The sequence below is a fragment of the Ursus americanus genome, chromosome 7 (assembly GCF_024610735.1).
Source record: "Ursus americanus isolate L20-20 chromosome 7, mUrsAme1.1.p, whole genome shotgun sequence".
NCBI lineage: Eukaryota > Metazoa > Chordata > Mammalia > Carnivora > Ursidae > Ursus > Ursus americanus.
In genome coordinates, this window is record NC_142133.1 from 59126318 (window position 1) to 59198406 (window position 72089).

Genomic DNA, 72089 nt, shown 5'->3' on the forward strand with positions numbered 1-72089 from the left:
TGAAAGTGAAGATATGAGTTAAAGTATATGCCTTTTTCTTAAAAGTATGCTAGAGGACCCTATTGTTTTTAACGGTCCTCAAAAATCTTTATCTATGCCTGAATTCCTTCATCCAAACTCCCTATTCCTTCACTGTAGTTCCAGCCAATTTCCTGACAAAAGTAATGAAAACGCCTTTATCCATTCATTTCCCTTCTGCCTTACAGCATTTGCCATAGTACTGCCTGAGTAAATTGCCCAAATTCCCTCTTTTAATCTTCTCATGACTTAGTCTTCCATAAATGGTTCCATAATTTAACTTCCCCCAAAAAAGCATTGGTCATAGTTATCAAGGTGTGCTTGAGTACTTCTTACTCTTTCTAGATACAGCACTTTTTCAGCTACGCTCTGAGCTCACTCTGTGTATATGCTTGTCCTGCCTAAAACCCACCTTGGCAAATAATTTAGTCCAGACTTCATTTCGATAGTTCTTTATGCTATTCACATTTAATGCAATAGTTGAACATATAAATTTAGAGTAGGACACCCAGGAAATAAAAGTTAGTTTTGCTATTAACTTTTTTTGAGCATATGACTTGTTTCTCTTCAGTTCAGTTTTTGCATCTGTATTATAGGAACAATAAATTGTAAATTGCTGTAAATATTAAATTACAGAAATATAAAACACTTAGCTAAATGCCTAACACATTGGAAGAGCTGAAGAGGTATTAACCATTATCATTCTCAATAATCCTATTACTTTGCTTTTTTAATATATCTTCGGGTCATGTATAATAAAGTGAGACTTGGTGAAATAAGCATGGGATTTGAAGTTAAACAGATCTGTGTTAATAATGTCACTTATACCTTACTAACTGTCTGCCTTTAAGTCTTACCCTCCTTAAGTCTTACAGTGATGATTCAGTAGTATCTGTATATGGCAACAGACATCAAATTTATCCTGTTTAATGCCTGTTGAATAAGTAAATGAGTGATATACTTTGTGTATGTACATTGCAGTGTTGGTCTTAATAGTTTAAAAAAAATCTTCATTAAATCAGCACAAAGATTTATTTATCACATATGGAAAGTATACTGTGCTAGGCAATGGAAGTAATTTTTAAAAGACCTGGTAAGGATCATTATTGGTTTGTGTGGTACATAATGTAATGCTGCTTAACATTAATCTGGTTAATAATTCTTGGGAAACAGTAGCAGGTCTCTCTGCTCAAGCCTAAACTATAATTTATATACAGCTGGTATGTCTGGAAAGCTAATGAAGCAGGTCTTCCCAAATCAATTTCCATAACTCTTTCTTTTCCCTCAAAATCCTACCAAGTCACCTGAGACAGTGATAGGTGTAGCCTTAAGAACAATAGTCTGGAGTAAGTTATCAGGAGACGGCATTCAGGGTCAGCAGTGAGAATGCGTGCAAGCTGGGCTTTGAAATAAGGCCCAGGGGAACAGTGGCTTCGGAGTAATTGAGTTGGCTGGAAAGTCTCCATGGCTCCAGACTGAGCAATGGACACCAGGCACTGGACAAAGCTTTCTAGCCTTAGCTGGGAAATAGCCAATCTGGATTACATAAGAGATGATGATTGAGAAAAACCCAGTCATGTAATCTAGAAATTTTCCCCCATGGGAAATGTTAGTAAAAAGAAAAAATTGTTTAAGATTTCTATATTAGTCACTCAGTCACAACAGTGAAGACAGTAATAGTTTATTTTAATGTTCATCAGATCAAGTGTGCATTTCTAAAATCAAGTTTCCATTACTTATTGACTTCCCAAGGGATAGTATTTAAATGAGTTTTATAAAGTCAATAGAATATGTATTATAACCACATAAACACTAATTGCATGAATGAATTTTCTGTGTGTCTTTAGGTATATGATCCCTTCAATAGTTTTTACTATTTTTCCAAAACCATGTAGTGATAAAATGACCCATAAACAGAAAGTGGGCAACACATTCGATTGTGTAAGGTGCTACCTTGAAACTGGCTTATAAAAGTTAATGGCCAATAAAACTTTTTTTCAGTTCATAAAATGTGTTTATTTAACTTGCTCTTGAAGTATCTGACAATTAGAAGCATGCTATTATCATATTGGAGTAAAATCCAATTAAATTACAAAGCCATCCCTTCCTCCAGAAATCCTCAGAGTTCTTGAAACAGCTCTTGAATAGAGGTCATATCCAGATTTTAAAGAACATTCTTGCAGTAGAATCATGATGAGAATATAATGATGGAGAAGAATTAATTGGAAAAATAAATTGATGTAGTGTTATTTCCAAAAACAGATACAGTGATTGACACGTGCCCATGAACTTTCCGAACTAAAGTAGATGGAAATCTCTTGCCACTTGACATTAAAATTCCAGTAGCAAATGTCTCTGGCTGTATCCCAACCTGAGTAATTATATTTGGTTCATAGCGTAAGCATTTGATGATTTTATGCTTCTCAGTATGTCCAGCTTTTACTATTTCACAAAGGATTGCATTTAAAAAAAATTTTAAAAACACTAATATTAAATGGTAAAATAAGTGAAAGCAAAAAAAAAATGGCAACCAAATAAAATTGAGAAGAGTAGATACAGCTAAGAAAGACAGAAAGAGGGAGAGAGATACTGTAATACATAAACACCTAAGCCTTGACCTTGAATGATCTTTGAATACCATAGAAGGATCTACACCTATTTAAGAGAAAAAAAAAATGGGGGGTGCCTGGGTAGCGCAGTGGTTAAGCATCTGCCTTCGGCTCAGGGCGTGATCCCAGCATTCTGGGTTCGAGCCCCACATCAGGCTCCTCCACTAAGAGCCTGCTTCTTCCTCTCCCACTCCCCCTGCTTGTGTTCCCTCTCTCACTGGCTATCTCTCTTTGTCAAATAAATAAACAAAATCTTTAAAAAAAAAAAAAAAAAGGAAAAAAAATTGAGTGTGGGCTCTGAGCTCAGTGATTTCTATGCTTTGTATGCTCATGTGTAGTGAAAAAGAGGGGAAAAAATCTGCTGTAATGGTAAATGATGGCTGGGCCAATGGCCAGTGTTATCTTCTGTCTTTTCACAAAATCCTTGTCTAACTTGATGGGACAAAATATCTGGGTCCAGGTTCTCTTGGAATTTCTTTGTTTGCATAGTTTGGTAGTGACTGCTAGTTATGAAGCTTAATGATTCCTGAAGTCTACTTAGATAACTTACTAATTCAGCATCAAAAAGAAAGTGTGGCCAAATTGTTTTTACTCATTTAATCAGTTTGGGCATGCTAGTTTTTTTAATGTTCAATGCTGAAAAAATGGTGAGTAGAACTGGGGGCTGAGAGGAAGGAACATGATTCAGAAAAATGGACCTCAAAATGAGTATACCAGAAAAGCTGAAGAAGTAATCCGTGAGCTTCAAACCTTGAACACATACGTAATTAAGAGGAAGTGGCCAGAAGTTGCTCGTTGGCCTAAACTGCTACTGATGGTACATCTTGCTCTACTAGAGAAACCAGTGCTGTGTTCCTGGCTATGTTGGGTTAGGTTGTAGGCACAATCTGCAAGCTGGACACGGAGGGCTAAAAAGCCAATGTGCCTGATAGCCACACAGAGTGCCCATTAATGCTCTGTTTTTGGAGTGCTCAGTGAGCAAGGAAAATAGGCCACTGGGTCTCATTGTATTATTCTTAGTGCATTACATACATGTTCTGGAATAACTGGGGTGAGAGAATGATGTAATTTGTGATCTAACTCCCCTTCGCCCTCCTTCTTGTGGGTCCTTGCAGTAAACCACCACTGGAGAAGATAATCTTTGTAACCCTAGAAACAGTAAAGCATTTGATCTCTTCTAGGAGACAAATACAGAAATGTAAGCACCCAGATTCCAAAACTGTTGTAGTGTGAAGGACTGTGGCATAAAAATTGTTAGTAGAATTTGGGGCTGAATTTAAAGCAGTTTTAAAAAATAAAAATTAAGTTTCTATAACAATGTATTTTGGCTTTGAAAAGAAGTTTATTTTACAGAACATTATATACAGTCATTATTTCATAAAACACATTAAAAAAAATTTTACTCTCCACGTGGTTAAATTTCTTTATCTGTCAGTTAAACATAATACCTATTCCTTCACATAGGCCCAGTGAAGGAATAGGTATTATGTTTAACTGACAGATAAATTTAACCACGTGGAGAGGAAAAGATTTTTTTAAATGTATTTTATTTGAAGGGATCAGTCTGCAGAGTTAAGACTGGCACACGGGCATTCTGAATCTAATCCCAGTTATGTGTATGCATGGGTGCACACACATGGGCATACTATACACTCTGCCCTGAAATGCATCCCATCGAGTGCTGCCATCCACTTAAATGTCTCCTCTACAGGATTCACCATGACAATGGGCATTACCGTATAACTGATAGGAGTTAGAAGCCCTGGTAAAGCCGTGTACAGCATAAAGAAATTTTTCATTTTAATTTTTAAATCAAATCTTGCAAGGCTATTATGGGATGACTGACATTCCATTTGACTTGCAGAGTTCAGATTTAAAACAAGAACTAGACTATTTTGTCATGCAAAGTGAACAGAGATGGAGTTGATGCAATCGAACCACTTCTATACACCAATTGATTTTAATCCCATGGCTCTTTTTTTGATGTAAGCACAAGGAACAGAATAGCAGTGGGTAACACCGAAGGAGTGCTAATTGTACCAGGCTTTGTCCTAAGTACTTTGTGTATACTAACTTGAAACCTCCCGCCAACCTGATATATAGAAGGAGCCATTATTATCCCCTTTCATAGATGAAACTAGACTAGAGTAGAATAACTTACTAAGGTTGCATAGTGAGCAAGCAACAGAGCTGGGTTTTGTCTCTGTAGGCTGACTCCAGAATGCATGCATTTAAAGAAGAAAGTGGACTGCCTCTCATACAAGTAGGATTACTTAATGGAGAGGAACCAACAAAGGATTTCGCAGTCACACAGAATGGGTTGGATTTCTGACTTCACCACTGCCCAGCTAGCTATGTTACTCTGACAAGATGTTTCTTCATGTCTGCTGCAATCGATTCATCTGTAAAGTGGAGATACCTGTAAAACCCCTTTCCTAGGATCATTGGGAGGTTCAAGCAAGGTGGTACAAGTAAAGCCTACTTTATTGCCTTTTAGGTAGCCACTAAATGGTAATTGTAGAAGACAAACGGAAATTATACTTTTAAAATAACTTAAAGCCAATGCCAAAAAACAGCAGCAGCAAAAAAAAAAAAAAAAGAAAAAAGAAAAAGAAAGAAAAGAAAAAAAAAAGAATCTGTGGGGCACCTGGGTGGCTCAGTTGGTTAAGCGTCTGCCTTCGGCTTAGGTTACGATCTCAGGGTCCTAGGATTGAGTCCCACATCAGGCTCCCTCCTCAGCAGGGTGTCTGCTTCTCCCTCTCCCTATGCCCCTCTGCCCCTCTCCCCTGCTCATGCTCACTCTCTCGCTCTTTCTCTCCTCTCTTAAATAGGTAATATCTTAAAAAAAAAAAAAAAAAAAAAAGAATCTGAAGCCCAAAGGGTTAGATGGCTACTTTTCTATAATGCAGGATCAAGAGTAGAAGCTACACCTCTCAACTCTGCCCAGGGTTCTTTGAATCACAGAGGAGTAAATAAAGGACTTTATCTAACATTTTTTTTTTCAATTTAAGAAGTTAACTATTGAAGTATCTTCAATTTTTTTCACCTGTTTAAAGGTGAGTCTACTGCAAGTGGCTGATACCAGGCTATCCTCTCAATCTTGGGTATATGTCACAATTAAATACACCTACACTCTCTCTCAAATACTGACAATAAATGAATCATCTTGGGAAATAAAATAAAAAAAGTAGTAGCAAGCATAGTCTGTCTGTGTCCTCAAACCATTTGAATCAGAAGAACCATTTGTCTTACTTCTTAGAGCTAGGATGTCTGCTTGTCTATGTATTTGACAGTAGCTGTAGATTGAAGTAGGAGGTCAGGAGAACCACACAATGTTATGAAAAATAAAATCAAACCCAAGCAAATGCAAAGCAAACTTTGAGAGCAAGGGAACCTTCAACCTTGGCTCATTTGTCAATCAGCAAATCCCTGAGCCAATCACTTGCTACATTTTACCAAGACCATGAGAATACAAACTGTCAAGGCCATCATGCTGGTCTTAATGAAGGGTTTTCAAAGAAAGCAGCCCTCGCTACCTGAACTGGCGCTGGTAGGGCATGGACTGAAATGAACCCTGTCATATTTTATTATTTTTGTATACCATAGGTGTTCATTGAGAATGCAAGTTATTTAAAGGCAGAGGTCTTAAAAATCTCGTCGGGGTACCCAGCATATGACTGAACACAGAGTTATAAAAAGAGAAAAAGAAAAGACTCATAGCTGAATTGAATTGAAATATGGCTCCTAAAATTATTAACAACAAACAGGAGTAAAGGGATTTGTTCATTTGATATTGTAGAGTCACTGCCTTAGAGTAGTGGAGTCTACAGATAGATTAAACATACAGAGCTATAAGGATTGAAAGTCGTGATGATCCGCCTTCATGAAAAATGACAGCAGAATTCTCCTAACATGCAGCATATGATGAAAGCACTTTGTTATCATTCTTTCATTTTTTATTTGAATAATAGATGTCACCTGAAAAGAAGCCTTGACCATATACTTAATCTTTTTTTTTTCTTGATTAATGCAATATTTAATTGTCTTTTCTCTGTCAGATCCTGAGCCAACCACTTTCCCCAGGCTGCCTGAAGAGGTATAGGAAAAGGAATATTCAGGGCAGTTGAGACACTGGAGAAAGACCTATGGGGGGTGGAGATGGCTCCTTAACACCGGAAGAGCCTGAGAAGGGCCACCATCAGGCAAAAGAGCCACATGGCCTCCAAGAGGGCAGAGCCCAGAATAGCATAGGAGGAGAGCTGTTGCTTCAGAAAAGGGTTCCTGGCATAACCAATGATGAGGCTCCCAAACATAGTCCCAGTTCCATCCCCAGAGACAGCCACCCCTACCATGGCAGCCCCGGCCCCAAGTGAACTTGGCTGCTGTGTCTGTGTCCCTTGAAATGGCGGCGGTTGGAAAGCTTTGGCTGGGGATAAGTGAGGTCAGGGGACGTGGGGCTGCCAAGCTGCTGAGGGTCTCATCTGTCGGTATCTCCAGTAGTTTTAGTACCACTGCAGACAGTGTTCAGCTCAACAGTTGAGAGGTGCTCCTGACCAAGAAGGGGGTGGAGATGAACCTTGCACAGGCGTACGTTTTCAGGGGATGAGGAACTGTGGCTGGAGACCTGCCGCCAGTGCAGAGAAGATAGAGCTACACTCAGTCTTTTTCAAGCTGACCCAGCTCTGAAGTTAGAACAGCAGAAACTCTGAACATTTGCCTGGAAAGAAAGGAATTAATATTTAGCCGAGATACCAACACTATTTTGATGGGGTTTTCTTTAATAATATAGGATAGGAGACTCACGATAGTAAAAACATTGGCCAATGGCAGAAATCTAGACAATTTTTTTTTAATGTAACAAGTCCATCTCTAATGAATACCAGAAGTGGTGGTTTTCAGAAGTGATGGTGGTGGTATTCAGAAGTGGTGGTATACCAGAAGGCAAGGGCTGTGGGAGTTCAGAGGAAGGAGGGCAGCAAGGGCTTCCCCCATGCGGGAGAGGATACCCTCTCTCAGAACGTCTCTCCGTGCTAAGGACTCACACTGTCCCACCGTCCCCCTCAGACCTTCTCAGAGGAGATTCTTTAGATTTTACTTGGATAAAGATAAAATAGGTAAAATGCTAACAGTGAACAGATTATGGGTATTCCCTTTGCTTTCCTTATTACCTTTCTATACACCAAGCAGAATAAAAGACGTAGTTAATGAGACATGCAAAAGAAAACAAAGACTGATGAAAGAAATGCAAGTAACTTATAAATACACATAATTGTGACCATATGCTTCTACTTTCTACCTCTACTTTTCTTCTTTTTCACCTGTGTCTTGCTCTACTTTATCCTCTTAAACCCAGCTTCAGTCCTTTCTAGAATGGGCATAATATACGCGTAAAATAAGAAAACCACATGTAATTAAAGACCTCGCTATTGAAAAATATACTGTTATATGTATTGGTGTTTCTCAAGCTTAATTTAAATCAAAGAGCTTCGGGGCGCCTGGGTGGCACAGCGGTTAAGCGTCTGCTTTCGGCTCAGGACGTGATCCCGGCGTTATGGGATCGAGCCCCACATCAGGCTCCTCCGCTATGAGCCTGCTTCTTCCTCTCCCACTCCCCCTGCTTGTGTTCCCTCTCTCGCTGGCTGTCTCTATCTCTGTCGAATAAATAAATTAAAAAAAAAATCTAAAATAAATAAATAAATCAAAGAGCTTCTTTAATGTACATCTATCGACATCCATTTGTAGTGCCTTTATTGATGCAAGTGCATATGCAGATCGGTGTACTTACTAGAACTTCATAGCTCAATGAGTTTTTTATAAAATAAACACTTCTATAATAGCACCAACATCAAGAAGAGAGAAATTACCAGCACTCTGATAAGCTCTCCTATTCTACCTGTTTCTGCCCCAACAAAAGTATCTGCTGTCCTGACTTTCATCACCATAATACAAGATTTTTTTTTGTATAGTGCAAAAATGGAACCGTACTATATTTTTCTGTGACTTCTTTTGTCCAAATTTATGTTTATATAATTATATTTACATTATCCATCATATAAACATAAATTCCTTGAATAAATGACCATTTAGATTATTTGCCAAGTTTTTAATTGAGTTATTTGCCTTTTTGTTGTTGAAGGGTAACAGTTCTTTACATATTTTAGATACAAGTCCCTTATCACCCAATCTGTGGGCTGTCTTTTAGCTTTCCTTTTTTTTTTTATTCCTATATAATTAACATACAATTTTATGTTAGTTTCAGGTGTACAACATAGTGATTCAACAGTTCTATGCTTTGCTCAGTGCTCATCACAATACGTGTACTCTTAATTCCCTTCACCTATTTCACCCATCCGCCCTCCCATCTGGTAACCACCAGTTTGTGTCTTTTAACTTTCTTGATGGTGTCCTTTATAGTACAAAATTTTTTTAATTTTGATGCTCAATTTATGTATTTTTAAGTCATTTTTTTTGCTTTTGTTACTCAAGTTTTAGTATCTTACCTAAGGTCTCTTTGCTAAATCTAAGGTTATAAAGATTTATCCTTGTTTTCTTCTTCTAAGAGTTTTATAGTTTTAGTTTTTGCATTTAGGTCTTTTATCCATTTTGAGTTAATTTTTGCATATAATGTGAAATAAATGTCCAATTTCATTCCTTTGCATGTGGCTATCTTGTTATATCAGTAGCATTTGTTGAAAACACTGCTCTTTTGGGGTACCTGGGTGGCTCAGTTAAGTTTCTGACTCTTGATTTTGGCTCAGGCCATGATCTCAGGGTCATGGGATTAAGCTCTGCTTCCCACTAGGCAGGGAGTCGCTTCTCTGCCTCTCTCTCTCCCTCCTCCCCTCCCCTGCTCATGTACGCTCGTTCTCTATATATAAAATGAATAAATAAATCTTTTAAAAAAGAGAGAAAGAAAATACTATTCTTTTCCTATTAACGGTTTTGTCACTGTTGTAAAAAATCAGTTGACCATAGATATATGGATTTATATACAGACTCTCAATTGTATTCCATTGATCTATATATGTCTATTCTTGAGCAAATACTGAAATATCTTCATTACTGTTGCTGTGAAGTAAGTTTTGAAATCAGGAAGTTTGATTGACCCTACTTTGTTCTTTTTCAGGATTGTTTTGGCTATTCTGGGTCTCTTGTATTCCATACAAATTTTAGAATCATCTATTAATTCATACAAAGAAGTGAGCTGAAATTCTGATAGAGATCTCAGTGAATCTGTATGCAGATCAGTTTGCAGGGTTTTGCCCCGTAACAATGTTAAGCCTTTTAACCCATGAACATAGCCTATTTTTCCCATTTATTTAGATCTTTTCTAAATTTATTTAGCAAAGTTTTGTAGTTTCCCAAGTATAAGCTCTATACTTCTGTTGTTAAATTTATACCTGAGTATTTCATTCTTTTTAATGCTATTGTAAATGGTATTGTTTTCTAAATTTAATTTTTAAATTATTTAATGCAAGTGTATAAAATACAGTTGTTTTTTAATATTTTATTATTTATGTTTATTTATTTATTGACTTATTTGAGAGAGATCACAAGGAAGGCTGAAGGGTAGAGGGAGAAGCAGACTCCCTTCTGAGCAGGGAGCCCAATGCAAGACTTGATCCCAGGACCCTGGGATCATGGCCTGAGCTGAAGGCAGATGCTTAGCAGACTGAGCCACCCAGGTGCCCACAACTGGTTTTTGTATAATGATCTTATATCCCAAAACTTTGCCAAAATCATTTATTAGTGTTAACAGTTATCTGTTGGATTCCTTGCTATATATAAAATCATATCATCTGGAAATAGAGATATTTTTATTTCTTCCTTTCCAATCTGGAGACCTTTTATTTCTTTTTCTTGCCTAGTTGCCCTGGCTAGAATCTCACGTATAATGTTGAATACAAGTGGCAAGAGTGCAAACTCTTGGCTTGGTCCTAATCTTAGTCTTTCACCATTAAGTATGATGTTAACTGTGGAATTTTAGTAGGTACCCTTTGTAAGGTTGGGCAAGTACCTTCCTTTTTTTTTCTTTTCTTTCCTTTTCTTTTCTTTCATTTTTAGTGTGTTTTACCATGAAAGAATGTTGGATTTTATCAAATGTTTCTTCTTTGTCTATTGAGATGATCATGTGAGGGTTTTTTTTCCCCCCTGTAGGCATGATGTATTACATCAATTGATTTTTGATGTTAAAATAACCTTGCATTGGGGCACCTGGGTGGCTCAGTTGGTTAAGCATCTGCCTTCAGCTCAGGTCATGATCTCAGGGTCCTGGGATTGAGAGCTGTGTGGGGCTACACACTCAGCAAGGAGTTTGCCTTTCCCTTTGCCCCTCACCTCCAGTTGTGCTCTCCTCTTTCTTTTTCTCTCTCTCTCTCAAATAAGTAAATAAAATCTTAAAAAAAAATAGCCTTGCATTTCAGCGATATGTACCACTTGGTCATCGTGTAGAATTATTTTTGTGTGTTTCTGGATTTGATTTGCTAGTATTTTCTTGAGGATTTTTACATCCATAAGAGATAGTAAGACATAATTTTGTTATCTCATTGTATCCTTGTCTAGTTTTGATATCAAGGTGATACTAGCACCATAAAAATAAGTTGTGAAGTGTTATTCCCCTTATCTATTTTGGAAGAGTTTGTGAAGAACCAGCGTTAATTGGTAATTAATAGAGAATCATTTACAAGATAGAGGTTAGGAAGTACTGTTTTTGATAAGCTAGTTTCTAGACAGGATAACATACCGACAATCTTTTTTTCCCCCCAGTTTTATCTTGAGACTCCTTTTGATTTTCTTGAACAGTTTAGAAAAGTGGTTTTACAGACAGTAGCCAGAATTAATTTTTTTGTTTTCAGTTGCAATTTCCTGATGCCTACTGAGATGGAATGTTGAAGTATGCTAGAAACAATTTGCTCAACACTGATTAGGACTTAATAACCAGGTATTAGTTCTAAAGTTAATTACATATTTTGATTGGTTTTAATTGTTGCTGTTATTTGGTTGCTGTTTCTCTGTTTTGGGGTTTTTGGTTTGCTTTTTTAAGGATATGAGGCAAGGGTACAATGACCTGGTTGACAGTATCCTCCAGAAAAAGATATGCAGGAACACAGTACTAAAATGGCTTGGGTTTATGATGCAGTACAGGGTTGGGGGGAGAAAGCACACCATGCAGAAACATGGAGCATCTCCATAGGAGGAGGTTAGAAAGAACTTACTACAAGATGTGGGCTGTGAGTAAGTGTTTTAGAAGATGGTTCAAACAAGTGAGGCTTTGGTCTGAATTGGATGCTCTCAAGAACTGTGGATAGTTCTATGAGTAGAAATAAATCTTGCTGAGAAAGGGAGAAGACTAAAGAGTAAAGCTAAAGCTGGGACAGGTGGATGTTTGATATTTTAGGGTTTGCACTGTGATGTTTTGCTCTTGGTCCACATCATGAATTGTTCTTGTTTTTGTCTCACTTCTGAAATTGATATTCTGTAAAATTATTTATGTCCAGCAGGAGAACATAGTGGCCTAGCTGTAGGTCACTTCAGCTCCTAACAACATCGAGGCCTAGCTGTCATAGTCAAGCAAGTCCTAACTTTTTAGAGGTTAATTTTCCTTTTTTCACAGATGAACTATATAATAAATAGTGCATTTGTCATAAAGTCTTATGCGTCATTAAAGTAAAATCAAAGGACCATGGTGATATAATTAAATTTGCAACATTACATTTTGTACATTAAAACAAAGCAACTCTTCTGTGCTACTGTTTCTTTTCCTTGCTCTTGTCCACAATAAAAAGATATATAAAGCACTGTGTGATCTAGCAGGGAAGGCTGGGGGGAAGGTGTATAGCAAGACTGTGACTAGATCTCACGTTTGAACAAACAATATAATCCAAAATGTGGTCTAATAATTATGGCCCCTCGTGAAAAACAATTTGTCACTGAAAAGCAATAGCTTTCTAATAATATGACAAATATTATTTCTAAATCTCAAAGTCAGCAATAAAGTTTGAGGTCCTCTATTTATATTCTAATCTTTCACTAGGTTCTACACTATCAGTTTACTAAGTTTCATGTTAACCTTGGAGATTTAAAGGATACTGTTCGGAGTAAATCAGCTGTTTGTCCTTCAGAACAGTGAATTCAACTTAAATACAGACTCGTGGGAAGATCTGCTTTTAAAACAGAGCCAGTGTATTACAATTTGAATATTCCTTTATTTCTTTTTTAAAGAAATTTGCTTATTTTCTATTCATATTATATTATGAAAGTAACCTGGCATCAGCATTACTGATGAATTTGTATCACTGGTGGAAAAAAAAAAATATATATATATATATATATATATGACAGTGTAAGCTTAGAATTCAGATTCACTTCAAAAAGGAATTCTATGTGCAAGTTACAGATCGATGTGTAATGAAGCAGATCCATGTTTTTGAAATGATGCCAGAATACCCTGGGCATTTTTTTCCCTGGTTAAATTTGCATTAGGTAACACGTATTTTTGCACACCAAATTATTTTAGAAGACTACTTGGTAGTACTGGTTTACATTGTCAAAATAATTTAAAAATTCACTGACATTTTTTTAAAAGTATAAGTACATGCATTTGATCTAATGTTATTGAGCCAATATCCCATCATATGTACAATTACATTTTATAATACTTATTCTTTTAGGGCAAATACCTCTGCTTTACTCTTACTTATATAAGGTTGACTTAGCTATTCATAAACTATTCCATATAAGTTGCAGATAAATTTGTTAGGCTTATCTACATTTCAAATTGGATATGTCATTGGAGGACAATGAGTCACTCAGGATAATTGACTCATTTCTAATAGTAAACTATTTCTTCTAAAAACAGGTAGTGTCTCTTGAAAAATTACGATCTTTTATATTCTTAATTATTTCTATAGGGTTTTTTCTGCATTATACTCAAAATAAATTACTATATAAATCCAAGTTTTCATTGTTAGTGTAATGGTGTCCTATTTTAAATTTTCTAGTTGGTGCCAAGAACTGTGAAGGGTCTAAGATTTTTACCCAGTTTGCAAGCTAACAAATTAGCCTATCACACTTTTTTTTTCTTTTTAGATTTTATTTACTTAGAGAGAGATAAGAAGAGAGAGTGGGGTGAAGGGCAGAGGGAGAAGCAGACTCCCCGCTGAGCAGCGAGCCTGATGTGGGACTCTATCCTGGGATTCCAGTATCATGATCTGAGCCAAAGGCAGATGCTTAACTGACTGAGCCACCCAGGCACCCGTATCACACTTTCATGGACGTCAGCAGGAGAAACATGACTCTTGGGTCAGAGACAAAGGGTAATTTATTACTCACAGCCGTAACAGTAGCCAGAATATTAGTTTGTTGCACTGACTCTCTAAGCTCCAATTACCACAGGGAAATGAGAAGTTGGCCAGAGAATGACTCTACATGCAGTGGGAGGTGTTACAAGGGAGGAACTCTGAAGAAAGGGAACCCACACCCTTTATAATGGAAGATAAATAATTCTGTCCTAAATACAAACATCCTTTGAAAGATAGCTTGGAACGAAGGCAGTCAGTGCTTTTGTCTCCGAGACACCTGAGAGAGCCGTAGAGTACTGCCTGTTATTTCTGGTGTACACAACTGATACTGCCTCTCATAGGCCGATTGTGTGTCCAGGCAACTTGTCAGACTCTTCTTTTTTCTTAAAATTTGTACCCTGATTCTGTTGTTTGCTTTCCCTTAGGCGGATGATTAAACATCTGCGTATAATGACACCTGTGTATTTTCTTTTCTAATCCTTACAACTCCTAATTCTCTTTCCTTCTTTTAACCTGAGGCAGAACTTCCAGTGGTATGTGACATATGGCTTTGTTCCTGATCTTAAAAAAATCTACATGTATCTAAAATTTCTCTGTCAAGTGTAATATTTGCTATTGGTTCTCGGGTACAATTTTTATCCAGTTAAGGAAGTTTTCTTTTCACTTATTGATTTTTTTCATTTATTGATTTTTTTAATTAATAGAGATAACCAAAAGATTGTTTCTTTTAATAGGCTGAATATTATTGGTAGATCTTTCTGATACTGAACCATCATTATGTTCATACTCAATCATGTAATTAAATAAAACTGTAGGATTCAGTAAGATTATGCAGTATTTTAGGATATATATTCCTAAGTGAAACAGGGCTGCACTTACTTTGTCATTACTTTTATGGTAATCAGAACTACACTAGCTTCATAAAATGACCTGGGCATCTTTATCTTATTCTATTTTGTGAAACAACTTGTATAACATAGGAACTTAATATTATTTTAAAGTTTGTATGAACTCACTTCAAAACCTTCAGTCCTGGCTTTTTTGTTTTGTTTGTTTATGTCTGAAGGGGAAATCTTGGCTGCTACTTTAATTTTGTTTAAAATTTATTGTTAAGTTTTGGAACAGGGCATTTTGACACTGTATATTTTTCTAGAATTTATACATTTTTTAAGTTTTTAAATTTGTTAGTGCATTTGATAATTTATTATGATAATGGAACTATCAAAAGTAGTAGGACTAGGACAAATTATTTAGTAGAATGGGTTAAATAAACTACTTCAAGGAGAAAAATGAAAGTGGATGCCTACTTAACAATACATTCGAAAGTGGCTAAATGGATGTGAGTGGGGGGATGGGACGTGAGTGGGGGGATGGGCAATAAGGAGGGCATGTGATGTGATGAGCACTGGGTGTTACACTCAACTAATGAATCATCGAACATTATATCAAAAACTAATGATGTACTATACGTTGGCTAATTGAATTTAAATTAAACACACACACAAAGTGGCTAAATGGATTAATGATCTAAATGTGAAAGATAAACTATAAGACAGTAGAAGAAAAAATTGGATATCTTTATGATCTACGGACAGAAGTGTTCTTTAAAAACAAAATTTTAAAGTCAGAAATCATAGGACAAAAAATTGATGAATGTCATTACATCAAAAGTAAGGATAGCTCTTCAATGAAGGACACAGTGGGAGGAGGTGTGTAAAGGAAAGAGAGGTTTAATAAAAAGAAGAATGAACTCTTGCTATTGGCAGTGACATGGATGGAGCTAGAGTGTATTATGCTAAATGAAATAAGTCAGTCAGAGAAAGACAAATACCATATGATCTCACTTTCATGTGGAATTTAAGAAAGAAAACAGATGAGTATATGGGAATGGGGGAGGGGGAGAGGGAAACAAACCCTAAGAGACTATTAAGGATAGAGAACAAACTGAGGGTTAATGGAAGGGTAGTGTGGGGGATGGACTAGATGGGTGATGGGTATTACAGAGGGCACTGTAATGAGCACTGGGTTGTATGTTAAGTGATGAATCACCCAATTCTATCACTCGATTCTACTCCAGAAACCAATAGTTAATACGTTAACTAACTAAAATTTAAATTAAAAAGAGATAACTAAAGGATACTTATCAATAAAAAAATAATAAAAAAGAAGACATGTATGTTATAAAGAGAAGCTTCCCAAAACCCACAGCAAATATAATGTTTACTGGAAAATGTAGGAAGCATTGTCTTTTTTAAGTGAGAGTTGAGCAGTGATGCCCAGGAGTTTTGTTTGCAATCATAGGCACCCAACATTGAATACAACAAACTAAAATCCCAGTCTTCATGGGGCTTTTGTCAGGTTGGGTCTTTTGATAATGGATCTTATCTTTTGAACCTATACCTAACGGGAAGATGTTGGTCAAAGGGTACAAACTTTTAGTTACAAAATGAATAAGTTCTGGGGATCTCATGTACAGCATGGTGATTACAGTTAATAATACTACGTTGTCTACTTGAAATTTGTTAAGAGAGTAGATCTTAAGGGGCGCCTGGGTGGCTCAGTCGTTAAGCGTCTGCCTTTGGCTCAGGGCGTGATCCTGGCGTTCTGGGATCGAGCCCCACATCAGGCTCCTGTGCTGGGAGCCTGCTTCTTCCTCTCCCACTCCCCCTGCTTGTGTTCCCTCTCTTGCTGGCTGTCTCTCTCTCTGACAAATAAATAAATAAAATCTTAAAAAAAAAAAAAGGGAGAGTAGATCTTAAATGTTGTCACCACAAGAAAAAAGGCAACTATAAGAGGTGATGAATGTGTCAATTAACTTGATTGTGGCAATCATGACACCATATATATATATATATATATAATTTATCTTATTTATTTATAACATTGTATACCTTTAAAAAATCATCACATTGTACAACCTAAATAAAATTTTTATTTGTCCATTATACCTCAATAAAGCTGAGGGGAAAAATGGAAAAAAAATATGTGTTTTTTAAAAAGTTAGTTTAAATGGTTCTGGAAACCCTGAATTTTATTATTTGTATCTAGCAAGATTCAGGGAGATTTTTTTCAGAGATTAACCATTATTTTAATAAACTGGTATACAAAGAAGTAAGTACACGTGATGGAACAATGGGTAAAGAATCCATTGACTAATTTAAATTGAGTATTGAGTACCTATTGACTTAAAGCAGTGTTCTGTTATAGAATCTATTGTAATTAATTTTTTTTTTCCTTGAACATTCATTCTGTCTTTTCTGACATAGCCCAATTTAGTGTCACCATATGATTCGGAGTAAGAAGCTGATTTTCAGAAGAGCTATAAATCAAGGAAACAATTTTTTAAATAAATTAGTTAATTTAAATTCCATAAGATTCAGTGAGTCAGAAAACGTTAATGAATCTTTTGGTTAAATACAGCTCTGCTATACATTGGGTCATCAAGTAACAAAATGTGTATTAAAGTGGTTTTTATGAGTAATAAACATTCATATTCTTCTGAGACTGTATCTTATCATCTAGAGAGAAGGGTAACACTTTGTTCTTTTAAATAAGCTTCAAATAATATTGCCTGATGAGTAATGAGCAGAGGAGCTAAAACAATTATATTTTTATCTTTTTTACCATGGAATTAACTTTATCTTGTTAATTTTGATTTTTAGGCATAGAAGAGTAGAAAATGAAGCCAACGTTTAAAAAAAAAAAAAAGATAAATGAGTCACCAGAAATTAGATTTCATTGACTAATGTGGTTTATCACCTTCTGTATGTTTATAACAAGCTAAGAAAAAATTGTTCTGCTATTAGGGAAAAATTTTTGTTTTGGGTATTGTTTGTTTCTATTTATTTTGAACCTCAAAAAGCAACACTGTGTTGGCTGAATTAATTGAATAATTGCTACCAGGTGAAGTTCATGTTATATATGACTGGAAAGAAAAGAATGTACTGATTTTTTTTTTTAATCCAAGAGATTTCTGTTTTAATCACCCAATATTTTAGGAGAGGTGCATTGGAGATATTTAAAATCGATACTGAATTGTGTAGAGATCTCAAGTCTAATTAGTGATAAATCCCAGTATCTTAAGTGAACAGCTTTAATTTAGTGTTTCCAATGTACTTTGCTAGTATTTTACCTGGTACAGAGCTCATATGCCTATATTTTAGTGAAAGCTCTCTGGTATATTTCACACATACGTATTTCTTTATAGTTCATTGGAGTGGTTGACTATGATTTCTCCTACCATGGTTACAAAAGAATGGGAAGCATTAGATGAACAGATTATATGAAGACAAACCAAAAGCTACAATATATCACATTGTCAGTTAAAGATCAATTGTAAAATGAGATCCAGAGAAACAGAGTGCAGAGAATCAATACCAGAAAGTCATTTTATCAGGGTTTAAGAACTGGTTGAATGCTATATAGGATCTGTAATTTAATATACAACAGAGAAATTTGAATAATTAAGGACTCAGATTTCACTCTCTTGACTCAACGAGGACTTTAACAAAGAAGGTCAAATTTAGGTACCATAAAACGGATAGTACTTTCTTGGCAGTCCAAAGTACCCCAGTTTACTGTTACATAGGGATATGGAAAATTCTAATTTGGAGGAGTGGGCATGAAAGTAAGACAATATTTGAGACATGACAAACTGCAAAAAGGCCATTTTCTCACCTCCTCCATTGTTCTGGCGTCTTCTCCTTCCTCTCTTCATCAGTGTTACTACTATGAGAGCGTCACACTTTTATATAATCAGGTTACTTTAGCCCGTAATTGATGGGCCCAGTGGAGGGCCTCTGATCCAACCTTTCTCTTAGAATAATAATTCTTTTCTCTAGGATTTGTGGACTCAGAATTTTAAAAGATTCAAGGCAGTCTCTTAGGTAATTGAAGCTAGAAAGATAGAAGATCTGTTAAGCCCAAAGCCCTTAGAATCCATGTGGAGAAAGCAGGTAGGTATGTGTTGACAGCAAAAGGAATAATGCCAACATGCATAGTGGAAAAGACTTTACTCCCAGGAGCAGTTCTCTTGGCCAAAGATGCTTATCTGAACTTCTGCTTCCAGAGAATAGAAGCCACACCATTCCTCTACTGGTATCCAAAATTATCAGTGAAAGGAAGTTTTAGTGATTGTATCCCTTTCCAGTAAACCAGCGGGGGTACCTCTGAATGTATTTCTAGTTTAATAAAAGTAAAAACTCTATTTCTTGCTTTTGCCTCCACCAAAGGCCTGTGAACCAATTCAGGATGATCTAATGTATAAGTGTAGAAGGTCTCAGGTGGTCCTTTTTTTTCTTTAAAGCAATATTGCTATCATCGAAATTAGAGTCAGCAGGGAGCTAGTGTTGATATGGGGTTAAAAGCATCATCCCATACTGGGTAATCAATGGGTATTAGGTCAAGTTATGGTCTTGCACTGTTTTTGCTGGCTGAAAGTACTGTAGGTGAAAGAAACACAGGACAGCTTACTTACAAATTGCACTTTATATAATATGTAAAGAAAATCCTTACAAGGAGACTTTAGAGTTGCCTGGCTTTCCCTAATTTAGTAAACAAAGGCACTTAGAGGACATATTGACAATTGAAAAGATGGACTAGAGAGGAATCCAATGCTTGATTGTAGTTTCATACTAAATTTTATTAAATCTAGTGAGTATTTCAGTTAAATAAGTATGAAAATATTATAAAGAATGGGCAGTTCAGATGACTTTCTGTGGATGGAAATCTGCAGGGGGGGAGGGGATACAAACAATGTATTGATAGGAAGAAAAACCACTTTTTACCAGGCAATTTCACCACCATATATGGAACTGCATTTAGCATTTCCTTCTTAAACTCCTACAGTCTTTGAGGAAGAAAGAGTCGGGAAAATGAAAGACAGGTATTTCCTGGCATAAAATATCTTCCTATCTTAATGTAGGTTTTCATAATCAATATAGATCAGACTGTTCCAAGTTGATTTAACCTATAAAAATGCTCACCTAAAACTGTTATAGTTACCTACTTACGAAAAATATTCATTTCCAGTGGATATCAAAATAATTGACTCAAATTTGCTCATGAAGAAAATAATACTCAAGAGGCAGACTTAATGTTTAAACGTAATAGTTCTGTATGTACCAAAAAGAAAGTCAAAATCTCGTGCAGTTGAACATTTTTAATACAGATAATCAGAGCTACCATTGACGGAGGGACGTTTACTATGTGTCAGGTGCTTTCCCTAGTTCATTTCATGTGCATTCTCTAATTTAATTCCCACAAGCTAAAAAAGTACTGTCATTCTCATTTTACAGAATAGGAAAGAAAATTTGAAATTAGGAAAAAAAAAAAACCACTTGCTTTACAACCCACCTTTTCAATAAGCATTCTTTGAGTACTTGTTTTATAAACACTACTGGTTGGTGCTATGGATTAATAACAAGGGTAGTAACTGTCCTTTCCATTAAAGACTATGTCCCCAAAGTTGCACGGCATGTGTTGCTGGCAAGAATTGAACCTGGTTGTCTGTGACCTGACATCCTTGATCTTTGTGCAATGTTATAACATCTCCCTCCCACTTTCTCCCCTCCCCATCCCACCAAAAAAATTAAAACACAAAGTGTTAAATGAAATAATTGAAATCAGACCTAATTCTAAAGGAAGTTTCCCCATTTTGCTACACCAGTATGTGGGATTCTTTGGTTTTAAGAGAATAAAAGGTCAGCACTAAGGCCAATGAATCAAAAATCTTCTGTCAGATTAGACAAGCAGTATGCTTCGGGCCCTCTGATAGATGGGAACACATAGAAGGCATCAGAGCATCTGCTCTCTGAGCACTTTCCAAAATATCTTTCCCCTCAGTTCTTAACCTGGTGTTTGCAGTTCAAAAGGCATCATAATCTTGGAGACCTTTTCCAATTACAGATTTCATTTTTAGTCCCTGAATTATATATTTTTTAAAAAACCCTCCCTTTTTATTTCCTGACCAATTCTCTTCCATATCCAAACTCCCCGTAAGGTGCCCTGTCATCTAAAAACTGTATTCTTTCTGAAGTAAATTTTCTTTGAGGTCTCTTGTTAATTTTCTTCCCTAGCCCAAATCCCATTTATTAAAAGTGTTCGAACAGTGGGAAAGCTTTTCTGAGAGATCCTGAAGAGGATACTTTTCATACAGATAAAATGGCTAAAGGAGAGAAAAATAGAGCCCAAGTTCAGTTGTCTCTTCAATTAGGTTGGCATGGTCTTCGTAGCTGTAATCTATTTAACTGCTTGCGAAGCTGTTAGAAACCCAAACACCATAAAATGAAAACTGAAATTTGCCTGATTTTGTGACTTAAACTGCTCTGCATCTAAAATGTCTTCAGAATAGGTTATATACCATGAATGTCTAAGCAAAGGCAATTTTTAAAAATGCACAACCTTTCATTTATTGAAAGCATAGTATGTGTCTGACAGTGTTCTATTTTGTATATTAATTTAACCTTTGAAAAAAATCCTAGGAGATAGATACCTGTTTATTATTATTATCCCTGTTTTGTCTTATTTAGTTTTTTATTATCCCTATTTTAAAGTAAGGAAAATGAAGTGAAAGGGAAGGAGATAACTTGCCAGATTCTCATAATTAGAAAGTTATACAATTAATATTTAGTCTACAAAAATACTCATCATGTGATAATAATGTTTCAAAAAAAGATAACGTGGTAATTTCTGTGACCCAGTGTAAGACCATAAAAAACTAAAGTCTGTTGAGGTCAGGTCTAAATGCTCATCTGCTTCCACTATTTTGGCTGAAATAACTGCCAACCTCTGATATGTTAGCCCACCAAGCTATCTGCTTTGCCAGTCTAGAAAATGCACTAATTTTAATTAACCTCCTATTTCAGCCACTTATTTCTTAATTTATTATTCAGGCTATAAATATGATTTGTTCGACAAGTTTAGTATTTAGAAAGCATTGCCTTGAATTATTAAATTAAATTTAATACTACTTAATCTGTCTCCTGCATTTTATGACTTTTAATTAACTGCACATTATTTTTTTAAATTTTATTTCATCAAAACTAAAATCTTTCCTTTTGAACATATAAAATCAGTCCAGTGTCTGTTACCTCTGCACACAAGTACTTTTGATTTATAACCTTCGTAACCTAAATGGATCTGCATCACTTAATAAATTCCAGTTTTAAATTTAATCATGCTTTTAGATAATACTCTAACATATAGGAATTTCTAGCAAATTTAAATTTTCTTTAAATTTAGAAAATGTTGTGACAGCTCTCTTCAAAATGCTACCCTTATAGAGATAAGAGTCTTATCCCTGTTTTTTCTCTTTTAGAGCCTGTAGCTTTTTAAATAATGTGCAAGTTTACACTGGTGATTGCCTTAGTCAAAAAGTGCATTATTGACATGGTGTATTTTTCAGGGGAACCATACAATTCATTTTTGGTTTAAAATAAATTAAAGGAAATCCTTAATGGCCATGCCAATCCATTCTGTTTTTTGAATAGCTGCATTGTGATTGGGACAGTTGTGTGTGCTGATAGTGAAAAGTTCCCATCCCTTTATCTCTATACCCACATGCCAACCCACACACATATAGATACATAAACACACATGTGTACAAACACATACAAATGCAATATATATATATATATATATATATATATATATATATATATACTCAGTGATAGCTCTTTCCCACTTTATTTATGAATGTGTATGTATATGTATATATGTAAACAAAACTAAATTATTATTTTTAAAGATTTTATTTATTTAGAGAGAGAAAGTGTGTGAGTGGGGGGGAGGGCAAAGGGAGAGGAAGAGAGAAAATCTCTAGCAGACTCTGGGCAGAGCCCCACATGGGGCTCAATCCCATGACCCTGAGATCACATGACCTGAGCTGAAATCAAGAGTCAGATGCTTAACCTACTAAGTCACCAGGCGCCCCAGAAAACTAAATTTAATAGAACCACAAATACACATTAAATGGTATTCAATAGGTTAAAGACTGTTACATCTTAAATATCATAAACCACATCCAATCGTATATTTAAAAGCAGATAATGTCCAGTGGCCTCACCTCTTCCCTTTCTCCTGCTCTACAGAGCCTTTGGTGCTGAGTCTTAGACTTCCTCTGAGCCCTTGTTTGTAAAGCCACATTTCAACTCCGCAAGCACATGTAATGAGAGAAAACGTAGAGCCTGCAAAACTGCAGTGATTATAATTTTATAATGTTGGCTTCCCTGAGCCTGTCTCCAACAACCATAATTAATGCAATACATCCGTTAGCTTCTCTCAGGAGTAAAAAGAAGGATCTAATTGAAACCTTGTAAAGCAGTTTCACAAGTGAAATGGAAAGAATATTGGCATTTATCTACCAGCCCCACCTTTACACAGTCACAGATTATTAATGTTTCATAAAAATGTTGTAAACCTTCATGCTAATATCACTACAACTGATGAATTTAGGTCAAATAATGACAATTGAATCTTTAATTGGTAATAATAGAATTTCTTTTCTGGAATGAGAAGCTATGGATTCTAAAAATTATTCTATAATTAGTAATAGTCATTTTATGATTCTGAAGAACTTCTAGACCAGCATGTCTAAACTTAAGAGAGAAGAACTATTCCATATTCTAATAAGTAACATGTTGATTTATATAAAGATGGTACTGACAGCCTAGATAAGATAAGCTAACCCATTCTTCCCCCACACTTGGCTGTGTTTGGCATCACTCTGTGAACACTGTAAGCAATGCAGGTCGGAGTCTCAGTTTTAATTATGAAAAATAGTACCTGTTTTTTCAACTGCCCTCCTCTAGTCTTCCTCCTCCTCCTCCTCCTCCTCCTCCTCCTCCCATTCTTTCGCCTCCTCCTTCTCTTCCTTCTGCTGCTGCAAAATAGGAAACCTGAATTCTGAGCTCTACTTATAGTATCTTTTTCAAGAATCTTTACCTGTTATTGAGGGTTTTTTTGCACGGATTTAAATCTCTCATACCCAGTAGGTACTATCATCAAAGGAATTACATTCATTTACTGTAGGATTCATTTACTGAGGAAGAATTTGCTGAGCATCTGCTGTGTGCTCAACAGTATATGCTCAATGATCAGGCTTCAGTGTATCGACAGACCTTTGTCTTCGTGGAACTTATCTTCATAATCGTTCAGTTTATTGTGTAATATCCACATGGCTTCTTCATTGACCTTTGGTTTGTTTTGGAGTGTATTTCCTAATTTTCAAATATGTGGGAATTTTCTACTCATTTTTTGTTACTGATTTTTAGCTTAATTTTGTTGTGGTCGGAAGACCTACCTTCTCTGATTTTAATGTTTTGAGGACTGATGAGATTTACTCAAAATGTGGTCAACTTTGTTCAGTAACCCATGTGCACTTGAATGTTTATGTGATTGTATTGAGCAGTGTTTTATGTATTTCCACTAGGTCAAGTTTATTGTTTTTCAAGTTTTCTATATTTATTTTTATATTTTTCTACTTGTTTGATCAGTTGCTGGGAAAGGCATATTAACTCTCCTACCCCAATTATTGTCCATTTCTTCTTGTGTTTCTATCTTTTTTCCCTTTATTTGAGACTCTGTTATTAGGTCTATACAAATTTAGAATTATAACCCCCTAGTGAATTTAACCTTTCATTATTATAAAACATCTTTCCTTATTAATACTAAAGTCTTTTGTATAAAGTCTACTTAACTTGATATTGATGGAGCTAAACCAGCTTTCTTTTGGTTAGTGGAACATATTAATTATTTTGGGTTGTGTAACTTTTCTGTATCTTTCTATTCTAAGTGTAACTCTTGTATGCATAATATAGTTAGATTTCATTTAAGTTTAAATCCCTGTTATCTTTAATTGATTAGCTCATTTGCATATGGCACAACTACCATTGTATTGCATTTAAATCTACCACTTTGTAACTTACTGTCTTGTCTGAACTACGTTGCTTTTTCTTTCTTTTCTTCTTTTATGTTGATTAAATGTCATTACCCCATTTTTTCCAGTCTTTGCTTGACAGTTACTCATTTTCTTTATTGTTATTTTATGGTTATCCTAGAAATTACATTATAAACTTTGACTTATTGAGTTCATATTGATTATGATGTGATTTTAAAAAGCATTTCTCATCCTAATATAATAGTTTTTTACTTAAATATAGGCATTTTAATATGTTTTAGCTGTATTTAGTGTAAAATCTTTGAGTGTTAGGAATGGACTATTTAGTTTAAGCATAAAATATCTGTATGTGAGAGTAAAATAACAGTACACAAATTATTGTGAAAGCTGGGATTAGATCTACTTTTTTTGTCACAGAGCAGGATACTGTCCAACCGTGACCTGAATTTACATTTTTCATATGAATGTTCAGTATCTTGTGAACAGTATGAAGGCAAATAAGACACAATCCCAAAATATTTAAAATTAAATAAAATAATTATAACCTTAAAGATAATAATAGAAAGAATTCTTATCTGGTCATAACAATTTTTAGAAAGTTCTTGATTAAAGAGGGGGAAAAAATCTTTGGTAAGAATTTGGTTATTAACCCATAGCTTTCCACTAGGCTGATAATAGGAAACCCCAGAAATATTACCATATATTCTATTGTACAGTTGAGGGTATAGTTCTTAACTTTCCCTTAAGGATTATCTTAACATGATATTATTTGTGGAGAAAGGCAGGAGGATAGTATAGCAGAGCTGCTGTTGCTCAGTCTGCTCAGTCCCTACCTCGTCATTTTGGTGGATTACTGCATACTTTCAATGCCTAGTGTCTGAATCTCTCTGCCTCAAGGTGGGTCTCTGTGGAAGTTTAAATTGTTGCACTGCAGCCTTGCTGTCACAGAGAAGTAATGGCTCATCAAAACAGCTGTCTACCAAAAATTGATCTGAGTTGGTATATAAATACCCCAACTCCCTCACCCATTAGGGACAACGACTTTGAGATTTCTGCGTGTAGTTTAAGCTCCAGTTGTCCATGATGATAACTTGTTTGGTGGTGTATCCTTCATTGGCTCATTCCCTTCCCTATCTCCGTGTCCACTTCATGACTTGTATTTCCTGAAATATCTCACAAATAAACTACTGACACTTGAATGATTTTCTAGGTATTAGCTTCTGGGGTAACCCAAATTAAGACAGTTGGTACTAGCAGTGGTTTAAGAAGCAGCTCTTCAAGATAAAATTTTGAACTTGCATCACTCAGTGGGCAGATGCTTCTAAGACCCCATTACTAGTAGTAAGTAGGGTAATGAAAACCCCAGAAATGCTGTAGCATTACAATAACCAAGACCCATACCTGTAGTGAATTAGGATACAAAAGAAATAAAATGCACTGGCTTGTGTATCTCTAGAGATATGGGACAATAATTATTGTAGGAGTGGTGGATATTTTTGGTCATTAAGTAATTTAAAAAAAATGAAAGTCATGTCATCTGGTATAACAAGGCAAGCCACAGGCTGTAGCAGCATTAAAGAGATTCTCCCATCCTACAACTAGTGAGCTCACTGAACTGAAAATCAGGCCCCAAAATAAAGGTATAAAGAAAGCTAAATTCACATTCTGGCAAGTCTTCTATACTCAAGTCAGAGCCCTGATAAGGGAAGGAGAGAACTTTAAGACCTTAGATGAGATATCTACATACACGGTTTGAGAACTTTGAACCCTGAGATTTCCTGGAAGCCCCTGGGCTAACAGAAGTGGCACATTCTTCTTACCAGACAATAACAGCCTCTCTTCTTCTGGAAGCCATGCAATGACTTCACTTGAGGCAGGTATCATGTACAGTCATGTTTTTGTTTTTGATTTTTTTTTTTCTTCTCCAGAGCTGCTCCTCATTTCCCTCTTTGCTTCTATTTCAGTAATCATGATTATGACTCAGCCTGGCCCAACTGGAGAAGCACCATCCCTATCTTATCAGTTAGCTATTGCTGCATAACAAATTGCTACAAACTTAGTGGCTTAAAATAACAGACATATACCACAGATTCTGTGAGTCAGTCTACATATACTTAGCTGGATCATCTTTAGTTTCTCACACAGCTTCTATCAAAGTGTGAACCAGGGCTTCACCCTCATCTGAAGACGAACCGGGGAAGCAAATTCTCCCAAGCTCGTGTAGTTCTGGGCAGCGTTCAGATCCTATAGGCTGCTGGACCAGGGTTTCCTAAGGGTATTGCCTGCCTTATACAATAAAAGCAACATACATGTGCAACAGAAAAACTTAAAAAACGTGATCAGAAGGCTGATGTCAGCTATGATGATGCAAAATCATAGCCATATACCAATCTCAAGGGAGCCTTTTCCCGAAGAGGCTGCATCCTTTTGAGGAATACTCTATAAAACAAAGCACCTATACATAATACCAGATTTTATAATCTTTCCTCAAAGAGACCTAAAGAAATTTACCAGGGCCCACTTTTATCATTTGAAGCCTGTTACACAGTCTGGGCTAACAACATACTGGGGAACCCACAATGTCCTCATAGACCCCTAGTTAGGATGCATTGTCAATCCAGTGATTCTACAGAGCCCTCACCTCTGATATTTCTCAGTCCATAAGTACATAATCAGGATGCATATACTTGGTTGACAGGGCTCCTGTACTTGCAACCTGACCTGTGAAGGACTGCAGTAATGGTAGGAAGGTTCAAGTAAAAACCTCCAAAAGTGCTCGCTTCCAAGCAGGTTAGGAAATAAAAAGCAATACTGTATCCCAGGTGGAAGAGCAGAATGGCAATGGCAGAGGCCTAAAGGATATAATGGTGATGGTTTTTGTTTTCATCCTATTTAATTGAGAGGTCTACATGCCTCTTCCCCCCCCCCAAAAAAAAATGGAGCTTGGAAATGATAGCAAGTAGCATGCACTTAACCAGGTGTTATTTCCAATTGCAGCTGCTGTGCCAGATGTGTAACTTTACTAGAACAGATCAATACAACCTTGAGCAGTTGATATACAGTTATTGATCTGGCAAATGTGCTTTTTACCTCCAATACTAATCAGGAAAGAGGATTAGAAGCAGTTTACATTCAGCTGGGATAGATGGTACTATACATGCATAGTCTTGCCCCAAAACAGCATTAACTCTACTAATTTTGACCAAATATCATCAGAAAGAGTCCAGGTCATTTAACCATTATACAGAATATGTAGCTGGCTCTCTATATTAATATCTTATTAAAGAATTTACAATTTTAAGTTTTCTAAAGTAATTAAGAAAACGGATGTCAGGGCCCATAGTCAAGAAGAAACCTGTCAAAAGTTTAGTCAAACTGACAAGAATGTTAAACTTGTCTTGGTCAGGGATCACAGGGTGAGTGATTTATTGTCAGTCTATCCCATATAATATCACCTTGGATCAAGAAACCCATTTTATGGCAAATGAAGTGAACACTGAACATATGAGCATGCAGTTCTCTAGTCCCAGATACACCTCATCACTTAGAAGCTGCCAGCCCAATAGAATGTTAGCATGGCCTCTTGAAATGCAGAGCTGAGACACCAGATTGTGGATGATGCCATTCATAGTTGAGCGCTGCCCTCCAAGGTGTGGGGTACAGTTGAACCAAGGACATATGGTGTTATAGCTCTGATAGAATAAATAAATCTAAGAAACAGAAGATAGAAACAGTGGTTCTTCTCACACTTCCAGGTACTCACATAAGGAATTTGTACATCCTGTGCCTATAACTTCAAGCTCTGCTGGACCAGAGGTCCTGGTTCCCAGGGAGGACTCTTCTAATAGGCAACACAGCAAAAGTTCCAGAAAACCTAAATGCAGGACTGCTACCTGATCATTCTGGGCTTCTCCTGACTGAAGACCAGAAAGCAAAACAAACAAAATGTTACTTGGCCAGCAGGAACAATAGATTCCGATTATCGTGAGGAGGTAGGATTGCTGCTACATGACAGAGGTAGGGAGAATTATGACTAGAATTCAGGATATTCCCTGAGCAGTCATCTGGTGCTTTTATGATGAGTGGTATTCATTAATGCGTAATTACAACAAGTATGCCTTACAAGGGCATGTTATCCAGGGACACAGATCCCTAAAAGATGAAGGTCTGTGTTTGCTTATTGGGCAAGACCAGTGAAAAGCTGGCTGAGAGTGAAGGGTCTGTAGAATCACAGTTGGTGAAGGAGAGGGAGTGTGTTAGTTTGTCCCACTTCTCCTTCCATTTTTTTCAATGAAACTGTGACTGGCCACCACATGAAAAACAGTGATGATATTGAGCTATTGAGTGAATTTAACATGGGACATGGGAGGGTCAGTCCAAGGCAAGTAAATTGTTATAGATGCTTGTGGTGCCCCACCCATGTCCCTTCAAGCCTTAGCATGTAAGTGCATACTGATTTTCCACTGCAGTCATTATCTCTTTGCCTGAAGGTTTATCTGGAACCTTTTGTGCCCCCTGTTCACCGCAGGCCAAAAGTGACAGAAAAATAACACTTCTAGGATCAGTCCTATACCACTGACTCCAAGAGTTAATTTAAAGACACCCCAGCCCCCATGGTCCCAAAAGGAAACCTCTTTGTGCCCTGTAATCTGCAATGGTTCCCAGACTTCTAGTTGTCTACAGTGGCAACTGCTTGATTGAATCGTTGTCTCAAGGTCCGCCCCTCGGAAAATCTGAACTTAGACAGGCTTTGAGATCAAACTGACTGGGGTTCTAAATTTTGTTTGGAAACATCTCTTTATAATATCTTTCCCTTCTTCTCTTCTTCCCATTCCCCCCCCCATTTTGCAACAAAATTTATGTTAGAACATAATTTATTTTTGCAACTTAAGATTGATAAATTCTTAGTAACATTAGCTAGCAAAAACTGATAGTAATATTCATTTTACAGAATATTTATCAGTGATAACTTCATAAGGTATCTAGTTTTATATCTGGCACATACTAGACTCTCTTTAAAGAGTCTTTTATTTAATGATAAGTATCTTGCTTTAATAAATAGAAGCTTAAAGAAAGGTATTTTATACTTATACCTGAATAATAGATATAATTACATTAATTGTGTAATTTTACATGTTAATTTCCACAGCACATGCTAAGAGTAGTTGGTGTTAGAATATATTCAGTAAAAGACATGTATTTGAACGTTCTCAGCAGTGTTATTTATAATAGCACCAAAATGAAACTACCCAAATTGTCATTAGGACTAGAGTGGTTAAATAAATTGTAGAATAGTTATCTAATGGAAGACTATGCAGCAATAAAAATTAACAATATACAACTATTAGCAACCATATGGATTATTCCCACAAACAAAAAGTTGAAACCTCATATAAAATGGAGTCCGGAAACCAGACGGAGGTGCTCTCATGCCCTGCCACCCGTTGGAGTGGTAAAGTAGATTTCTTCTGTTGGGAATGCAAAATATGTCTTTTGCTGTTGGAGCCTGCAACTAATCTCCTTGCCCAGAAACAAGTTCAACCAATAAGAAAAATACACAGCTCAGCCAGTAAGAAACCATCACCACCCTGAACTCTCACTTTCCTCCAATGGGCTTTCATCCAATGCAGCCCCTTCCAACTTCCTTCTTTTCTCTGTAAAGTAACAGTCCTCTCCTTTGATCCAGACCTGCCTGTGGTTTGCCGTAGGCGGCATGTCTCAAATTGCAATCACTCTGCTATTTCTGAATAAATCCGTTTTGCTGGTAAAATAACTGCCCATTTTACTTCAGGTCAATGGTGTTGACTAAAAGAAGCCAGTCACACACACACAAAAAAATACATACTATCTTTTTTGTACCAAATAATTCATGCTGTCAGCAGTCAGGGTACTAATTACTTTGGGAGGCATGCAGAGATAGGAAGAGGGCATAATGAGGGCTTTTGGTGAGTTGACAATATTCTGGGTTTTTGTTTTTGGGTTTTTTTTGTTTGTTTGATGTGGCTATTGGTTGTACAGGAGTGTTCAGTTTGTGAAAATTTAGTGAACTTTATACTTACATTATGTGTGTGTGTGTGTGTGTGTGCGCGCACGCGCACGCGCGCGCACATACTAATAAGTTAAGAAAACCTAGAGTCAAAATCGAAGGCACTGTTCTAAAGGTTATCTGGCACAACTAGGTTTTATAAAGAGTAGAGTTCATTATTTAAATACATGAAAATATTTCCTTTGGCATTCATCATGATTTCAACTCAAGTGCTTCATTACTGCCAGGTAATTGATTCCTATTGTATCACCATCTCTTGGGTAGTTTTGTGGTATTTGAAACTCCAACATCCATACAATATGCATCAAAGTACTTTTTTTACTTAGTTAAAATTCATGACAGGCTTGACAGATTCTGATTCAAAACATTAAATGTATCCTTCAAATTAATTTCTTTGATATTACTTTGAAATGCTTTAAAATTGGCTTTCAACTTTTTAATTTCATTACATAAATCATAACAGACAGACAATATTTCCTGGATACTTACAATCTCATTATATTCTCTTTCCCCCTCTTTCTTCTTTTGGCTTTTTTCTTACAGTTCAGGAAAAATTTTCTTATTATACCTTAACGTCAGATGATAAACTTTATAATATTTAACATTCTGCCTTGATAGAGATTTGAATGGCCATAACAATGGGGGCAAGGTGACAGTAGTAGACAAGGAAAGATGACTTTCTCCACATTAATAATGAAAGTCACGTAAACTTGGTTTACCAAAGTTTTGTTTACCAAGAACATAAAATATATTTCTATCTAAACAAAAATGTATCTTGATTAATTGATCTGCTCATTCAACATTTATAAAGAAACTGTTACAACCAAGTAATTTGATACTGCTCTGAAAAAGAGCACATTGTCTAGTGGTATATGTACCAAAATGTCTCAACTGTGTCTCACTTGAAGTGCTAACTAGAGTTTTGAAGAGTTTCTAGGCAAGTACTGTGAAGCCTTTCAAGGTTAGTAAGTGAGTTATTAGAATTTATTTAGATATTGTAGCCAAATTAGTGATTAGGGTCATTTTCTGCTGTTATTCATTCATTCCATTTTTAGCTCCAGGTTTTCTTTTCCACCCAAGGTCAGCTCCTAAAACATTTTGCCTCCACCTGTAGAAGGCTGTAGGCAAATTTATGCTGCTTTCTTCACCTGGTAAGGCTGCCAACACAAGATCCAAAATTTATTTCCTCCATTAGCATAACAAAGACTTGATTTCTGAATTTTTAAGTGACATGCCAGGCTCTGAACAAAGATCAAGGAGAAGCAAACAAGAAAACACTTTTCAAACAAAATGTTAAGAGTTAAAACTGAGCTTTGTACAGAAGCTCTTGAAGAGAAGAATAGGTGATGAATGGCAGAGTAGAGAGGAGGGTGGTGTTGGGGAAAGAGATCTGGGAAATGTTCACTGCAGTGATAAACTCCTTGGAACTGGGCTTCCCCCATAAGTGATAGTGACCTCTCTGAGAATAGCCAATGTAAAATAGAGATGCATAGGTGAGCTTTATAGGCTGCTTGACCCTTTATGCCCAAAGGAATGCACTTTGCATCAAAGGCTGCCTTATAATCCTTTATATCCCATTGCATCAATTTGTCACCCTGGGAACCCAGCCACCATGTTGTTAGGAAGCACAGATCACATAGAGAGGCCAGCGATAAATACTCTGGGCAACAGTTTCAGCAAAGGTCTCAGCTAACAGCTACTATCACCCATGAAATAAGTGAGTAAGTGTTCAGATGGTTTCAGAGCCCAAACTTCCAGCTGCTCCAGCTGACACCTAGTCAAACAAGAATGAGCTATCCTATTGAGCCCTACCCAAACTATAGATTGGTGAGTATAATAAATGTTTTGGGTGATCTTTTTAAAAACTCTGGCTGTAGTAACTAGAATGATCAATATGATTATGTGACAGAAAATAACTCTGAAATGAACCTCTGAAATACCTCCTGATAGAGCTTGCAGATTAATAAAGCAATATAAGATAAGCACATGAATTTCTATAGTATAAAATACTATATTTAAAATGTGTAACCATAAAGACACAACGGTCATGAGGGTTGTTAGCCTGAGAAAGGAAATGTACTAATTTGGAGTCAGAAAATTTATGGAAGAGGTGGCATTTGAGATGTGTTGTGTACCATTTATTTCCAGGAAAAATACGTTTTCTCATTCATACACAAAATTTCTACTTTCATGGTAATTTAAATTTTTTGGCAATGTAGCATAAGTCTGACAAATGTAGTTACAAAATTTTTTTTCCATTCTCTGTACTCCGTTCATATATGCAGACTAAAAAGTGTGGCATGAGAGTCCCTCCATATGGGTTCTGTGATAAAATCTGGAGAGTATATGCAAAGAGATAAATAAGCTGTACTGCTTCACATCGTTACTTAGGAGACATTTGGACTTAGCAGAGGCACTTGGGCCACCTGAAAGTGCATATGCAGTTGAACTGGAGTCACATTAGAATGATAAACTGCCCAATTGTGTGTTTATTTCAAATACCAAGATAACTTGAATAACATTGCAAGTATAACTTGAGAATTTAACCCACATGTATGAAATATCCCTGTTAGAGCAATTGTGAGCTGAGTAGTTAAGGGTAGAAGCCAAAGTTGCTCACAGTTAGAAATACAGATGTTATTCATCTCTTTTCAATCTTCCAGTTAAGTTCTTCTCAATTGCTGGTGAATGTCCCACTGTGAATGCCTTTTACCTTCTGACTACCAACATAGAGTCATTATTAGGAATAAACTCACATTGCTAGGATGTTTTACTTCACATCTAGAATTTTCCAAGTAGTGAAGTGGCCTCCAGGCTAGCTGGAACACAAACTGTAGGAGTTTCCGAATCTAGGTATTTCTCAGAAACATCACAAACCTAAACCTGAGATCTATAGAGACTATGTAAAGCTTTTTTTTTTTCTTTTTCTAATGAATATATACCTTTATAAAATGTGTAATGCTTTTCTTAGGCAAAATTTATGCTATATAATTTTTGCATCATTGACATTTATCAGTTAATCATTTTTCAATATTGGGTAAAAACAAAATAGAAATATCCAAAGAATAATCTTAAATACTCTAATATTCAGATATAGCTAGGGTATATGACTCTTAAGTTCCTTATTTAGTGTGTTTGTCCCCCACCCACCCATTCTGCTAGCAGAACACTAAGAAATCCACTGACCCAATTTGTACTGTCATAATTTGATACTTCAGCACTTAAAAAGGCTAAGCCACACTAAAAGCATAGTAGTTTCTCCTTCATTATGAAAGCTAAAACCAATGAATTAGCCCACAGAGTCTCATTCACTATAGATTTGCCTAAAGTCCCGTATTGATTAACAGCTGTATAAACATATAAACAATTCTGCCCTCTGGGTGGGGAATTGCTGCAAGAAGGGTGGTGATATTTCATCAAGAGCTAAGAGCATACATGTGAATATTTGCAATTAAAATAAAGTTAACTGTAATGCCCAGTGGTTTTCAACTGAAGCAGTTTGAATTACCCCAGGATTCCATTTTGCAGTATGTGGAGACGACTAAGGTTGTCCCAGCTCGGTGGCATCTAGTAGGTAGAGGCCAAGCATCCTGCTAAATATACAATATGAGAACAGCCCCCTCCCCCACAACAAAGAATCACCTGTCCAAAATGTCAAGGTTGAAAAACTGTTATTTACCTCTTGTTAAAAAAATCTTGTTTTTAGATTGTAAACATTCAGATAATATATTCTCCTCATATTTTTAATTTTAGATGACATTTGTATTTAAGAAAATTTAGAATATTAATGAGTTTGAATAATGTTTCTTAAAACTGTTGATCCACTGCAGTTCAAAAAGGCACTTAAAAAAAAAACAGTTTAGGTGAATAGAGAGGAGTGCTATCTAGGAAAGATGAATTTCTGGGCATAAAACTAACTGGAGGGATATTGGGAAGATTAATCTGATAGGCTTGTAAATTGGTTTGAGCTTAACTCCTCTTGGGTGTCTGGGGAAATTCACCCCAAAAAAGGAGGAATGAAGGTGATGGTTTTAGCAGCTTTGTGGAGGTATCACTAATCCCTGGAGGCATAGGTTCTTACTTAGGTGAAAGCGTGTTCTTGGCTTCCACTCCCATCATTTCAGCTAGTAAATTAAAAATTTACTGGGAGAAGCAATCTAGAGATGATAAAATCGGGGGAAAAAAGACGAAAGAAGAGTGAGAAATAAGGAGCTGATACATGTTAATATCTAAAATAGTGTCTGTGGGGAGATATGCCTTTCTAAGTAATGGTATCTGAGAAATCTGCATTACGGCCATGGTGTTCTTTCGTATTCTGCATTTGGCATTTCTCTCCTCTATGACTTAAATGAACTAACCTCGAAGACAGATGACTCTTGTATAAAAGACTGGAAACTGAATAGAAAGAGAAAGTTGTAAATAAATTCCTAATTTAAAAAAGACGGTTAGTTACCTTTCCATGATAATGCAAAATGGCTCTTTTTGACTTCTAAAGATTTGAATTCTGAGAAAGCCCATTTTATAATTTAAGGTGTACAATATAGCTTTATATTTTAAATGTAATTTTAATAGAATTGATAAATCCTGCATAATTATTCCATTAACCTCTGTAAACATTCTCACTTTCTCCTGCAACTCCGTAGCTGAATGAAAACAGACCCCCAGGACCTCATTTACTTGTTATACCTGTCTCATTTACAAGCCAATTAATTTACATTTTCAGCATTTCAATTACGCAGCTCCATTAATGCCCCAAATAATCTATGGTGAATAGCTTTTTAAATTCAAACTCTTCTGAAACTCTAAAATTCTAAGTTTTCTGTCATTTCGTATAAACCAAAAAGTACATGTTAATAAGACATATGACATAAGCCCAAATATGTACTATTATATATTTTATTCAAATGGAACAGCTAATTATTCTCAAAAGCCATACAATTAGTATCTGTTCTGGGATCCTCAAAAAAACACAATATTCAAATGTATGTGTCAGTGTTAAAATAATGCTTTACTGGCGTATGTAGAAGCTCAACATACATGTGCTGTTGTCCTGGGGAAGACTGAGACCTGTTCTCAAAGCTATGTTCCTCTTCTCCCTGGGCACGTGGCTGGACAGGTGAGTGTAGCCATGTCGTGGAGATGTAGCTAACGGTATATGAGCAGAAGAGAACTGTGCACTTCCTGGCCTGGCCCATGAAAACCTCCCCAGGCACGATCTTCCCTGTTTGTGTGTTTCCCTTCCGGTAGCCTAGAATGGAGATGATCCCAGGGTTATGTGGATCTTTACATTTCTGTGGGAAGGAGAACTGGCTGGCTAAGAGCACCTGCTTTGTCTATTACATGAGTGAGAAATGAACTTGCAGGGTACAAGTCATGAAACGTGAGGGTTTATTGGCTTTTATCTGTGAAAGCATACAGTGTTGTGAGTTTCCCTAGCATCGTTGGAGGAAAAAACCCCAAGTAAATTTTCTCTGACCTATGGAATCACAGAAATAAGCCATTTGGGAAATGTATGTGTGTCCCTTACACACACACACACTTAACACACACACACACTCACACACATCAGAGCATAAATATATATGTTTTGATAACTTTCAACAAACATTCTTTTTATGGCATTTATTCATTTTAAGAAGTTTAAAAATTTAAATTGAACGAGCTAAGGATTAAGAGCCTCTTTCATCTTGCTGCTCTTCTTTCCACCATGAATTCTCAAATATCCTTGTTCACATAAATCTTGGACAGACATGGGCAGCAAAGCTTCCTGTTTAGTTTTTCCTTTATTCCTAATGACTCAATTTCTAGCAATTCCACTTGGTTTCACTTTTTATTCCAAATTTATCTTTTCTGACCTTGGTTTTTCTGCCATTACTATTCAGGTATCATAAAACTTTGCCTCAAAAGTACCAAGCATTTGACTTATTCTAAATATTACATAAACCTGGACTATATTCATTTTGAATGGTCTCTTTTGATTAGATCAATAGGCAGTATTTCAGAGACTACTCACCTGATAGTCACTTTTATAGAGGACCTTTATTTCTTCATTTTGAGCAGTTGAGCTGAACAAAATGATTGTGTCTTTCTTTTATTGTCTCAGAACTGTTAACCCAAGTAGCGTATATAAAAAATATAGGTAAGAATTTCAAAATTATATGCATCTGGTGACATTTCTCTTCATGATGTGAACACTGCTGCATGTTCTTTTCCACTGTGATAGCTTTTACAAGGTACACCATGTCATTGGCCTTTTATTTCACAGAGAGACTTGCCATGTGCACAAAAGGCTGACAGCTCTACTCCAGCTAGTGAGATTTTAGAGGAGATGGTGACAGTGTGGCGAAGCCAGGCTTCACAATGGGTCGTCTTTGCAGTGTTAACATGAAAAGGTAGAGAGCAAAAGGAAGATTGAAGAGAGTCCCAGATAAAAAGGAAATGAAGACCTAAGGACCTGTCACATAACACTTATTTTCCTGAGTAAAAGTAACTGAGATGTAATAAAGAACAATGGCTTTGAAGTCAGGAAGACCTAGATTCACATATTTTAACCTCTCTTAGTGTCAGTGCCTTCATCTTTTAAAAAGGAGACAGACGTATCTACATAATAAGATGATTATGAAGATTAAGTAAAAATATGTAAAAAAAAGTCCAGCTCTCCATCTGCCACTCAGTATAGTTACTGAATACTCTTACGTGCCACGCACTGTCCTAGACACATAGACAAAAATCCTTACCCCATGGGGCATTCTTTGCGTGGGAGAAACTGAGAATAAAGAAGACAAGTGACATGTGTAGTACGTGTGTACTAGTGAAAAGGAAGGAGAACAATAATGTAGAGAAGAGGGATGGGAATGGGGTGCATTTGGAATTAGAGGGTGGCCTGACAAGTCGGGACAAGTCTAATGAAAAGACAAAACTGCAGTAAAGCGAGAGAGTGAGCCATTTGGATACTTGAAGACAATCATTTCCAAGGAGAAGAAAGAACCAGTACAAAAACACGAAGGCAAAGCATGCCTGACCTATTTAGAACTGCAAGGAAGCAGAGAGAACAAGGGTGGAAGTAGTGGGGGACAAGGGTCAGAAAGATCACGTATGGCTTGTAGGTCTTGGTTAGGGCTTTGGCTTTTACTCCGCTGGAGATGACATGCCTGAACGAGAGGAAGCAGAGAAGTGATATGATCTCACTGCCTTTTAATAGGATCACTCTGGCTGCTCTTTGGAGAATAGATAGAAGGGAGACAAGCAGAAAAAGAAGTAGCCCAGTTTAAAAGCTTTTATTAATCCTGGTAAAAGATGGGGGTCGCTTAGCCCAAGAGGCAGCAATAGAGATGATAAGAAGTAGTTAAACTTTGTATACAATTTGAAGGCTGAATAGGCAGGACTGTCAGGGAGTGGATCTGGAGGGTGAGAGGCAGAAAGGGGTTGAGGGTGGCTCCAAGGGTTTTACATGAACAACTGAAAGAATGTCAGTTCTTTTCTCTTTCCTTTTTTCTTTTTGTCTTACTCATATTTCAGGGGTTGTTGGTCGACAATACATAACCGTATTTCTTCTAAAAACTGGATTCTTAACAATTTTATGAATGGAGTCTGCTAATCATTGACTGACATCATTAGGCCACATAAGACTTGGGAATTGGAGGGAAGATGGAGGGAATTGTGGGAATTGAAGGGAAGATGACCGTAGTCATGTTCCAAGAGCAATATTTAAGAAATATTTATAAACATACTGAGGTATTATGGAAGTCGAATGAAACAGTGTTAACAGAAGGGAGTCTTCCTTGATCAGCTCAGAAATCCATTCCAGGGGCGCCGGGGTGGCGCAGTCCTTAAGCGTCTGCCTTCGGCCCAGGGCGTGATCCCAGGGTCCTGGGATCGAGCCCCGCTTCGGGCTCCCTGCTCCGCTGGGAGCCTGCTTCTTCCTCTCCCACTCCCCCTGCTTGAGTTCCCTCTCTCGCTGGCTGTCTCTCTCTCTGTCGAATAAATAAATAAAATCTTTAAAAAAAAATCCATTTTACAATCCTGTATCTGTACTACAGACGGCACTATTTTTTTGTAGATTAAACTGTTACCTCATTTGTTGATATATTTGTTCCCATATTGGGATAAAAGGGGTCCAGGTAATAAATAATAAAGCTGTTGTAGTGTAGCAAGTTTATTTCTTGCTTATGAAAAGTCAAGTGGGGGGCAGGCCATTCCCTTACCAGGCAGTGGCTCGGAGTTTTAGGTTCCAAACGTCTCAGAAATAACTTGCAGGGACGCCAAGGAAGATGAAGAGAGAGCTGCAAGGGACTATATATTTTTAAAAATTATGGCCCTAGAAATAACACACTCACTTCCATTCACATTTCTTTGGCCGCAGCAATGAAACCATCTTACTCTAAGGAGTCTAAGAAGTAAAGGGAAATATATGGAACGTTCGAAAAACACTGTTTTGTCTGCCACTGGTAACTTATCCAGAACTTTTATCTTCCCACCTTATGTAGACACCATAACAGGTGGGTTATGCTTTGTATCTGTTCTGATCTCTGCCTTTTGGTTGTAGCGTTCAGTCCATTCACTTTAGCCTTTCTAATAAGGTAGTATTTATGCAGCCCAAGTTGCTATTTGCTTTTTACATATTTTTTGCCTTTTTTTGTTTCCTTGTTCCTCCATTACTTCCTTCTTTTGTTTTAAGTAGTATTTTTTAGTATACTGTTGATTTCCTTATTTTTTTCTTAACTTTCTATTTTGGGATTATCTCCTAGTGGTTTGCCTAGGAATTATATTTTGCATCTTAAAACAAGTTTGTTCATACTTAAACCAATTTAATTTCCATAGTAGACAAACTTTTTTTTTCTTACTACCTCTCTAACATTCTCGCTTCCATTGTACTTACTGCAATACAAATTGCATCTTTATATATTTTAAGTCCATCCCTAATTAAAATCTATGTAAGAAGTTATTTACAGGAAAGTGGATTGCAGGAAATATTTTGACCTCTAAGGCCATAAAGCATTTGATGAAGTCTCAAAAACTAATTTGATTTCTGTTCTAATCTGTCCCAAAGAAGACAGCAGATTTTATTATACACTAAAATTGATTTGTATTGATTTAGTATACACTAAGAGTCAACAATTAACCTAAAAGTAGAGTTTAGTATCAAGCTCACATAAGTTATCATCAAAGGTCCAGAAAATTCCATGGAAGGTTAGGGGAAGGAAATGTTAAACTGAAGCTGTTCACTATAGTTTCCAAATCTTTTTGTCCTCATGCAGAGGAAAGAAGGCACTTTAAGATAAGAGAACCATAGACGATCAGAAGTTTCTCTATATTATTCTTTTGATGCTCAGATTCTGCGTTTGAATGTTCAAAAGACTCACTCAGATTCATTGATTTGCTAGAGGGACTCATGGAGCTCCAGAAAGCTATTCTCTCACAGCTAAAGTTTATCACAGCAAAGGGAAAAGGTGCAGAGGGCAGGTTCTAGGAGACGCCAGACATAAGCCTCCAGTTTCTTTCTCATAGTGGAGTCACACGTATAGCACTTCCTTCTCCTAGCAGCAGTATGTAGTGGTACGGAGCACTGCCAACCAGGAAAGTTCACCTGAGCCTTGGTGCGGACCATCTTGTTGGCATGGCTGACCATCCACGTGGCTAACCTTGGTCTCCAGCCCCCCAAGGGCCACACCATAAATCACAGTGTAAGCATAGACTGGTGTGGCCCAGGGTCCACATTTCAAAACGTTATCAGGGAGGATATCTCAAGGGCTTTGGAAATTATCTCTGAGGAGCACAGCAAGGGCTAAACCTTTCTGTGGAATGCACAGAGTGTGAACAACTCAGCTGTGCTGAGCTCATCCTTTACTGCATAGGATCTCAGCATGAGAAGCCATGGGCTAGATCTGAGCCTCATGTGAATGACCTATACTTTTGGCAAAGCCCAGTCATATATATATGTGTGTGTGTGTGTGTGTGTGTGTGTGTGTGTGTGTGTGTGTATATATATATATATATATATATATATATATATATATATATATATATATATATATATATAGGTCCAAAAGAAATATTCATCATCTCTCTAGAACAAAAATGTCCCAAAGATTTCGTAGTCAAGAAAAAGATTTATTTCTCTGGACAGTTATCTCCCTGCAACTAAACAGCCCTGTGGTAAACTCCATAAGCCCTTCTATATAATACATAGCCCTTCTATGTATCTACTCATTGAATATCTGGAAATAAAAATCAACACAGTATCTCTCCTCAGGGAAGTCACAGCCACGTGTAGAGTAGTAAGCTAAGAAAAACTGTTTGAATCTTGTAAAGTAGGGGCTGTGGAAAGGATAAGCATAGGACATAATGACAAACAAGGAAGGGGCCCCTAACTCAACTACAGCAGGCAGGGAGCGCTGCTAACAGGAGGTGACCAGAGTTTTAAGGACAAATAGAAGGAGAAAAGCAGAAAAACAAATTACTGTCAGAAATCAGCCCCTCCACGTTCACGGAGTCATAATATGCAGTGCATGGGAAAACTTTGGGAGGGTTAGTTTGGATGAGCAGAAGTTCTGGGGCCATGTAAAGTGTGAAGACCACGGAAAAGTGTAGAAGAGTCAGGACCACACGATAATATTCAAGGCTGATGGACTCTCTGACATGCTAATCCTTTTAGCTATTTTTTTCCCCTCAACAAAAAGTGAAAATTTGAATAAATATCAACGCTGAAGTTTTAACTGAAAAATAATCGAATGTGCTAATGTTATTTAAGCAGTCTTATACTTTTCTCTTAATATAGTCCAGGACTGTTATTCTGGAGTATTGCATTTTCTGTTTGTATACACATAAATATAGCAAAGCCTCAGTAGGCATTAGTTAAATTTACTAAACTAGTGATACAATTTCAATGAAATACAGAAGTTAAAGCTCAGGGGAGTACAGCAATATTTAATAAAGCCATACCAAACTATTAGAGGGATCTGTGAAAAACAGGGTCAGATGGAAACTCTCATTTCATAGCCCTTTTCTGCTGTTATGACACCCTCATTATGAGCAAGGCGAGTCTTTTTTTTTTTTTTTGTAGCATTTTGAAACCCCTGCATCCAATAGGAGCACAGAAATGCAGACATAATTGAACTTCATTCAGATCTTAATACTTGAGAGTGCGTTTTCAGCTGTTTGCATCTTAGAAATGGCCAAATATGCCTCCTGGTGGCAAACTGCAGGTACATTTCAGTTGTACCTTCCGCTTCACAGACATCATAAGGGTGAAGTCAATTTCAAAATTGCCCCTGAGGCATCAACTCTTGAAAGACTTTCCAAAAACGCTGTGAAAGAAAGGTTAGAACTCAGGGAAGATGCTAGACTAGGTCTGAGGTAAATCACATGCTGCTACCAGGAAGCAATGATTATTCTTACAAATGAACCATAGAAGCATTAAAAAGCATCTACCAGTTAAAAAAAAAAAAAACTCTAAAAATGATGGGATTCTTAAGAGGGCTTTCATGTAGGTACAAAATTTGAGATACCATGCCTTTGGTTTAATACCCATTTTTTTTCTTTTAAGAGACTCAAAAGTTATACTATAAAATAGATTCTTTTAAATCTGCACAATAATTGGAGCGATGCTGACAATATTTTGGCATGATTAAAAAGGTGACTAACATAATATAATAAAAAATCATTAAAAAAAGACAATTACAAAATAAATAAATAAATAAATAAATAAATAAATAAATAAATAAATAAATAAATAAAAAAGGGATAGAGCAAAGGATTTTCCTTGGGCAATGAAACTGGAGAGTAGAGAACAAGCCTCCAGAATCACTCCTCCCTCATGTTCTCAGGTTCTACTTTTTGAAGCCTGTTTCCCATTTCTGTCCTTACCTCATTTATTTGAGCCCGTTACAGTCAAGAATCCTAATTTAAACACAAAGTAAAGAGACATCTCCAGATCTGGTCCCACAAAAACACTGAAGGGCTTCAAATGTATTTCCTTAGCAAAAAAAAGTTCAATAACATCTGTTGCAAGATTATGTTCTTCTCAAAATGAAGCTGAAATGATTTCCAGAATGTATTTTGGAAATTTTCTCAATGCCTCAACTTTAGCTAACAATTAAAACAAGTTCATTGGTCTTGCATACTCTAGTCCAACTCCAGCAGTAGCTCTGGAGGGATTTAAACATCATGACGGATATGTTTTAACAATATGGATAATTCTCCTTATTAGTCTTTAAATGAATATGTGCTGTCAGTTGGATTCAGTGGCTGTTTGCCATTTGCGAAAGCCAGAGATTAATAATAGCCTATTTGAAAGAACAGATTTATTCTCTGGCCTCACTGGAAGAATAAAAAATGTTAAAGGCTGAATGTTGAATTCATTGCTAACAATTAATCCCCCTGGATAATGCATGTGTTATGGGCATGTTGTGAGTGCAAGTGGTCAACGTTCATATTAGTCTGAAATAATCAGCCCTGTAAGTGGTGTTAGAGCTTGACTCAAAACATCCACAATGTACACAGCTGACTGAGTAGGACACAGAGCTGGTTAATGGAGATGGAACACTTCCTTGATAGCAGTCACCCAGCTGCAATTGACAGGGAAAGTGAATGGTTTGAATGACTCTGTTTGACTCCTTACCTGTCAGAAATTATTTCCTATCAGTCCTATAAACGACCTAATCCTTAGAGTAAGCAGCAACAGGTGATCTTTATAGGAAAGCAATGGGTAATACAAGATTTAATATGAAAAATAACATTTTAAAAAAAATCAAGCTTCAATGAAAACTTCTCAAGGCTGGTTTGTAGCAACATGTGCTAAATTATTTTGGATTTATGTGACTCTGTAAAACAATAGTTACCATGAATAAGATTGATAGAAGGGTCATCACTGCATTCCTCCCACACAAACGAATGTCTGTATTCTTTGTCAATAATAGAGCTATGAGTTGCTGTTATACCAGAGAACAGGAACAGAATGGAACAGGTATAACTGTAGTCTCTGTCAGATTTTAAAATCTTAAGAAATTACTGTCTAGAACAGGCTTTGGCAGACTGAGGCTCAGTGATCAGATCTGTCCCGGGAACTGCTTTTTAAGTAGCATCCTTAGAATATAGCCACACTTGCTCATTTTGTGTTTTATCTATGGAAGTTTTCGTACTACAAAGGCAGCAGAGACTGGAAGGTCCCCAAAGCCTAAAATTTTTGCTGTCTGGTCCTTTTCAGAGGAACTTTCTTGACCCTGGGCTAGAACTTATAGATCGCATTGACATGTACCCACGTATCAACCCAGCACCTACTGACAGTGACAGGCCCAGTGAAATTGAGGCCCTGAACTTCAGTGAAGCACTCTAGACTAGAAATCTCCATGGGGGTCTCTCTAAGATGAGATCATGCCATCTCCAGCATTATTGATTACCTAGGATGTTTCTGAAGACAGAGTGCCTGAGCTAGAAAGGATCCACGGTCCTTTTGTCGTGGGCTTACGTGCTTGTGGGAAGACCTATATCCAACACATAATTATACAAATAATCAGTTACCCACTTTAAAAATGGCATTTTGGGTGGCTCGGTCGGGTAAGCATACAACTCTTGATTGCAGCTCAGGTCATGATCTCAGGGTCTTGAGATGGAGCCTGGTTCTGGCTCCACACTAGGTGTGGAGCTTGCTTGGGATTCTCTCCCTCCTTCTCCCCCCACCCCATGCACGTGAGATGCACGTGAGAAACCAGGTGTTTGGTAGTAAGGCTGACTGAGACCCCCACCCACTTATGCACTCACATGCACACACTCTGTCTCCAAAAAATAAAATCAAATAAAAATGTCATTTTAAAATGGATCACTGCACAATGACAGTTATAGCTTGTCTGGGTTGGGGACAGTGACAGGAATGAGGATGATGCCTGAAGGGCGAGTATGAGGTCCAATGAACAGTGTGTTAGATGGAGAAGGTCCCTATGTGAGGCCCTGAGATAGGAGTTTGAAAACTTCAAAGAAGAAAGGCCATGTAATGTGCAGCCAAAAAAAAAAAAAAAAGAGAGAGAGATGTATTAGAAGGCACAGAGGTAGATCTAAACAGCTCTCTCTAAAAATGTACCCACTTAGTGGGGGCCCCAGATTTTAGCCTCTAAGTGATCACGGTAAAGCCTCACTAGGCATTCTGGTTCAGACTACAAGAGGGCTCAGCAGTCTTGAAAACTGCGTGCCAAGAGGGAGAAATCAAGAAGTGATGAGCTCGCCTCTGAAGATGTGCTTGCCAGCATCTTCAAGAGAATTCTGCGGAGGTGTGGAAGCAAAGGAGATGAGCCCTGAAGGACTGCCGGCCTTTTTGATCCTCTTTGTGCTCTTGTTGGCGATTCCAACAGAGGTCTCTTCACTGATTTCATGTGAGCAGAAGCCCTTCGGAGTCTTTGCAGATGGAAGTGGGCTTAAAGTTCCCCGTGGCTGTCTCCATAAACGCTGGAGACTAGCTGCACCGAGAGGAACCTTCCTGCCTGGTTCACTTTCTGACCTTTAAGGACTATTCAGAAACAAAAACAGGGGTGCCTTGAATCAAATGTCTTTTTAGCACCCACCAGTTTTCCTCTTTCTACCCTCCACAGATAGGCTGCCAGAAATAGTTCATTGCACTAAGTTCAACAGGTGAGTTCCTAAATACACTCAGAGAATCCTGTGAGGAACAGGGAAAAAATAACTAAAGTAAGTCTTTGAAGCTAGGTGTCTTTAACTGTTCTTAACTTCCAGGACAAGCAGTTATCTTTACTTGGAGGGGAAGCTTCCAAAAAGTGATAGGATTATTCAGGCAATGACTGCTTGCATCTAGTTAGAGAAATTATGTTCCTTTGTCATTCTCCTGACACCAGAGCCCTCCTTGCCTAGAATAAGGAGTTAGCCCTAGTTGTCGCCTTCAGGTAGGGGGGTGGGCCAACAGAAGCTGAGACTTGATTAACAGGGTGGTATCACTCTCCCTAACCTATGACTGGTTGATCTAAAACTGTAGAAAAACAAGCAAAATGAACACTAATGAACTAGAAATCATCAATTCATTCTGTTTGGCTGCAGAAGGAATCAGACCAGAGTCTGTTTTTCTTGTGTTGAAATGTGTCTTCTCCCAGCCTTGTTATTTTACCCGTCAAACTGCCAGAGGTTTCTCAGCAAACCCTCAGTCAGCCTTACTACCAAACACCTGGTTTCTCACGTGCATCTTCTCCTTCCTCAAGCTCTGCATCTCCTTACTTTTCAACCCATTTCGTTCTTCTTCTCTCTTTTGAAAATTATAGATCCTGTTGTTTTTCTCCATTTATTCCATTTTTGGTATATATTGAAGTGCAAAAACAGATGACAATGGCTCACATCATTCGATGACCTATCACATGGTCTTTGAAAAAGGCACCGTGTTTTTTAGCTTAGACATATGTCATCTTTTTATCACCTCAGTTTCAAGATTGCAGCTAGATCATTGCCTACATTTTCTGGTGGTGAATTTCTAGTCCATCTTCCTCATGCTTTGTCGCAGAATTGCAAAACCAATATTGACCTCCAGACTGAGTCCAAGAAGCGGACTGGAGCAGTTGTTGGCACTCTGTGATGTGGTTGTATGCAGTCTGCCATCTCTGACCCACTCCTCCCACAGCATCTGTGTCTGAGGCAATTGTACAGGTTTCAGAGGCTGATATTTAAGATGTTCCTTGAGGCCAATTATTTATTGGTCCAAGTTCTAATAGTAAAGAAGGGAAACAAGCTATTGCTTGAACGCTAAACAAAGGAAGTATGGGATTTGCAGCTACCATTTGTAAAATTGATTGGCTTCACCCGTGGGCCTAGGGAGCAGAGGTTTAAAAATAACAGATGTATACTTTAGCACATTCAGAGATCAAAAATACTTGCTTTATATATTCTTCTCTTGTTATCTAATCGGTTTATATTTAGACTAAAAACTGGAGTGGGGTCCCCTTTTTATATGCCGCACCCTAGAATCAGAACAGCAGATGTTAATAGTATATGTATGTGTATCTTCGTGTGGGTCTCTAAGTGAGCGTGTGTGTACTTACATGGGCTAAATGTCTGTAGCAGACCTGTGATCTTACCTTTTCCCTTTTGCTCAAGCAGGAAACCCAGTTTTAGAACCTACGAATGGTTACCCCTTCACACAGAAACACAGACATAAAACGTGCCCTTCAGGTCCCTCCATATCTATAATTCTTGGCTCTTTCATGCCTTCAGAAATCATTTCATGGAAACTACCATAGAATATCTTTTTTAAAGCTGCTGGTGGGTTTCAGCAGCTCCTGGAGTTCATGAACTTGAAATTTCCTGGCACTACTTTTCATGTGCCTGCAGTAGCATCCCAAGAATGAGTCTATTGCTGACCACTTTCTCTTACAGCTTATAAGCAAAGAGAACCTAACAGAATTTGGCTGTCCTTTCTCAACTGCTTTATCACACAGAGCAGGCAAAAAAAGAAAAAAAGAAAGAAAGAGAGAGGAAAGAAGATATTAAATATTTTCACATTCCTTTGCTCACCTATGAATTACAGTGTTATTTGAGAAAGCGAGGGCAGAGCACAAGGAGAAGAAAAGGAGAACAAAGGAAGTAAGTGAAAGGAATCATGAAAATAGTTGAATAACATCAGATTGGAAGTAGGTCCAGTAAGAATCCAAAATTGTGAGAATCAGAAGTGAGAATAAAATTTGATTTGTAATATTTATAGCTTTCAAATAAATGTAAAGAGAGGATATGATCAAAATTTGATACCTTTATGAAAGTTGCAAAGAAGATACAGACGTAGTCATTATATCCGAAGGTATCACAGCTGGCTAATTAGGCTTGAATATTCCAAGATGTGTTTCTGGGGAAGATAAAAGGATGCCAAAACCAATCTACCCATGTTTAATAAATATATTGAGTGAACTAAAAAATAAATCAGAATAGACATTGTAACTACTTAGAAAATATAATAATCTATAGTGTCATGGTTTAGATGGTGTCCTCTACCACATGGTGTAATCAGTTTTTTTTTCTTTTTAGAATAATATGTTCCTGTTGAAATAAATGGATTTAATTAAGCATTTTAAATATCTTCTTATTAAAATAACTGAAATGGGTCTTGTTACTTTAATTTCTGGCAAGCCCATAGGGAGAATTTGCAAATTCCCACAGTTGGAGCAAATGCCTAAAAGACAAGACTTTTCCAACGGTACATCTTTTGTTAGCAGAATAAAAACTCATCAGGAGGAAAAAAGTGCTAATATGGTTAAAATAAATCAAAGTTATAAAAACTGTATAAGCAGGAGAACATGACTTAATGAGAGACGATGAATAAGAGGCTTTAATTTGATGGATTCTAAAAGGCATAAGCCTCTTCCTTGAGATGATGAGCCTAAACAATGAAGAATGAAGCCCTGTTTCATGCTTCAGAGAATATAGTATGATCTGTGTATTCACAGGGAAAGGCAGGAATGCTGTCGGTACCACAGAAGAAAATTTATAATAGTATTTGAGAAATCTCTTCTAAAGGCTGTGGAGGTAGCTATATGCAGGGGTGATAGACCTGTTGAAATTCCTTCTAGAGAAAGATACTTTATAAATCAATAACTAGATCTGGCGTATCATATTAGTGAGTGTGCAGTATTCTTAGAAAAATAAGTCCACATCTTCTAACCTGTCAAAATATATTCAAACTACCAATTTTTCTTGTGCTTCTTGTGGGAAAAATTAACAGGAATAAGTGTTAAAAATACAAACTCATTTTTTCAGCGTCTACTGTATACTAAACACATGGAGGGAATTTGGAGGCCACAGACAAAAGTCACTGCATTTGCTCCCAAACACATTACAATATACTAAGGAGACTTGGCACTTAGATAAAGCAAGACCAGTAGACACACTACTTGTTGCAATGGAGTCAAGGACAGGAAGGAATGAGAGCATAGTGGATGGAGTACCTAGCTAGATCTGGTCAAGAGTCAGGGAGTACTTCCCAAAGGAGTGGGGTAGAAGCACAGTGTGGGGCTTTTGAGAAGAAATGAATAGAAATGGACTGTATGGGGGCACCTGTGTGGCACAGCGGTTAAGCGTCTGCCTTCGGCTCAGGGCGTGATCCCGGCGTTATGGGATCGAGCCCCACATCAGGCTCCTCTGCTATGAGCCTGCTTCTTCCTCTCCCACTCCCCCTGCTTGTGTTCCCTCTCTCGCTGGCTGTCTCTCTCTCTGTCGAATAAATAAATAAAATCTTTAAAAAAAATGCACTGTATGGTGACTAACATCATATAATAAAAATATTATTAAAATTGAAAAAAAGAAATGCACAAGTGGTATTAGTATGCACGTACATTTCTAGCCACTTAAGTAGAAGAAGGACATGGATGATGATTTTCTAGAACAAGTTGAAAATTTGATGTGCGAGGCCTGACGTCAGATTTTAAAAGTGAAATATCTGCTATATTCCAAAGAATGAATGAAATAGACAAAATTCAGGTAAAACTGCTCAAAGAGAGAAACCTATCTCCTGCCCCAAAATATACACATATATGTATTATATATATACACTATGCCTATACTCGAAAATGTGTGTTATAGTGTATATATGTGTGCATGTATGTGAATGTGTTTGTATATATTTTATATATATATTTAACATACTATGATAGAGTAGTAGTTATTTTTGAAATCATAAATACAATGGATGATTAAATCATGTAAATTATAAAATGTGTATGTGGTAGAAATTTTTTAAAACAAAGATACATATGACCAACTTCTTTTAAGAATTTGGAACCGTGACTGGATCAGTGCACATTAAATAAATGCAGTAGGTAGTCAAAATCGCCCTCCTTTCTCCACTCTCTAATGACACCAAGTCTAGAAGCTGTTACAGACAGGCTTTAGGAAACCTTCATGAATGGTTTATTCCTGACTTTCACAGCTTTCCCAGAGACAGATAAAGGGGAAGTTACCCAATTTGTTTTACAAGATTTATATAACTAAAATTTCAAAACTAGACAAGGATAGTACACAAAAGAAATGTAAGTCAACCTCACAGATTCAGAAGCTTAGAGACATTAAATTGTATCGGTAAATTGATTGTAATGATGCATAAAAATTTACATATCATGAATGCAAAACAAAATTTGAAATGTGTAATTAATGCTAGCAATTATAGAACTGTAGAAAGTGCCCACCACAGTGGACAAAATCTCAGATTTTCAAAATCTTTGTAAGATGGAAAGAGAAACACAAAATCACAAATGAGTACTAAAACATGGTGTGATTCAGAGGGAATTTGTTCAGGAAAAGTAAGCCAGAATGAGCTGAAGTCTCAAGAAAAGTGCTAACAAATATATATATTCCACAACGTGAAAGAGAAATAGAAAGTCATAATCCCACTGCTTAAGGAAAATGATAAAATGCTAGCAGCTTGAAGGGAGAAGGCACTCCTACTCAAATCCAATTTTAGTTCAGTCTTCCAGAGTCAGGAAGATAATCTTTTTAATAGAAATGTATTGGAGGTCTCAAGGGATAAAATAATCCATGATTTCCATTTAGCAAGTGAAGAATTAGCACATAACTGGATACCAAAGGGACTACAAATGTGGTGTCATAGTCTGAACGACAATGAAAATGGGGGCGAGAGCACACTCTAAAAAGGGGTGATTAAGCGAACGTTCTAAGTTTTCAAAAGGAGGAAAAAGATAAGTTATTTGAGAAAATTACAGTGTGAGGGGTGAGAAACTATTCCAACAAAATTTTAAATAATCAGAGTCTGGATTTTTCTTTAAAGTATATGATAATCCCCAAAGTATTGATCCAGCTGGGCTCAACAACAGTACATAATAACAAGACTGTCTTTTATTTTCTTTAAATATTTATTTATTTATTTATTGAGAGTTCATGCATGTGCGGGGAGGGGCAGAGGGAGAGAAGGGGGAGAGAGAATCTCCAGCAGACTCCCCACTGAGTGCAGAGCCCACCCTGGGGCTCCGTCCCACGACCCCAAGACCATGACCTGAGCCAAAACCAAGAGTCAGATGCTTAACTGAGCCACCCAGACATCCTAATAACAAGACTGTCTTACTCACATTTTAGATGAAAGTGCTAGGAGGCTCTCAGGTAGTGGGAGATCCACTGTTAACGTCAAGACACACGGGTATAATTGGGAACTGTTTTGGTACAAAACAAAATGGGTGATTCTAAGAAGCCTATTTTAATGGTGAGTAGGCTCTGTTGAAAGCTGGGCAAGCGGCTGCTGGAATACCGTGTGGCTCTGTTTTAGGCTTTATAATGGTGCTTCGGTTTTTGGTTTATTTTGTTGCTTTGTGGATTTTTTTCCAGTTTAAAAATATCGAAGACACAGTTACCACATTTTTTTAATTGAAGCATAGTTGACACACAATGTTACCTTAGTTTCAGGTGTACAACCTAGTGATTCAGCAAGTCTATACGTTATGCTGTCCTCGCCACCAGTGTAGCTCCCAGCTGTCACCATAGGATACTATTACAGTACCGTCGACTGTATTCCCTATGCTGCACCTGTTAACCCCATAACTTACTCATTCCATAACTGGAAGCCTGTACTTCACACTCTCCTTCTCCCATTTCCCATCCCTTTCCCCTCTGGCAACTATCCGCTTGTTCTCTGTAATTATGGGTCTATTTCTGCTTTTTGGGGTTTTATTTTATTTTTTTATTTTTGGTATTATTTGTCTATGATTCTTTTTTTATTATTATTTTAAAATTTTTTATTATGATATGTTAGTCACCATACAGTACATCATTAGTTTTTGATGTAGTGTTCCATGATTTGGGGTTTTTTTAGATTCCACTCATATATATAAGTGAAATCATATATTATTTTTGTCTGAATCATTTCATTTAGCATAATACCCTCTAGGTCCATCCATGTTGTTGCAAATGGCAAGACCTCATTCTTTTGGTCAATACTAAGAGAGAAAATTACAAAAGATCAGGAAAGTCTTCTCTTAGATCTCCAAGTGTGTGCTCGAGTAGGATACCTGCCCTATGCCTTGCTGATCGAAATAGCCACCAAAATAATGATGCTGCTGGCACTAACTGTAATACAAGCGTAATATGTGAGAAAATGCTCTAATCACAGAGAACAAAGTCTCGCTGCAAAAGGTGGGCATATCTGATGGAGTGGGGTTAAATGTGGTGGTTCACATTAATAAGAACACTGAAGAAATAGAGAATAGTCACAGGGTAAAAAGAGCGAGATTGATATTTTTTTATCAGGTATGGATGCCACACATAATATTTAAGGAATTATTTGAGTTGGGTAAGTAGTCTAAAAAAGGAGAAGACCAAGAGAGTTTTTAAACATTAAAAAAAAAAAAAAGTCACATGGATTAGGGAAAATAAGTCATTAGGATTCATAGGAAATGTCTGTGTTCTCCCTTTCATAATTTGCCATTCACAGTCCTTGTCAAGGAGCTAGTCCTCTGAAAACCTACCCAACAATTGCAGCAGTGTACCTCTCTGAAATAGGTTTTGTGGGTTTCTCTACTGTGACTTGGTCACATGTGTATTGGTATTATGTGTTTACGGCTGTATCCGTCTGCAGGGTTGAGAGCAGGGACCATATTCTATTCAAATTTACAGTGAATAAAATTTCAGTTTAACTTAAACCAGAACTTTGAAGCAATTAGAGTTCTTCGGTGGAAGAACTGAACTCATTTGTAAATGTTTCTAAAATGAAAATTCATCTTTCCAGCAGCCCTTGAGAGGGGTTTCCATCAGGTGGGATTTGGAGAGGAGAGGCTGACAAGTTGATTATAATGTTTTATTTAAACACCAGTTTTTAGTGGCTTCCTTTCCAGTGGCTTGCCCTTCTTTTCTGCAGTATTTGTGGCACCCTGTTCCCTTCCCACCACCTAAACAACTCCTCCGGGCTGGGAAACTGTAGAGAAAAGGCCTCCACTGGTAGCTCAAAGATTACTTCATTTACTTCAACAAAACTCCCATGATGGGGGCAGAACTTCCAATTAGAGGCTCAATGATTTTTGTTTAAAGATTTTGTTATGTATTTATTTTTGAGAGAGAGAGCGTGCGCACAAGTGGGGGGAGGGGCAGATGGAGAAGCAGACTCCCCGCTGAGCAGGGAGCCCAATGTGGGACTCGATCTCAGGACCCTGGGATCATGATCTGAGCCGAAGGCAGACAATCAACTGAGCCACCCGGACACCTGAGGGTCAATGATTTTTAACAAGTGGAGCAAACAGGTGAAAATGGCACAGATTTAGAAGACCAGTGTTTGATATTTACCTCAACTTGCTGTGTGACCTTTGGTAACACATTTAGCTTCCATGAATCTCTCACTGAACTTCAGTAAACCTCCGTTAGGATCCTGATTGGGAGAGAATCTGTAAGTGTCATATAATATAAGTAGCATTATTTGTATTATTTTCAGTATTACTCTGTTTTCATTGCCCTCAGTGCATGTGGACTGGGTCTTTCTGTGTGGACAGGATGTGCTTAGAGGGTAAAGGCTACATCTAATCCCAGCTTCTCTTCCAGCATCTCATACAAGTCCTTTCCCTCTCCTAGCAGAACATAAGACAAAGTTTACATTGTTGAATACACAGACTCTAAAGGTCCTTACTCTTTGTGTCACAGAAAACTGTATGTTTCTATTAAAGATCTCTCTCAGCATTCTACATTCAGGGAGGGGACTTGGTAGCACATCACTCTGAAGAAGCCTGGGTCTGTATATCATTCCTGATTGCCTTGTCAGAATAGTTGCAGGTACCCAGGTGCTAGAGACCTGGGTGTCTTTGGAGATCATCCAGGACCTTGACAACTTCTTCTACTTCTTATCAAGTGCCAGGACTAGCCACATCATTTGCGGGACCTAGGGCAAAATGCAAACACAGGTCCCTTGCTCAGCAATTACTAAGAATCTCCAAATGATGGCAATAAAGAGTTAAACCAAACCTAGGGCTTCTCTGAGCACGGGGCCCAGTGCAGCCGCACCAGTCACACACCCCTGAAGTCAATCCTGCCATGTGTTAGTGCCATAATAAGCAACTAGTTGCAAGCCACCATCCAACACAAGCGAGCATTTTTACCAATCATGGAACATTTGAATTAATGCAAGGAGAAGTTTGTGAATAGACAGTCTTTAAAGAACTTCACACACAAATGAAAATACAGTTATAGCCAAGAGAAATTCTGCTTGAACTCTCATTTAAGGCAAAATTGAGTATCTTCATTCTCCGTGTCAGTTGTAGACCCAGGGTGGTACTTTGGTAATAAGTTTTGATATTAATATATTAAGTGGGAACTTTTAGGCAATAAATAAATAAATAATAAATAAAAATAATAATTAAATAATAAGCCATTTCTCCTTCATTTAGAGCAAATAAAATTTGCTTTATTCTAACATCATAATTTCTACCACGTTCAAATGGGCTGAAAGTCTAACAGAAGTATTTTGAAATATCACAGTTCATCAAAGCCTGTCACAATATTAACTTGCATAAGAAATGTATTAGATGAATTTTAGCGAAGTAAGTAGACCTTCGTGGTAATAATTCTTTAAATTTTAAGAAATATGATCATGCTCTTTTAGTTGCAGTACAGATTTACATATTTGTTGGTTTATAGGTCAGTTCCCACCACCACCAAAAAATTCAGCCAACTAGCGGGTGAGTCATGTCTCTTCAGATACTAGGAAATGATTAGTGACATCTATTGTTGATGACGGAGACAGACATCTGTGAAGTTTAGATAAATTTCAACTTCCCTTCTAACACTTTATGTTCAAAAGTAACAGCTGTTGTCTCTGCAGCTTCTCACTTTCATTTCTGAAATAAAACATAAGACTTTTAAGCTAAAATAACTTCTGCTAACCAATTTCAAACTGTCTCTACAGACTGGGTTCTAAAATATTTTTGGAATCAGATTTATTGTTTGTGTGTTCAGAGATTAATTAATGTAGCTAGCATTCACTTATTCATTCTGGGCTCTGTTGGTACCCAGCCCTTTAGACGTTTGAAAATGCAGGATATGACTTCACAGAAATCTTCACAAGTCTGGCTTCATCAAAGCCCAAACACTTAGTATCTGTATTTCCGTGGTGATTGGAACAAACGTCAAGATTCTAAATAATACCTCAGGCAGCCCGGCTTCAGAGAAAGAAAGAGCTTTTGAAAAATCTAAAATCTGCCTGTGATGTGGCTTTTCCCTAAGCAAAGCTAGTGAGTCGACAGAATGTTCTGTTACCCGTGAGCAATCCCTTTCCCATTCACTTTTCCTTTTCTCTTGCACCGGACTCCCAGAATCTTGACGTTCCTAGTGCCTTTGCAGCCGCCTCGTGGTTCCCTTAATGTAGCTGCCTGTTTTCTAGAGAGCTCCTCTCTCTGACTGCTGCACCCCCAACAGTATCTGTGCAACCTCCCTTCCCTTAAAGCACAGCTATTTACTTACATTAATAACTAGATGAATTATGGTAAGTTTAGAACTTAAGCGTTCTTCAAATTTGCGTTCCACTCCCACCCATATGTAGAAGCCCTAATCCCCAGTATAGTGGTATTTGGAGATGGGGTTGGGGGAGATAATTATTAGGGTTAGATTAGGTCATGAGAGTGCGGGATTCATGCACTTATAAAAAGAAGCTTCAATTACATTACATTCAACTGCATCGTAACTGAAGCTTCTAAAAATGCCATAGTACGGGGCATCGTGATAGGAGCAATGGAAGCATGAGGAAATAGGGGTCTTTGAAAACTACTTCAGTTAAAGGCAGAGAAGAGCAAAAGCATATCTTCTTCTTGCTCTACATTTTTTTGAAATGCTATTTCTTTAAAAAAAAGACTTCCTCAAATATACTAAGAAGTTTATATATATATAAAATCATGCATATTTAATCATATATATATGCATATAATCATATATAGTAGATATCCTGGCTTTCTCAGACCATTTCATCCATGTTTTCTCATTCAGTGTTTCAGTCTACCTAACATAGATTTTTGTTAGGAATTAACTTTTCTTCTCTTGGACCTTCCTTTACCTTGGAAACAAGTTTTCTTATGATACAGTTTTTAAAAGTTTTCCTCACATTTCATAAAAATGGGAAAAAAATCCTATTCTCCACCTCCCTGATAAGAATTCATCTGGATTAAATTTTTATTATTCTTTTTAAAAGGTGGGTTTGTAGTTTCTGAAGCAGCAGACTAGCTGTGGCGGCCAAGGCGAGTCATGCGAGCCTCAAGAGAAGGCCCTGCTGGCCGGAAGGGCCCCGGCAGCACAGGAGGCTAAATTGAGCATTTGCCTGTCTATCCTTATCAGCAAATGTTAGGAAATACTAAATCATGGTTTTTCTCATTTTATGTCTCATTCTGCTAATGACAGTTGCTTACCTGCAGCACATCTTGCCATGGGTATTTTAGATACATTTCCTTTCTTCCTGGCCACACAAAAGAGACAGTCACACTATGCAAAGGGCATTGTTGCTGGGTTTCCTTCCTTCTTCTTTCCTTCCTTCTGTTCTGGGATTCCACAGTGAGTGGAAATTCCACGCAGGGCTGAGAGTTGCTGCCACCCCCAGCCCAAAGCCACCTGAGCTACGGAGGGTCCAGCCTGATGACACCCCATTAGAGAGGAGTTTCTCATCTTGGCACAGACTGGGGTACAATTCCTTGCCATGAAATACCACATTCTTTTGTTTTAAATATTCATTGAGCAGATTCCCCTTGAAAATTATGAATAGAGAGATTCATATATCATCATTGCTTTGAAAAGCACAGCATTTCATTTCTTGGGCACAGGTCTCTACTTGCCCACTCTTGAATATCAGTTCCACAGTATCTTGCAATGACAACTGATGACGTGTACTAAAGACTTTGCCAAACTTCTGTGTTTTCTCCCACCAAATCTACCAGAAAAGTTCCAAGGTTGGGGGCACCTGGCTGGCTCAGTTGGTAAAGCATGCACCTCTGGATGTTAGGGTCATGCGTGTGAGCCCCACTTACCAAAAAAAAAAAAGTTCCAAGGTTAGGGTTTACCTAGTGAACCTTCACATGCTGACTTTTAAAGGGAAGGTCTAAAGAATCTATAAGCTGTTGGAAGTTGAGGTGAACATAATGGGAAAAAACCAACTCCTGGATGACTGAGAAATAATGGTAGATCTTTCAAATATGTTTATATGGCTTGATGAACAAAAATGTTCTGCTAAAGTACAAACCTGCAGGATCCCTTAACAATTCACTGAAGAAGAAAACTCGGAAGAAAAGCTTGTAGCTCTGCAGTCACCAGAGACTAACTACAAAGAACAGTGTCCTTTAAGCCAGGGGATGATTCCTAAAAAGCATTGCAAAGGACCGTATTGAAAGTGAATCAGGTTCTCCTGATTTCTTCTTAAATATCTGTAGTAGGAAAAAATGAGGTGATCACAAATTGTTGAGCTATTCCTAAAAATTTCTTATTGTTACACATCTAATGGTGAGGTCTTTTGTTTTTAAATATTGCCTCGAAGTAATGTTCCACTGCTATCCTCACAAAACAGTGGGCCTAACACAGAAGCCTAGCTGATGTATTTATGAGGGACCAGGAAAACTTCAGCCTGAAAATACTTTCCTTGCTAGTGCTACGAATTGCTGTTAGAAATTTCTTCCCCTTGCTTTAGTCCATGGCCCTTTCTCAACTCATTTTTATTGAAAAATCACAGAGGATTTTCAAATACCATCCAATCCAATGACAGTTTGAATGGAATCTGCACGGGCTCCTAAGTCACAACATTTTAAGTTCTTTTTCCTTCTTCTTTTGAACTCAGAGTAACAGACCTGGGGAGACCAGGGCCCAAGAGCCAGATCTGTCTTTCCCTGATTTTACTCAATTGCATATATGGATTTTGAGTGAAGGAGGCCCTGTATGTCTTTTTAGGAAAGTTTTCTCAGAGTTGAAAAGATGGAAATATTTCATGAAAGTCTTTATTTGCTGCCCGTTCATTTATCTTGGTGTATTTACCTTATATTATCCTTGAGGTGAATGGACTATATTCATTTTTCTTTTTTTCATCTCAATTTCTTTATCTCCTTTTTTTTTTTAGCAGCATCTTTTTTCTCCTGTGTTTTTATGTGTTCTAGAATAATACAAATAAGAAGTATGTTTTATTTATTGAAGAGAATCTTATCTTATTCGTTTTTATTCTTATTGCAAATATCATATTTGGCCCATTAGGTGCCTCTTAAGCCTGAGTTGCTTTTTACCTGCCATGGCCCTCGTTTGGTTGAGGTGTCGTAATGCAACTGATAAGGAACCGGCCCCCTTTCCTACTTCTTACCCACAGGCATTGTGTCAAGACTCCATCCACAGGGTTCTTCTTCCCTCCTGTATGTCAGAAGTTCAAAAACTATACAACTTCCAAACAGACATTCTACCTCACCTGCTTTATTTAAGGATTTGACAATATTTAAGATATTGTGTTTTTACAGACTTACTAAGATATGATGAACATACAATTAATGACTCAGTACATATTCAATGTACAATTTGATAAGGTTTGATCTTCATACATGTATCTGTGACACCATCACTGCCATCAATGTACTAACTTGCCCATTACTGCCCAAATTTTGCTTGTGGCCCTTTTTAATCCCTCCTTTCTGTCCACACCACTCCCTGCTCCCAGTCGATCACTGATCTGCTTTTTCTGTAGTTACAGATCTTTTTTTTTTTTTTTTACTAGGGTGTTATAAAACAGAATTATGCAGTATGTACTCTTCTTCAGTGATGAGGGGGTCTGGCTACTTTCTCTCAGCAAAATGATTGAGATTCATCCATGTTGTTGCATTATCGACAGTTCATTTTCTTATTGCTGCGAAATACTCTATTATACTAGAATGCCACAATCTATGTATTCGCTCACCTGTTGATGGAGATTTGGGTGTTTTCTCCATCTTATGTTAAAGTTTAGGTAAATACGCATCGATCTACCAAGTACAAGTCATTATTTCAGTTGCATACATTGCTTCAGATCATCTTGGTCAGGTAGAAGATTATCCTGTCCTTGTTGTCTAAACATAAGTTTTACAAAAATTGTGTAGAAAAAAAATAGGTGTCCATCAGAATTTCATACTTCAAAATATGGAGGATGCCTATGAATACGGTTTCAGAACAAAATTACATATTTTATGAAATTATCAAATGAGTAAAGACTGCTATGTACGTAGAGTGAGTCAGGTGATGTTCTAGAGAAAGGTGTATAATCTAGCAAAACTGATAAACCACTGTAGCTTCAACAGAGAGGATGCCCACCCTTTTTAAGTCCTGTTAGGTGTCACTCTAGAGACAATCACTGTAGGAATCCAACATTTATTTCAATAGCCTGATTTGTTTCATTTGGAGGGGCTTTTTCTTAAGAGGATCCGCAGAGCAAAGCCCTATGTGGTAGTGTCTAGGCAGAGCATAAAAGATCCCTCTTGAGGATAGCCTGAGTCTGATGCGTCCTGTTTCTGCCTTGTCCCTCCTTCCCCACTCCCCCCCACCCCAATCCTGACATGTCAGGTCAAGCAAAGCAAAGGTCAGAGGAAAGAATCTAGCAACAAAATGGCAAATCTCTTGACTCTGAGCCTGGAGAAATTGCAGCAGATGTGCCTATTTATCAGAAGTGTAACCTGTCACCTATACCTTCCATGGAATCAAACAGCATTTGCTCTAAGGCAGCTGTGTATGTGTTTTCTTTGTTTGTTTTTTCTTCACAAAAATCACATAGAAGAAACCTGCAACTGTGTGCCGAAAGAGCTGTAGGGCAACCTGGGAGTTACATCTAGTGAGATGTAACACGGAGCCATGCGCTTCTCTAAAATCAGGTCTGATAGCAGAAGGGAGTTACTCCTTTCAAAGCTACAAGGGCTTCTGCTACCTACTCTCCTTTACTTCCCTGTAACGACTTTCCTTTAGGTAGTTCCAGAAATGGTGCTTTGCATAAGCAATGAGTAATTACAATTACACATGCAAATGACATACTTTTTATGTCTTATTAACTAACATACCCTAATAAGTATGCATATTGATTTAGTAAGAATCAGCGTGACTTCGTCTTCTTCCTTTTTTTTTTTTTTTTGGTCCTCTTTAACTTCCAGCCTTTTCTCTGATTGTGTGCAGTTAGTTTTATCTTCTAGTCTGTAACTTACATAGCATGGTTACCTGCTTCAAACTTAAGAAAAAAAGTAAGAATATTGACAGACACATAACAGCACACCCATACAATGTTCCCCAGGAGATCAGCAGTTCAAATGGTGATTTCTGACAAGTTTTTCTACTTAAAAAACAGACTGTCTTTTCCATTTCACTGAGGAAATACCTATTGTTTGCCCAGCAATCTCCGGGTGTAGTGGAAGCACACACCTGGGTAGTTAGGTATTAATTACTAAATCCCAGGTAATGGAACAGCACTGCCCTGCATGCCCTTGACTCCATCAGAGCACATCAGGAAGACCTTGTTACCTTTTAGTGAGACTTATTCTTTGTTTCTTTTCTTGCTCTGCATCTTGTCAAATTGAAGAAACACAGTGTTTCCTTGATTGGATCTGCACTGTGGGGATGCCCTGATCCGCAGTCGTGGGAATAGTTGAAGATACAAAGAAATCCAGACACAAAATACAGCTACTTTCACAGAAAATATCCTGTGGAGAAATGGCATTGATTATTCCTGGGGACATTTTAAGAAGGCTTAATTATGGCTCTTGGAACATCTTTCTTTTTCATTTTGTGTCGTACATGAATAGAAGTGAAAGATGCTTTCACACAGCAAACCCAACATGAGAAGCAGAAAGGACTGAATTGAATAAATGTCGTTCAGTTAAAATCATTGATTATATTACTGTATAGCAGAAGATACTTATTAATCAGCTACTATGTGCAAAATCCATAATAAAATATAATACCGTATGATTTGTGATAACCTGAATTTTAAAGTCAACTAGAGAGGCAGGCATATACTTATATAACTGTAATCAAAAGCAAGCTTATAAAAGACACTATAATAGAATCAAAATCATTCTGTTGAATGTTGAATGGTGGATCCACAAATATCTGCCAAAATAGCATTCACCAAAACAACCTATTGATAAGACAAATTTGAGTTTGGCACAGGTGAGAGCAAATCCTTCCTCCACAGAGCTTTGGTCCTGTCTCTAAGTGGGGAAGGCAATATTGCAATTTACTGAGAATTGAAAGTTTGGTTTAAAGGAAGACTTTCAATGGGACTGAGAAAGGGGAAGAGGGGATGGGAGTTTGATTAGGATTGGGTAAGGATCATAATATAACCATGTAGGACTGGTACAAAAAGCAAGGTAAGGAATTTTGAGACCGTGGATTCATAAAATCTGAGGGTAAAATCATGGATTTCCATTGAAAAATTGTTGGTTCTTTTGGAAAGTCCCTTCCTGGAATAGTAAAATCATGCTGATGAGGACAATAGCATAGTCAAGTTATGTTAACATAGACCAGGGATTTACAAACTGTACCTGGGTACAAAATCCAGCCCTATAAGCAAAGCTGAGAAAATGCTTTGCATTTTGAAAAGGTTGTAAGGGGGGGGGAAATGCAATAACGATCTTAGGTTGCTTGCAAATCCTACAATATGTACTATCTGGCCCTTCTCAGTAAAAGTTTGCCAACCCCTAATGCAAAGAGTCAGTTGGGTGGATGGGGGGGAGGGAGTCTCAGTTTCAGCCTCTAAGCATTGTATCGGGGTACACAGATTTGGTTCTCAATACTCAGGCCTCCTACAGGGAAGAAAGTCATTCCTGCAGATGATGGGCAGTGAGAGATTTGGGAACTTTGACATGGAAATTGGGAGACAAAGTAAGGAAGGATATATTTTAAAAATCAAAAGGAACAGCTTGTGCAAAGGCAAACATGGGGGAAATATGACAATTTTCTCTCTTTCTTTTTTCTTCCCCCATAATCACCACCTCGAGAAGCACTTACTCAGATCCTGATTTTTACCAAGTGGTATAATAAGCAACCCAATCAGCTTCGTCCTTGCTCTATGTGAACCGATTATGAAAGACAACAAAGAGTGACAAGAACTGAACTATTAAGGATGTGGATCCTCAGGGAAAACAATTTATACACATGTCGCAGTTAGCAATGTCTATCATTTCTTTTGTTTTTATTGTTTAAATACTGAATTCCAAACAAGTCTGTTCCTTTAGGACATCTTTGCATTGCACTTTCTTCTCATGAGTAAGTATAAAACTAACTAGAATTGAATAACCTAATGGCCCATTTGGAATCTATTAGAGGAGTTAAGCCCACTTGATACAATGTAAATCGCTAATTAATGAAGTGATGCAAATAAATCCTTGGCAACATAAGTAACAATTATTTTTTTTGGTTTGAGTAGTAGATAATAACATGAATTTTTCATATGGTCCAGAAAAGATATACATTGTTTTATTCCACAGTCTTTCTGTTCTTTGAAACTATCACAGATTGAGCATAACTGAATACCAGTATATCCTCATATGTCATATTGAATGTAATACTGTGTAGAAAACATGCGACAATTTCCTCTGGGTCCAAGTAAGATGTATATGGCCTAGAGTGTTTTCATCCAGAGTTCATCTTCAAGCTTTATCAATCTCACACTGATCGTAGGTCTTGGATTAATCTGTTTGGAATAACCAGTGGCAATATATGAACATTATAAGCAGGTAAAGCTAATATTCAGATAAAGCCAGAAATCAGTGTTTAACAACCAATCATAAAATTAGTATCTTCAGATTCTTGAAGTAAAGCTAAAACAAAAGAAAGAGCTTTTTCCAACAGTGTTGAAAAAATCAAGGTGAGGGGGAAGGAGCAAGGGAGAGGGGGGAGAGAGAAAGCCTCCAGTCAGACAGAATGAAGAGATTTAACCAAGACCCTGGAATTAGAATGTTCAGCATTTATCAGAATGAAAATTCGAAGCTGAAATTTTTCATTTAAATAATTCTCTTGCATCTTTAGGAAAATAGAAGGTGTACAGAGCACACCATCCCATTTGTTTCTATAAAAGACTGAGTACTTTTCTTCAGGAAATTATTAGAGGAGAAACAGACGTTTGCGTGATGACTAAGGCCATCTGTTATAGACCATTAAGAATTTGATCAAAGTTATTTGGAATGTAGCACTGCACCAGAATTTTATCCCACTGATCAAATAAAGGGAAACTAAGAAAATAAATGTCTTCATATGATTGAAGTCTATTGATTAGAGACATCAGACAAACTAGGTCGTTTGTAGATCACTTGCCTAACTAAGCATATTTTGTCTTTGGGATAATTCTGTTTCAATGATAATTGCAACAGAGAAGGAAAAGAGGAGGTTATTAAAAGATAACCCTAATACACGTTAGGTAGTGCTTTATATTGACATATGGAATGATCTGTTAAAAGCTCATTTTTACACTCCCCCCAGTTTTGAATTATAACCTTTGTACAATGATTCGAGAAACAGATGATACTACAGAGTTCAGTTTTTTTAGAGAGAGATGAGAATGAGTCTCAGAAAGGTCAAGTGTGTTTTTCAGATTTCCATACTTGATCTCCTGGGCCCCCATTTCTGTGTTTTCCACCAAATCCTAGCCATGGTGAATGGTATTCGTCCTGCCACTTATTTCTGTCACATCACACTACGGTAGTCTGTTCGGTAATTTCAAGAGGGGATTTGGAATGTCAGAGTGTTCACTTCAGCCAGGCAGTGCTGGAAGGCACATTATATGCAGATAGGAAAGGACATGGTTATTATTCTAAGGACCATTCCCCCTATTAGCACTCTGCTGTATCCTGTTTATTGAGCCTTTAATCCTTAAACATACAGGACCTCAGCCCTTCTGTTTTTCTTAGTCATTGCATCCTACTTCTCTGTCATCACATATATCTTGGTCCCGGATACCGTATTAATTACCCGATTTACCTTTTCTTCAGTCCTTTCAGTGCCAATCAGTGCTCCGCATTTCCGGCAAACAATTTGGATCGATCCTCAGACTAGCCTGATGTTATGTTTTCAGCCCCTTCAAAATGGATGCTAAGTGTCTCTGGAGAGAAAAGTATTATCTTCTGACTGGGTGACAACTCAGTGCTAGAAAGGCCCTCAAGCTTCTAGACAATCACTTAATGTGTCTTTGGTGAGCTTTCTCTTATGCTCCTCAGTGACTGCCCAAATATGAACAGTTTTCCTCGTGTTTTCACACACCCCACCTCCTGTTCTCCCACCTTCAGTAGGAAATCCCACCACCCAAAATACCATTTGTGGCACTTACTGCAACTCAGTCCTGCCGATCTGTCTCCACCATTTGTGAATTGTTTAGGAAGTGGTCATTTCTTAACTTCTATCTCCAGTGGCAACTATACAGAAAGACCTAGCATAAGTAAATAGAGGATTATTGGTACATTCCTCTGTTTCTTTATTCATACTTTTCTTGTTGGAATTTCTTCTACCTACTCTCTCTCTTCCTTCCCACCATCCTTCCAATTTGTTGCTGAAATACTCCTAAACTAATTTCATAAGGTACCACTTATGTATCTCCTTTCAGAAGACTTAGTTGAATATTCCTGGTCTGGACTACCTACCCTGACTCTGTGCTCATAAAACAGCAGTGCATAACTCCATTGTGCTTATTCTATTACCTCTACTAGTTAAATTATACACACCGTACAAAAAAATCAAATGGCACAGAAATATAGTAAATCAAAACTTAAATATCTTCTCTCTCCACTTCCTTGAAGAACAATGTCAGAGTTAATTGGCTTAGCTTTTCTCAAATACACCAATTACTTGAAATCATGAATCAGTTAAGCTTGCTTTAAATTTTGATTAGTGTTCTTACAAACTTTTTTTTTTTTTTTTTTTTTTGGTCTTCCTGGAAATTCGAATTACCTTTCCTTTTGTTCACCTATAGAAGAAGCATATGCCTTGGCCAGTCTCTGGGATCATACAAGTTCTTCATCATAACATTTGTTAAAATGAAGGCTCTGACTTCCTGTTTCAATTGGAGTTAGCTGCTCTCTATTTATGCAGCATATCTCTCATCCTGGCATTTTGAATTAGGTGCATTTTTAAAATCCTGTGCTTTTTTCTTCCTCAGTTTTTATTTCATTTTTTCTTCAGTGTACCTTACAAATCTGAAAAAAAAATCTATTTTGTCCTCACACATTATGGATAGTTTCTAATGTAAATCTGATTTCTATTCATTTGCCTATAAACTGGCATGTTGCCACAGTCACTTTTAAGACCATCTCGTCATCTTCGATATTCTGAAATTTCAGAATGTATCTTAGTGGTAGGACTTTACCCATCTCCCATCTCAGGCCGTCCATAGGTCTTCTCAATCTGGTATTTGGTTTTAAATACTGTGAAATAATCTCAATTAGTACTTTGACTAGTGTCTTCCCTCCTTTTTTACCGTTGACTCTTTCTAAAATTCCTATTATTTGGATGATGGAGTTTGAACCTCCACATCTCTGATGTTTCTCTCATAACTTCCTCCTTTTTTGACTTTTTGTTCTGTCTTTTGATTTTTAACCTTGGTTTTATTTTTTAACAGTTTTTATTTTTTTAACTTTTTTTTTTTTAGGATTTTATTTGAGAGAGAGAGAAAGCAAGCATGAGTGGGGTGAGGGGCAGAGGGAGAAGCAGACTCCCCACGGAGCAGGGAGCCCAATGTGGGGCTGATCCCAGGACCACGGGATCATGACCTGAGCCGAAGGCAGATGCTTAACCAACTGAGCCACCCAGGCGCCCCTTTTAAACTTTTTTCTTTAAAGATCTATTTATTTGAGAGAACAATAGAGAAAGAGTGAGAGTATTTTTTAACAGTTTTTAAATGATTTTTCTTTCCAGGACCACTATCTTATTCTCTGATAAGTTTTGTTTTGTTTTATATATTTTTTTATTATCATATTCAGTTAGCCAGCATATATCATTAGTTTTTGATGTAGTGTTCAACAATTTATTAGTTGCGTATAACACCCAGTGCCCATCACAACATGTGCCCTCCTTAATATCCATCACCTGGTTACACTATTCCCCCACCCCCTCCCTTCTGTAACCCTCAGTTTGGTTCCCCGAGTCCAGAGTCTCGTGGTTTGTCTCCCTCTCTGATTTCTTCCCATTCAGTTTTCCCTCCCTTCTTCCCCTGTGGTCCTCCGCGTTATTCCTTATGTTCCACGTATGAGTGAAACCATATGATAATGGTCTTTCTCTGCTTGACTTATTTCACTTAGTTTTGTTTTTAGTGAAAGCTTGATCTTGTTTTATTGAATACAGAATCTTCTGGAATTTAAGGATTTCACTATAGATTTTAAGAGGCATTTTTCTGATCCTTGAGTTGTTTTTCTTTCAGCATCTTTTTCCTATGTGTTCATCATGATACTTCTCTATTTTTTGCTGTTAGCTTCCTGATAATTTCTGGTCAGATTTTGTTCTCAATTCATATCTATGAATTAAGGAATGTATGTCAATATTAGCTATTGATCCTGATTTCCTATAGCATTGTGTAGGTCTCTGTTCCTCTATTTAGAAGAAATGACTGGGAGTTCTATTTCATGGATGAGGACATGTCAACTGACACACTTCAGTTTGCCCTAAATGAGTGCAGAGCGTGCAGGCATCCTGTGACCATCAAACCACCTGTCTTATGCCAAAATAAGATGTTTACTTTAAGTTCTTGCCCCCCATAAGTGCACTGTTCAATTTCTTTAGAAAGCAGAACTTCAGTCTTCATCTTGGGGCTAATCTCTCTAGAATTGCACTGTGGGGAGATGTGATCATTTGCTTTTGCCATAAATGCCTAACTCTATTCTATGACTTACTCCTGTTCTACACGTTTGAAGACTCCCTAAGGTTCTGCTGGAGAGTGTTTTTTTCTCTCTACTGCAGTCTCCTCCTATCCATGTTTCTAGATTGCTACTAGATTCCTCTAGTGTCCGCTATGGTCCAAATTTCCATATATGTTTCAAAGTCTCTAATCCAATAGTGAAACCCCCTCACTATAAAAACACTTACAAATTCATTTCCACTTTATGCAACTTCACTGTCTTTTCATGAAATTTGAGGTGGAAAGTGGGAAAAATGTATGCCCTTAGCTTCATTCAGCTGTCACAACCAACACACTACCTTAGTAATACCCATTTGCCAAGGGTGCAGTAGGTAAGAGTTGCACTCAAGATTTGAATCCATAGGCATGTAGATCACGTCCTCTTAGTCTTTAATTTGACAGTAACTGTTCCCAGATGTTTGTTCCAGTAGTTACTCAGCGTGCATCCTTACGGGCTGAAAAGCCATTTGGTGACCAAAACTTACTCTCCGGTGTCACACAGGAAATGAAACCCCTCCATAATGATCACATTATGTAATGAACATAATAGTATCTGTTCACCAAAGTTTTCACTTGCTTTAGACACGGTTTCTTTTATTATTATCTTAATGTATTCAACACTGGTTCTAGTTGGCCAGGCCAGAGAGGGTAAACTTGAAGTATAACAATTATGAGTAAAGCAGTGTTAATTATAAGCAAAAATAATTACAATTTCTTGTGTAACAGCATTTCTACTCTCATTACAAAGGAATTCGAAGCAGTTTAGAACCAGTATAAGCTGCATGTCTGATCTTTGGTTTTATAGATCTCTTTATTCATTCTTCCATATTTATATTGGCCTCGTGTAATCATGAGACAGATTTCTAAGCCTAAGATGCAGGGAACTGTCTGGTGTTAATAACAACTGTAACCACAATGTCTGTTCAGTATCTCCTCTGTCCTAATGTTAGTGTCCAGGAATTCAAATACCTACAGGGTGCTAGCAGGTAAAGTGAGTAAATGTTTGGGGTTGCTATTAAAAGATAAACTAATTTTTTAAAATATGTTATTCTCTCCTTAGCACTACTTTAGGGAAAAGCAACAGTCTGTGTTTGCTCATTCAAACTCACCGTCAACGTGGGGAGCAGTGGGTTAGTGGTGAATCAGGGAGTTAAAGCCTTGTGTGTGCTGCTGTTTTAAAATTCATTGTGAAATACTGGGGATACACTAGAGAGAGTAAACAATACTAAAGTAAAAATTTATGTATCTGTCTTTGGTTTTAGAAGTAAAACATTATACATGCTTTTGGAGACTCCTGAGTATAACCTTCCCTTCTTATCTACCTATCCCTCCTTACCCAGTGAAATTACCCAGTGATCCTCCTATACTTACTAGTTTCTTGTGTTTCTATATTTATTACATAATTATGTATCCTTAAGTAATATATAGTTCATATTTTTAAATTTATACACTTGGTATCATATTGTATGTGTACTCTTTTGCCAACTGTTTGGCAATTAATTGAAATTTATTGAGACTTTACAGTCTAGTATATAGTTAGTTTTCCGAAGTGTTCCATGTGTATATTTAAAGCTTGTGTACCCATCAATTACTAGTTATAGACATACAGTTATATGTCTTTTAACCAGACTTCTTAATTAGCTTATTCAGGTATTCTCTTTCCTCATTTTTATCTGCTTAACTTATCACTTACAAAAACAGGTATGCTAAAATCTCCTCCTCTGGTGGAGGATTTGTAAAAATTCCTTGTTCTGAGATTTTTGTCAAATAGTCTTTACATATGTTAAAGAAATGTGCATACATAAAATTTAGAATTTTAACCTAACATAATATCTGGTGAACTATATTAATTTTCATGTGGTTACTATAGAATTTATATTAATATAGACCAGCAGCTTTCTTTTGGTTAATATCTGGAATAATTTTTCTATCATTTAACTTTCAATATTTTATATCCTTATGTTTTAGATATGTATCTTGCCAATGGCTTATATCTACGTTTTTATGTCCATTCTGATATCAGCCATTAATCTCACATTTTTATTTGCCAGTGTACATAGTTTCTTTGATTCATGATATGTTTTGATTCATTGTTATTCCTTTTATTCATTGGTCAGTGCTATTTTGCCCTTCTTTCCCGTCTTCTTTTGAGGTAATTAGTTGTTTTTCATATCATTTACATACATATTTTCTATGTAGAATTTCTAAATTGTCTTCCTCCTTCCCTTTCTTATGTCCTCTCACATTTCCCTCCTTCCTTCCTTCCCTTCTTCCCATTCCTCATATGAAGGGGCACCTGCTATAGTATTCCAGATTATTGCCGCATGGAAATCTGTTGTTCCGGTCTCTTGCCTTGTATGTATTTTCTTAACTTTTTATTTTAAAATCATCATAGACTCCAATGATGTTGCAAAAACCTACAAGGAGATCTTGTATCCCTTTTACCCAGCCTCCCCCAATAGTAAACTCTTGTTTACTACTTATGATCGTACACCATCAAAACCAGGAAATCAACATTGGTATAATCCACAGAACTTATTCAGATTTTACCAGATTTACAAGTTCTTATTTGAATGTGGGTATAGTTTTATATAACTTTACCATATGTGTAGCTTTGCATAACCACCACCACATGCAAGGTGAAGAAATGTTCCATTACCATGGTCTCCCTTGCACTACCCCTTTATTTTTCTTTATATATTTTTAATAAGCCATTTATATATGTAACTGAATTTTATATAAAATATCCTATTTTTCCAATGTTCAAAAATAAGTCAAACTGTTTAGGCTACAATCTCATCCAACACTGTGCAGGCCTAGAAAAATATGTCTATTGCCTGAAATCAACCTAGAGCTGCCTGTTTGCCATCTGGTATACATTACAATTCAGCTAAATATAACTGTGTATCTGATGATGTATTATATGTCTTCATCTAGTGTTTGGTATTTGTTTATCTGGTGATGTAGACATTTGCATTCTACACTCCTTATTATTTAGACATTCTGAAGAAAAGGTTGGGATTGTTTATTTCTAAGACTGTTGATCATTTACTATGTAGAATATTTAGAGCTAAACACAGTAAGTCAGGGGTCATTCTTTTCCTCCTAGCAATCAGAACATGCCATCCATAAATCTCTTCTCTTAGGCTCCTGACTCTTGTCAATGTGTCAATGTATATGAATTTCAACTGTGATTTGCCCACTAAGAATACCCAATATTTATCATTCCCACTATAGTCAGCATAACCTTGGGCCTAAAAGTCTACACTGGGTCTGTGGAGCGAGTTCAAAAGCCTGTGTGTGTTTATTAACTTGTAACCCTATGTTAAACGTGCTTCCTGGGGAAACAATGTTGTGTTTACTTTTCTGACGCTCAGTCTCTGAAAAACCATCATAATCCTTTGTGTAGGGATCTCACTTCACATTTCTGAGATAATAATAACAAAAATGACAGAAAATGTGTTCTAGGCCCTTCCCGTATGCGTGGAACTCTGCGACGCACTTAACAGGGATTGTTCATTCTAGCCCAACAGCAACCCTGTGAGATAGGTACTATTTTTTTACGGATGTAAAAACTGAGGCTTCGGGAGGTTAGTATGCCTGGTAAAGGTCATGCAGAAAGAAGGAGCTCAATTTTAAGTGACCTGTGAATGTAAATAGAAACACACCCCGTTATGTTCTGGTGAATTAGTGTTTAGATCGTGTATATTCAAAATGGGGGAAAATGATAGAATACATGATAAAACAGCAAGATTCAGGCCACCTCGAGTCTGGGAGATGCAGGCCATACATTCTTTCTGATCAAGCTCATACAGTGTTTTTCAGTTAAAAAACAGTAAAAAGCTACAGACTAAGTGGTCTTTGAAGTGTTACTGTTTAGAAAAATAAGCGTGCAAAATGTGCCTCCTTCCTGAAATCAAAGTATAGATACTGGTCAGTGTATCCTACTGTCGCTAAACACAGAGACGCAGGAAGGTTTAGGATCGCTACAGCCGTATCACTAGACTGGACAAAAGTTGACAGAGATAAAGATCAGAGTTCTTTAAAAGAACAACTCAGTGCAATGTAACTGATTTATTTTTATCAGTGAATTAAAGAAAGCAAATTTCATATGATATCCAACGAAGGTGTGAAGAAGGAACAGTTAAGGAACAACCTGATGGTTGGCTAATAGATTATTTCATGAGATCAGAGATGAGGGCAGGCTCATTATGAGGTGTCTGTTCAGAGTCCACGTTTAAAGATATGGGACTTGGCAGGCGGTTTTCCTGCTAGAAGCATTCATTGCTATTCCTGGTCACGTAGGAAGAATGGAGTGTCTGACAATGATGGACCGTGCAGCCGCAGCCTTGCTGCTTGGAAATTAATTTGAAGTCCTCTTCTAGAGAACTGCTATCTTCTGTTACTACACAGAAACTTGATTGTACTAATAATGTGTGTCCAACTCCGTAAGAGGCACAGTGCAGGGCAGAAGCCTAGGATTTCATAAAAAAAAAAAAAAAAGCAGAAAATAATTAAAGAGGGATTTTTTTAGGGAAATGTCTAAATTCTTATTATCGGGGTGTTTAGTGTATATTCTGTGGCTATACTTAAAATTGCAGGAGCCAGCTTTAAACCACACACAATATGCAGTATAGAACTTACATTCTGTATCAGAAAAAGTTCCACTTGTATTTGATTTAATACTACAATTAAGACTAATGCTCATAATAACAGGTCAAATATTTATTGAACTTGGTCTAATATTAACATATTCATGATAAAATAAATTGATAGTTACTGAGTTCTTAGTATGTACTATGTCGGGTAATTTATAGGTATTCAATCACTTAATCTTTGTCATGACCTTGAAAGTAATATCACCTCAGTTTTACAGGTAAGGCAGAAAAGTCTTTTAAAGGTTAAATAAATTGCTCAAGGCACTCTTACTTCAGAATCTGTATATTCAATCACTGTGCAATATGTTTCCTCTCTCTCTCCCCATTTGTATCACAAGCTCATTGACAGTGAGGGATAGTGAACGAATAATAATAGCAAACACTTGATACTTAAACGTAAATGTGCAATGCATTCTTCAAGGTATATATATGTGTGTGTGTATCTTGAATATGGATACATACACACATAGCTGCATATATTTTACTATACTGAGTGTATATAATAAATTTGTATTACATATAATATATATATAATTTATATAAACATATATAAAATAAATATGTATGTATCGTGCGATTCTCACAATCACCCTCCGAAGTAGGAATCTGATGAGGATGATGATGGTGGTGATGTACGTGTCGCAGATGAGAACACTGAAACACTGAAAGATTGGTTCACTTGGCCAGGTTGGCCCAAGGACTTCTCCCAGTGCCAGATCAGCTGGGTCCAGTGCTGCACGCTTACCCTCAATGCTCTACTAGAT

General features: G+C 37.1%; 1 pseudogene; it reads right to left on the reverse strand.

Moving 5' to 3' along the window:
* Nucleotides 1–6793: 6793 nt before the first annotated feature.
* On the reverse strand, nucleotides 6794–30539 carry LOC123799720 (ATP synthase F(0) complex subunit C2, mitochondrial pseudogene; annotated as a pseudogene).
* Between the last annotated feature and the right edge of the window lie 41550 nt (nucleotides 30540–72089).